Raw genomic sequence first — 69166 nt, 5'->3', positions numbered from 1 at the left:
CTCGCCCGGCAGCAAACAGTCATCGACTCCCTTTACGCGGAGCTGGCCCGGGCCGTGGGCGCGCCTGAATCTCCTGACAGGTCCTCACGCGGAAGTGCTCATTCCCCCGGGCCAATTCTTTCCACGAGTAAAAGCTGGCCTGGGGAATAGTTGTCTCAGTGGCTCCTTTGCCAAACGGCGCTTCTGCTTGTGGTCTAGGCTGTATCCCTCCCTTGCTGAACGGCGTTGCTACGCTCGTCGATCCGTCCCCTTTTGGCCCAGTTTCTCCTGCTTAATTTTCATCTAGCAAACACGTTCTTAGAAATTGGCCCTTGTGTAGGAACCTAGAGTCGCTTCATGATTTCTTTTCATTCATGTATTTTGGATGATAAAGTCAATGTAGTGCTTGAAAATTGCAACTGTGATGAACGTGTAAAACCTGATTTCGTAGTCAATATTGGCGCTGTAGGAGTAGGGTAGATGGCCTTTCACGCCCCTTGCCCTTTGTATTTGCTGCATATTTGTAATTTGCATAAAATAAATCCAGATATAGCTGACCTGATTATGGAAAACGCTCTGCTCAAGGTGAGGCACATTTCACGGAAAGGTAGTTAGGCGTATGCACCGAGTTCGCTTATGATTTTTGCAGAGGGGCTGATTTTTGGTTCCCGCATGGGGCCGACCTGAAAGGTCGTTGGGCGTGAGGACAGAGCTCACTTTTGAATCTCGCATGGGAGCCGACCGAAAAAGGTCGTTGGGCGTGAGAGCAGAGCTCACTTATAACTCGCACTGGGGCGAGAGTCTGGGACTACCGACCTAAAAGGTCGTTGGGCGTGAGCACAGGGCTCACTTTTAATTCTCGCATGGGAGCCGACCTAAAAAGGTCGTTGGGCGTGAGAGCAGAGCTCACTTATAACTCGTGACGGGGCGAGTGGGACTACCGACCTAAAGGTCGTTGGGCGTAGGCTCACTTTAATTCTCGCATGGGGCGACCTAAAAGGTCGTTGGGCGTGAGAGCAGAACTCACTTATAACTCGCACTGGGGCGAGTCTGGGACTACCGACCTAAAGGTCGTTGGGCGTGAGCACAGGCTCACTTTTAAGCACTGGGAGCCGACCTAAAAGGTCGTTGGGCGTGAGAGCAGAGCTCACTTATAACTCGTGATTGGGCCAGACCTAAAAAGGTCGTTGGGCGTGAGCACAGGGCTCACTTTTAATTCTCGCATGGGAGCCGACCTAAAAAGGTCGTTGGGCGTGAGAGCAGAGCTCACTTATAACTCGCACTGGGGCGAGAGTCTGGGACTACCGACCTAAAAGGTCGTTGGGCGTGAGCACAGGGCTCACTTTTGATTCTCGCATGGGAGCCGACCTAAAAAGGTCGTTGGGCGTGAGAGCAGAGCTCACTTATAACTCGCACTGGGGCGAGAGTCTGGGTACTCCGGTCCGAGACCGGTGGCGATGGCGCTGGTCCGAGACCAGTAATGATACTCTGGTCCGAGACCGGTGGCGATAGTGCTGGTCCGAGACCCGCTGGACCCTCCTTGCCAGTAACACATATGTGATGCTCTCTTCATCCTCCATTTGCCCCACCTGAACCGCCTTAATTGCTTCTACCAGGCCGGGCGTTGCTTGCCAGTTTTGCATTCGCTCTGCCGTGTCCCTCGTCTTCCTGCAAGCATATCACGCATAGTATAGGATGTGGGCGGGAGAGAGGGAACATGAACCTTATTCGGCCCTGGGTACGCAACGCTCTTCTAGCTTGTGGGAGCTTCGCGTGCCTTTGCATGCTGGTGTGGTTAATGAACCGGCCCGGGGGCTGTCTCCACCGAGATGCTTGCCTAGCTACTTCGAGTGAGCAGCTCTCCTGATCGCCAACCCCTGCCTTCCTAACTTTCGCTGATCAGCCCTGTTCCCTGCGCGACCTCTACTGGATTACTCGGCTTTTGCAGCTCTGTAAAATATCCCGCTTGCCCCTACCGAGGGATGCCTCTTTTTTAGAGCCACACCTTGTCATGATTACCCCGCCGCGCTCATCTTTAATAGGTTTATTCTTATGCTGACACCTGTCCGTTGCCTTTATGGTCCACGCTTCCTGACGTCAGTTTCCATACCTTTTTCGTACGCCTCCGTGCTTACTTCCCCTTAGACGGCGCGGGGCGGGTTACCCAAAAAGATACTCGGCCCGATTCTCGATGCTTCCTAGGCCTGAATGGGCTTTATAAACCCTAAAGGTCATCTGCCGATGCCTTTCCAACGCTTCGTTCTCCCCCTCTCCTCCTCCGTGCTCGTCCTTGTCAGTGCAACTTGCCATCCTCCGGCCTGAGCTCGCGACCCCTCCGCCCTTCTGATCGTTCCTGGCCTGTGATCCTTCTCGCCTCCACCCTTCTTGCTTGCTTCTTCCCCGCGACGATGGATGGTAAGGACCTTCCCTGGTATTCATGCTATCTTTCGGATTTAGACCACCATGACCTGTCGGTATTACAATCCCTTCTGCGATTGGATTCCTCCTATGAGCTTCGACTCCCATCACCTAATGAACATCCTTCGTCCCCTCCTGAAGGCTGTATTACTGTCTTTAAAGATCATATTATGGGCGGTCTTCGCTTTCCTTTGCATCCCTTTATTTCAGACTTATGCCAGTATTGTGGCATCGGCGTCTCCCAATTTGCCTCCAATGTATTTCGAGCTATCTGTGGAACCGTCATCTTATGCCGTATCTATCGGATTCCCTTGACGCCTCACCTATTCCAGCACTTCTACTCTTTCCGGCGAGCCGAGGCGAGGATATTCAACGTTCAGGCCAAGCCAGGCTTTAAGTTCTTTGACGGCCTACCTTCTTCCAATAAGGGCTGGAGGTCCCGCTTTTTCTTTCTTAAATCGCCTCCCCCCTTAGCCGGGCCTTCTCAGTGGCGCCCCCTCCCGGCTTTTCCCCCACATGTTCACGAATCTGTCTGCTTTGCAGCTGCGGACAAGTTGACCGGTGTTCTGGTTCGCTTGTCTGTGTTGATGCTGGAAGGCATCTTATACACCTTCGGTCTTAGTCCCGTCCCTGCAGAAATCGGCGCTCCCTTTGGTAAGTTGTCTATTCTTGCACGCCGCTCTTCGCTAACTGAGGTGCCTTTTCTTTTTTATTCTTGTAGCTGCCGCTATCCTCCGTTCCTTCGCCTGCCAAGAGACGCCCGCAGTTGCTGTCCTTGAAGCCCTGCATCAGGAGCTGACACCAGGCCTACCTTCTGATCCAGCTGCTGCCCTCGGTCCTCAATTTCCAGCACCCCCGACCTCTGATGTTGTGATTGTCCCGCCGCTCTCAGTGCTACCTTCCCCCAGCGCTGCAGACCCAGCATTGTCCCACACCTCCGATCAACCGACGACTGCTTCCTCGCCCACCATACAGGCTCCTCCTCTCCGTCCTACTCTGCGGCTGCGTGTGACGCGCCATAGCAAACGGACGGCCCCGGTCCCCGCCACTTCTCCTCCACCTTCACAGCGCCAACGCATGGTGGTTCTTTCTTCCCCCTCCAAGTCTTCGGGCACGAGCTCGGCTCAGGAGCCAAGTTTGGGCCAGGAACAGGCCTATGACTTAGAGGTGGTAGGCCCGCCATCAGACCGACTTACTGCGGCGCCACTCCAGAGCGTGATACCTACCCCGCCTTCACCTTCTGGTGGCCAACCCCTGGATTCGCTGACTCCTCCAGCCTCCTCTCCTCTGATGCCAACTAGCTTGGCCGTGCCCATTTCTGAATCGCACTCCCCGGACTGGGCCTTTAGGGCCCTCTGGAAGCTTCCTTCGGCGACTGACCCGGCGAACGTGCCGACTGCCACCTCATCCCCTTTTTTTGGCAGGGTCAACTTCCACGGGGCCTTAGCCAACTCCTGGCAATCGGCTCATCGACAGTTCTGGGAAAGCGAATACCCTCTGGAAGAGCTCGATCAAGTTGCTTGCTCTCTGGTCGCGGTGAGTCCCTTTTTCCCTCCTTTCCTTTTTCTGGGCGTGCGTGTGTGTTTCCATAACCTCCTTTCCCCTCCCATGGGCACTTGCAGACCTGTTCGGCGAGTCTGAGCGTAGTCCAACGAGCGGCCGAGCTAGAACGGGAGAATGCGGCACTCAAGGCCCGTCTTCGGGAACTGGAACCCCCTTTATCTTCCACAGCTCCTTCTGAGCCCTCCCTGGAAGGCCTGGACTCCTGTCTGCCCGCCGCCGGGGAATCAGCGGCCTCCGCCCGGGCCCTTTCTGACGCCGCCTTAAACAAACTGCGGGCATTGGAGGCGGCCTTAAAGGCGAGTGAGTCCTCTTTGGCTTCTGAAGTGGAACGCCGTCAGGCGGCGACCTCTGAACTGAAAGACCGAGAGGCAGAGCTGCTTGCCCAGTCCAGAGAATTGGCTCTGCTGAAGCAAGGTCGGGAGCTCCTACAGATGGGACTGGCTGAGGCCCAAACCGCGTCCAGTGCTGCTGTGGGTCGGGAAACCACCCTGCGAGCTCAGTGGGAAGCCTGCCAAGCCCAGCTTCAATCTTTGCAGGCGGAGCTTTCGCGGGCCCAGGAGGCAGTGTCTCAGGGCCAGAGTGACCTGGCAACAGCTCGCGCGGAGGCTACCCAGGACAAGGATGCCCTGGCAGAGTACCTGGCGGGAGAGCTCGGGCGGCTGAAGGCCTACCGATTGGCCTATGTTCGTTCTTCCTTTTTCCTTCAGAAGTTGGGGCACTGGATGGTCCTGCTGCTGAGTTACGGAGCTGCTGGCGGGGTGAGACAAGCTTTCGAACAAGGTTATTTGCGCGCAGCGCCCCCCGCTTCTTTCTTGGATACTGCTCGCCTGGCCCGGGAGTTGTCGCAGGACACCTTCCCCTCCTTCGAGGCGGATGACGGGCTCTTCTTCCAGGCTGCTCCTCCTCCCGCTGCCGCTCCAATTCCCGTAGAGGTGTCTCCCCAGGATCTTCCTGCCGCCATCCCCGAAGCTTCTGAAGCCCTTGCCCCTCCTCCTGATGAAGCATCAGGCCCGGCTTCTCCTCAGTCGGTTCCTGACAACCTGTCTCCTCCTTCTCCGAATGTAGTGTAACTAGAACTATGTTATGCCGCTTGCTTTTTGATGCGTTGCTACCGGCCCTTCCTTGGTGGTATTTGTGTAATCATACTGACCTCGGCTTGTTTATCTCCGATTTCCTTTGCAATTCAACAACTGTGCTGCGCCCCCTTCGCGTACTTGTAGCTTGTTTTCTGTGGCCAGTTAATTGTTGGTTTCGACCGTGCTCCGCTGATCAGACTTCCCTTGTCTACTTCCCTTCGCTACGTAGCTTCTCCCCCCATCGCTGCCCTTCTACTGCGCCGGTCTGGGCTAAAGGCCACCTCCCGTGTCCGTGCCATTCGCTGATTTGACTTATCCGCCTTCTGGGGACCCTTCCGTACACTTTTGTCCTGTTTGAAACAATTTCCTAGGGAAGCGCTTCGTACATCGAGCCCTTGCATTTCCCTTAATGCCCCCTGGCTATCTTCTCGAAGCTCATCGCCGAGCGTTCCTTGTCTACTCCAAACCCTGCATCTACCGTCCGTTGCTGACTTACGAAAATGTCCCGCACCCACCATACCTATAAGTATCATCTGACTCTTTCTTTCACCATCACAGTAGAGCACTCAAACGCCGCCGCCGCCGACTAATTTCCTCCGAGACCTTGCTGTGATCCGTCCCTTCTCCCTTGGCTTTCCTTTGCGATTGACTTCTCCATCCTCTAAGGTGTTATCTTCCTCCATGGCCTCTCCTTCCTGGGCCTCTCTGTTGGCTGAGCATTTCCCAGGCGTTTCAAACTTTGCCGAGTTAGATTGGGATGACCTACGGTACACTTATGAAATCCCTGTAAGCTTCCGCCCTATCATCCCCACTGTTACAAATTTGTACTTCGATCCTCCGCCGGGTTCGTGTACTTTCTTCACTGAGCAATTTGTGTCTGGCCTTCGTCTACCTCCACATCCTTTCCTATCTGGAGTGTGCCGCTACTTCCACATCCCCTTAGGTCAGTTAACTCCCGACTCCATAAAGATTCTATGTGGCTTCGTGATACTCTGTGAGGTTTGCGAAGTTTCCTGGTCTGCTCCCTCAGCGCGCCGATGGTCTTTTGAATTTCAAGCTCGCAGTCAAACTGTCTTTTTCTCCCGTCTTCCCCCTCCTCGCGCCAACTGGAGGAAAAAATTCTTTTTTCTCCGGTTTCCTGAAGAGACAGGCTGGCCTATGTGTTGACAACCTGGACTTCCTCCGCCCCCGGCGTTGGAAGAGTATCATATGGACCTCTCCTATGCTGCAGCGGCGACAAGAATGGAGCTTTGGCGCCTGGATCTAACGAGACTGCTGTCTGGAGATATGCTTTCTTTTTTCCGTCTGAATCCCTCCTTCTCTGGGGCGCCGCGCTCATTGGGTAAATCCGCACTTGGCTCTTCTCTCCTGTTACGCTTGTTTTATCTGCAAAGATAACCTTTCGTGTCGACGCCTACAGCGGAGGCCCTGTATCGTGACTCCGAGGTTCTACCCCTGCCCCTAGACGATCTGGAGATAATGCGGTGTGGCCGAGTAATCTTGGAGAGGAGGCTACTCCCCTACCTCGGCCCCTTTTTTCCCAGGGCAGCAGTCCGACCCGTTTCCGCCCCCACTGCGCAAGAAACTCCTCCTCCACCTGTCGCTCCGAGCGGGGATCGGGATCACGCTCAGACTAGCCATCGAGCTAGGCGGGTCTTCCGAGGAGCCCCCCGGGCCTCTCGACGGGGTCGCGCAGATCTTCGTCGCGCGGGTCGAAACTTGTCTGGTCGAGGCGTTGCGGGTGACAATGCCACAACCTCCCCTCAGGGCTTACCGCGTTCTGACGACTCCGGCTCTGACGGTCAGCCCCAACTTCAAAGACGGCGCCGAAGACCAGGTCTGACTTCTCGCAGACTCGATGCTGTTCCCTTATCACTGCGGCGTTCCCTGCCGTCATCATGGCTGGTTCTAACATCATTTCCTCTTGTTATTGCTGCGTTATTTCCGTGGCAGCCTCCCCCAACCCCTACAGGGGAAGACCCTCTGCATCTCGTTCCACCCCCATTCCTCAGGAGGAGGACAACCCCGGTGAGCGACGTAGTCCGGCACCAGGCGAGCCCACTCCCGAGTCGCCTCCTGCTCCTCCCGGCTCGGACGCAGGCCCTTCTCAACCCGCCGGCCCTTCTCCACCTGTCCGCCATTGTTATATGACCACTATCCCCTCTGAAGCAGCTCAGGCTCGACGACATGATGTCTCTACTAGCGTCTTGGCGATGAAAGGCGGCTTGGCAGCTTGTGGGCAGAGAGCATGAATCAAATGGGTAGTTTGTCGCCCTTAGCTCAAATGGATAGGTTCTCGAAGTCTTGGGCTAAAGTAAGTACCTTGTTCCTTTTCCTGAACGCGAGTTTGTTTTAATTGAGGGTCCTTATTCGTGGTCCAGACTCACACAGAGTCCCTGGTGTTGAATCAATCCTTCCACACCCTCCATCATGAGAGCAAAGACCTCCGGGACAAAGTCTCTGAACTAGAGCTACAACTGAATGATCCTGATCAAGCCAGCCACGCCCTACGTGCCGAGATTCGAGCTCTAACCAACCAGACTGAGCGGCAAAAAGGGTCTCTGATGCAGGTCAGAGATGAACTCCGAGCTGCGTGTGAAGAAAAAGCTGCACAAGAGGCGGGATATCAGCAACAGCTCGCCCACCAGGTTGGGGAGATTCAGTCCAGAGATACCCTGCTTCGGGAGAAGGACAATAAGCTGGAGGCTCAGGCAGCTAAGTTGACAGCCCAGGAAGCAGAGCTGCAGGCCCTAATGGAGGAACTGTCCCAGTCTCGGGCGACTCTAGCGGGAGTGTCTACCGCTTTGTCAACCTATCAGGAGGGAGAAGAAGCTCGTTGCCTGCGAAGTCGAACGTCGTATCTGACTTCCCCCGAATTTCTATCCCAGGCTGGGGCACGCTTTGCCATGACCGTGCCATACACGGTGGCGGGAGTTATCAGGCAACTGAACGCGCAGGGCTTCTTGAGCTCCATCCCCGCAGGAGATTTCTTGAATCATAACCTAATTATTCAAGGCCTTCCGGATGAGATTTTTGCTCATTTCAAATGATCTGTACTAGCCACTTAAACTGGGAACTCGTTACATGTACATATGTCTTTTCGAGTTTTCACTTGACTATCTTACTGCTTCTACGCCCCTCGTTTGATCCAGCCTACGTCCACAAAGCCAGCCCCTTCAAACTTGATAGGGCCGCAGGTAATTAGCACTCCAAGGTCGATCCAACTTCCTTCCTTGAGCATCTTGTAAATAATAGGAACTCGTTACATGTACATATGTCTTTTCGAGTTTTCACTTGACTATCTTACTGCTTCTACGCCCCTCGTTTGATCCAGCCTACGTCCACAAAGCCAGCCCCTTCAAACTTGATAGGGCCGCAGGTAATTAGCACTCCAAGGTCGATCCAACTTCCTTCCTTGAGCATCTTGTAAATAATAGGCTCCTGATGTCAATTTCTTGATAACCTTGTATGGTCCATCCCATTGAGGAGCCAACTTCGTTACTTCCCCTAAGGGCTTTATCTGCTTCCAGACCAGATCACCTTCTCCGAAGAATCGAGGGATCACCTTCCTATTATAGTTCTGTCTCATCCTCTGTCTGTAGGCTTCCAACCTGGCAGCTGCTTGCTCACGAATTTCGCTGATGAAATCCAGTTCAGCCAGCCGCCGCTCGGTGTTTTCTCCATCGTACATCATCCTTCTTACAGAAGGTATCCCGACCTCCAGAGGACCACCGCTTCATTACCGTAGACCAGATGGAAGGGTGTCAGACTTGTGCTCTCTCGGGGCGTCGTACGGTAGGCCCACAAAATGCCTGGGAGCTCATCTACCCAGCTGCCTCCCATATGATCCAGCTTGACTTTAAGCCCGCGTACTATCTCCCGATTGACCACCTCGGTCTGACCATTACTTTGAGGATGAGCCACTGAGGTGAAGGCCTGAGTTATGCCGAACCCCTTGCACCAATTCTGTATCCTGTGTCCCTGGAATTGTCGGCCATTATCCGATACCAACTTGTGAGGTAAGCCAAATCTGCAAAAGATATTTTTCCATAGAAACTGGATCACCGCATCTTCAGTGATTCTGGCTAAAGCTTCTGCTTCTACCCACTTAGAGAAGTAGTCTACTGCTACCAACAAGAAGCGTCTCTACCCGGTAGCCATCGGGAAAGGCCCCACGATATCCATACCCCATTGGTCGAAAGGGCAGGATACTGTAGAAGTTCTCAGCAGCTCTGTAGGTCTGTGCGTCAGGTTCTGGTACTTCTGGCATGATAGACAAGTATTCACCAACCTCTGTGCGTCCTTCTGCAAGGTAGGCCAGAAATAACCAGCCAGCAGTACCTTCCGAGCCAGCGTTCTTCCCCCAGCATGATTACCACAGCACCCCGAATGTATCTCTCGCAAGGCCTGGTCCGCTTCCTCCATATTCAGGCACTTGAGTAGAGGCCTGGAGAAAGACTTTTTGTACAGCTGATCCCCAATCATTGCATAAGAGTGGGCTTGCCTCTTGATCATACGCGCTTCTTCAGGGCTGGTGGGTAGGGCTCCTTGCTGAAGAAAGCTCATTATGGGCGCTCTCCAATCAATTACTTCTCCCGCGTTATTCTGTAAATCTATCTGGGCTACAAGGAAGGTCTGCGCTATAGATCGGTCGATCGTCCATGTACTCAGGGAACTAGCCATTTTAGCCAACTCATCCGCTCTTTCATTTTCAGTTCTAGGAATCTTCGTGACTGTGATCTCCTTGAATTCTCCCTTCATCTTTTCATAAGCCTCCTTATAAACTTGCATCCTCTCGCTATTCACCCCAAATTGCCCGGTTGTCTACTGAGTTACCAGCTGGGAATCGGAATGTATGATGACTCGACTCGCCCCCACATGCCGAGCTGCTTGCAGGCCTGTTAGTAGAGCTTCATATTCTGCCTCATTGTTGGTAGCTCTGAAACTTAACCGCACGACCAACTGCATGATATCTCCCTGTGGGGATATGAGTAGTGCTCCTACACCACTCCCACGATGGTTAGCCGACCCGTCCACGTAGATTTTCCAGACATCTTCTGAGTCCGCTGGGTATACTTCTGTCAGGAAATCCGCCAGAGCCTGTGCTTTGATTGCGGCTCGAGACTGATATTGTATGTCATACTCCCCTAGCTCAGTTGCCCACTTGATAAGCCGGCCCGCCACTTCTACCTTGGTGAGAGCTCGGCCCATTGTACTGTTCGTCAAGACGGTAATGGGGTGCGCCAAGAAATACGGTCGGAGACGCCGAGCCATGAGAACAAGTCCATAGACCAACTTCTCCAGGGCCGTATACCGAGATTCAGCCCCCTTCAATAGATGACTAAAAAAATACACTGGCCGTTGTACATTGTCCTGCTCTTTAACCAGCACAGCCCCCACGGCCTCGGGGCTAGCTGACAAGTAGACCCAAAGAGGTTCTCCCACAATAGGCTTAAACAGCGATGGCAAAGACTCCAGGTACTGCTTCAGCTCTTCAAAGGCCTGTGTGCATTCTTCCGTCCACTGAAACTTGGCCGCTTTCCTGAGCACTTTGAAAAAGGGCGCCGCTCTATCTGCGGATTTGGAGATAAATTGGGACAGGGCTATTATCCTGCCGACCAGCTTCTGCATCTCCTTCAGATTTTGAGGGACCTGCATGTTCCGAAGGGCTTGCACTTTCTCAGGGTTGGCCTCTATCCCTCGTTCGGTCACCAGATAACCCAGGAACTTCCCTCCTTTGGCCCCGAACAGACATTTCAAGGGATTCAGCTTCACCCCATATTGCCTCAGAGTCCCACAGGTTTCTTCTATATCCTTTATCAGACTGGACGCCAGAGGGGACTTGATCAGGATGTCATCAACATAAACCTCTAGATTCCGCCCGATCTGAGCCCGAAAGACTTTGTCCATCATCCTTTGGTAGGCAGCCCCAGCGTTCCGGAGTCCGAATGGCATGACGGTATAGCAGAAAGTACCGTCAGCCGTTATGAAGCTGACCTTCTCCTGGTCTTCCTGGGCTAAGGGTATTTGATGATATCCCTGATAAGCGTCCATCATGCATATCCTTTCACAACCAGCTGTTGAGTCCACTACCTAATCGATACGCGGGAGCGGATAACAGTCTTTTGGAGTGGCCTTGTTGAGGTCGCGAAAGTCTATGCACACCCTCCACTTGTTGTTTGACTTCTTTACCAACACGACGTTAGAGAGCCAGGACGGGAACTGCACCTCTCGGACGTGCCCAGCCTTCAGGAGCTGCTCTACTTCAGCTCGGATAATTTTATTCTGCTCAGCAGGGAAGTTTCTCTTCTTCTGCTTGACTGGCTTAGCCTCGGGCATGATATGCAATTTGTGCTCGGCTACTTCTGGTCTGACCCCGGGCAACTCCTCTGGCGACCAAGCAAAGACGTCTCGGTTGCGACGCAGACACTGTATTAGTTCCGCCTTAAGCTCTGGAGGTAAGTCACTGGCGATGCGAGTGATGCTCTCCGATCTGTCGGGGTGTAGCTGAACCTCCTCCCAAGAAATCGGTTCTTCAGTGATAGGTAGCGGTTCCTCTTGGATAGCGTGTACTCCCCCATCTTGCGTCCTCCGGCTTTTGCGTGCCTCTACTCGGACCATGTCTATGTAGTAGCTACGAGACGCTTTCTGCTCCCCCTTGACCCCCCCAACCTGCTCGCCGACCGGGAACTTGATCTTCTGGTGAAACGTGGAAACGGCAGCTCGGAACTCATGCAGGGCTGGCCTTCCCAGGATAACCTTGTAGGAGGAAGGCGAATCCACCACAATGAAAGTGCTCCTCCGCGTGCGCACCAATGGCTCAGTGCCCATGGAAATGGCCAGCTTGATCTGACCCATGGGCTTGACTTCATTACATGTGAACCCGTACAAGGAAGTGGTTACAGGCTGGAGCTCAGCGGCGTCGATCTGCATCTCCTCAAACACAGCCCTGAATAAAATGTTGACCGAGCTCCCGGTATCCACAAAGACCCGAGCCACTCGGCTATTAGCAATAACGGCCCTGATTATGAGGGCGTCATCGTGGGGCAGCTCTAAACCCTCCAAGTCTTGGGGCCCGAAGCTGAGGATAGGACCAGATGTCTGCTCGTAGCTGCATCCCACGGCCCCCACATATAGTCGTCGGCTATGTGCTTTACGAGCCCGGCCTGAGTCCCCGTCAGTGGGCCCTCCTGAGATCATACCGATCTCTCGCACAGCCACGTTGCCCCGATTATCAAGTTCTCCGGCTTCTCTTCGGTCTTCGCCGGGGCCAGCTTGGCTAGATGGGCCAGCTAGGTCGGGTCGGGCCTGCCGAGCACGTCCAGCTGCAGCCCATTCTTCCTCCATTCTCTGTATTTGAGGCGCCAGCGCCGGGGTCCAGGCCTGGGCGCTTGTATGGCGGCGACTCGCGGAGCTGGTCTGGCTCCCTGCGCGAGCTGGGGGGCAGGCCTTGGCTGAATGCGCTGGAAGGGCTGGGGTGGCTGGGGTGCTCTTCTTTCAGGTCGGTTGCCTGATGCCATCGTCTTCTCGGCTTTCCGCCTAGCGGCCTGCGCTTCCTCCACTTTGATGTAGCACGAGGCTTTCTCTACCATGTCGTCAAAACTCCGGGCGGGGTTTTTGATGAGATCTCTGAAGAATTCCCCTTCTCACAATCCGTGGGAGAAGGGGCTCATCAGTATCTCAGAGGTGGCAGAGGGGACGTCGTTGGCTACCTGACTGAATCGATTGATGTAGCTTCGCAGGGGCTCAGTTGACTCCTGCTTGAGAGCAAAAAGACAATGGTCGGTTTTCTGGTACTTACGACTGCTGGCGAAACGGCGTAGGAAGGCCGTTTTGAAGTCCCTGAAGCGACTGATGGATTCTGGGGGCAATCCATCGAACCACTTTTGCGTCGATCCAGACAGAGTGTGCAGGAAGACTCGGCATTTGACGGCATCGCTATATTGATACAATATAGCCGCGTTCTTGAACTTTCTCAGATGCTCTTCTGGGTCCTTGCTCCCATCATATTCTCCAATGTTTGGGGCTCGGTAACTCCTCGGCAAGCTTTCTTTTAAGATCTGGTCAGAGAAAGGTACCTTATCGTCAGGATCTTCGGGCAGGTCTTCAGCCAGGATCATGGCCTTCCCCTTTCCTGAATCCCGAGGCGGGTGTAGAGAGCTTTCCGCCACTGAGGCTGGCGGCTCCTCCTTCTTTAGACTGCGCCCGCGAGGTCCAGCCCGATGATAATCGCGACGGGGCTCTCGGAATGAAGCACGTGGAAGTTCTTCCGGCTGCTTCCTCTTTGAGCTCCTATCGGAAGCGGGAGCTAGTTTTTTGGATGCCTCAGGGGCTAGGCGGGGTCGTGAAACTGTGCCTTGTCTTTCGGAGGCGGCTTGCTTCCTAACCTCCTTGAAAAGCTCGTATTCCCCCGCAGTCATAGTCACGTTGATCCTCCGGCTAGAGCTTCGACCGGAGTCCTCCATCTTCACGCTCCGGAACAGGCTCTTGTGTTCCCACAGACGGCGCCAAATTTGATCCCGTCCGGAGGCTGAGTCGGACAGAGGCCGGTCGCGGTGGACTGGGCGTTGACGGGAAGTCGCGGGCGATGCGGGCTCCCCACGGGTGGCTGACGCCGCTACAGGACCTTGCGCACACTCAGACCATCTCCCCCCCCACGTTAGGGACCGAAACCCAGGGAAAAAGTCCCCGGATCAGGCCCTCCGACGCTCAAGTCAGGTCCTTTTCCCAGTAGAGAAAAAAGAAGGGAAAAACAGTTGTGGAAAGAAGTGACGAGAGTGTGTGCAGCACTGCGACGAGGGCTTTCTCCCTTTATGCGTCCTCCTAACCCGCCTCCCTGCCGGAAAGCGTTAGACGCCCGCTTTGTCCGCTAGTCCGCATACACTGTCACACTGTTATTTGTGAGAGCATCTTTCCGCTTAGGAACCTCCGCCGCACTTGGGTTTTGTCCAGAGTGAGAGACACCGGTGACTACTGGCTATGAGGGCATCTTTTCGTTTCAGGAACCTCCGCCTTCGCCCGCATCGTTGGTATGTAATGATTATCCCTGAAGGACCGTTGAGATTCTTCGCTCCCGTATTGCTTAGCTCCTCCGATTTATTGTGTCCCCGCACCAGCCTGCGCCTGTGGTTCGCATTTCCAGGCCTCCAACTCGCAGACCTGCAGCCCTAACTGTCTAGACATAGCTACGCTGATCTTCAACCTGCATCCCGCGCTTTGTACTTCCTGACCCTCAATCGCAGGTCTGTAGCTCGGGCTGCTTCTGCTTAGCTATGCCAACCCTGACCCATTGGCCTATACTTCCAGTTCTTGGCCTCTGCTTAGTTCTGCCGATATCGACTTGCATCCTGCACTTTGTACTTCCTGGCCCTCTACTGCAGGTCTGTAGCTCGGGCTGCTTCTGCTCAGCTCTGCCAACCCTGACCCATTGGCCTATACTTCCAGTTCTTGGCCTCTGCTTAGCTCTGCCAATACCGACTTGCATCCTGCACTTTGTACTTCCTGGCCCTCTACTGCAGGTCTGTAGCTCGGGCTGGCCCTGCTCAGCTCTGCTGATCCTGACATGCCTCCGCCTGGTTCTGCCGATGCTGAGCCCTGACTGCCCTGTTAGCCTGCCTTTTTGACCGCCAATTAGCCATGACTATTGACCACCACCTCCTCGTGACTTTTGACCGCCACACGACCTTGACTTTTCTCTTGGGCCCCTCCGTTACCAACCGTATCACCAGGATTTTTAAAACGATAATAATTTTCTATTTAACATTAAAAAAAATATTTTATTATTTTTTTATAATCTAGATATTTAATTTTTCGAACGGATTAATTCTAAAAATAATCTATCCAATCCATGAAAATTTCTCACCTTTATCTGAATATATAAAAGTCTATTCAAATGGTCAATATTTTTAGAATTATTATCTCATTAAAAAAAATTCTACAGTAGTACACACAGAATAAAATTCAATCCTTAAATATCTAATTAATCATTTAAAAAATTTAACCGCTGTACCATTATTGCAGGACAATATATTTTACTATATTGAATAGGATTCAAGGTGCATAATAACAAATAATAACAAGGGCTCATATACGAGATTTAGATCGTAATAATTTTAATCAAAAATATTATATATTTTTTTTTGTTTTTTTTCCTAATAAATTGGCATTCGAAATATATTTTTCTTCCTCCCACTTATTGGCATCTCAAACTTCAGGGTAAAGTTAAAATTCTTAAAGTAATAAGGGGCATTGCAAAAACGATCAAAGTTATAGTGGTAAAACGAATTTTTCGCATAGTATTAATCGGAATTCTCTAGTCGAGCTCGCGTTGAATCGGTGTGTGAAATCCCTCCCCACCCGCCGTCCGTCGTCACCGTCTCCTTCGTTTCCCCTTCCTCCTCTTTCGCCGTTTCTCTCGCCCCTTCCAACTGATTCAGGCGGATTTCTGCCGCTCGACCCTCCCGCTCCGGGAGCGGAAGGCCTTCCCGATCCCAAACTGCGCGTAAAGGTAGATCTATAGCACACGCTATCGCATCTCTATCTCTGCTTTGCCTTTTTATCGATCTATTTTTTTTTCTTCTAGGGTTCCAGCGATCGGTTCGGAGGTCCGATATCTGATCGAATCCGGCGATGGAAGGGAACAAGGATGAGGCTCTCAAGTGCCTCCGGATCGGGAGGGATGCCTTGGAGGCGGGGGACCGCGTCCGTGCCCTCAAATTCCTCTCCAAGGCTCGACGCCTTGACCCCACGCTGCCAATCGAGGGCCTTCTGTCCGACGCCGAAGCGCCGGTTGATGGCGAGTCTGAAGGTCCCGATGATTCTGCTGCGTCGTCGAACGCCGCCCCCCAGCGTGATCGACCACCCTCCGGTGGTGCTTCTTCTCGTGCTGGTGCCTCGGCGGCTTCTTCTAAGGCTAAGAATTGCTCTGATGGGTCTGGTTCAGGTTCAGCCCGAGAGTACACGGAGGAGCAAGTTACGATTATCCGGCAGATCAAAAAGCAAAAGGATTACTATCAGATACTGGGGCTTGAGAGGGGTTGTACCGTGGAAGACATTAAGAAATCCTATAGGAAACTCTCTTTGAAGGTCCATCCTGACAAGAATCAGGCGCCTGGCGCCGAAGAAGCCTTTAAGGCAGTCTCTAAGGCCTTTCAGTGTCTTAGTAGCGAAGAGAGTAGGAAAAGGTATGATGTGTCTGGTTCCGATGAACCTGCATTAACACGGTCTGCTGCACACCGTAGGAGTAATGGGTTTAATGGGTTCTATGATGAGGACTTCGATGCTGATGAGATCTTTAGGAATTTCTTCTACGGAGGAGGGCCTGCAGTCGCCACTTCTTTTGGCACATTTCAATTTAGAACTGGTGGTATGGGTAGGGCGAGTGCTAATGAGATGCACGGTTCTTTCAATCCTAACCTTCGGATGTTGATACAAATTTTGCCTATCCTTGTTCTGCTCCTGCTGAACTTCCTTCCATCAAATGAGCCCGTCTATACACTCAACCGAAATTACCCTTATCAGCATAAGCTTGAGACATCTAGGGGCGTGAAGTACTTTGTCAAATCTGTGAATTTTGAAGAAGAATATCCTTATCAGAGTCAAAAACGTACTTCTTTGGAAGAACAGGTAGAGAGAGACTATGTTGGGATTCTTACACAGAACTGCCGCGTTGAATTACAGAGACGACAATGGGGTCTGTCTTACCAGTCGCCACACTGTGACATGCTTCAGAAGTTTCAGGCAACAGCCTGATGCCATTAATTCAAGGTAGTCCCGCAATCATCTTTGCAGATTTTGCAACAGTAGTTTCAGCTACCTTTGAAAGTTTAAGATATTTCATTTGTTAGATTATTTGCTCTACTTTCTTTCTTAATATATCTTTTATATTTGTTAATAGGTCTAGCTTTAGGTATCTACATATGCAGATCTTAGTTGGGGAGTTGGGAAATAATACATACAACAAAGTTGAATGTTAAGGCTAATACTGAAAAATATCACCAAACATATGTCATGGTATGAAAATTATTAGAAGTATTAGGTTAATGAGATTATTGATCTTGGGGGTTTAGATGGAAATGTCTTGGTGTGTTCCATAATCCACCAATTTTGTCCTACTTCAATCTCCCGCTCATATTTGGAAGAATAAATATTAGGGTAGTCCTTTCCTTCTCTCTCTGCTGCGGAAGGATCTCCCTTTTGTGGAAGTAAATTAACCATACTTGTCTTTAATGATTATATAACCTATTGAATTTCGCACACTTTTCACCTTTCATATAACATATTTCTTCACTACATTACTTTTCTAGGGAGAATCTTGTTGCAAGATTAAGCTTATATGTGACAATAGTCATGATAATTATTTGAGATGTTTTTATAAGAATAAAATTGTTTTTTTTTAAGATTTTGACATCGCCATGATATTTTAATGTCATTCCAATTTCCTATTTAGTAGATTCACCTTTTACCAATTTAAATCAATGTGTCAGGATATATTTCATTTATTGTGTTGGTTGTCACTAAGACGAGGGCATTTGGGTTTGTTATCAGGAGGCACTAAAAATATCTTCATTTGCAATCAATTAGATCTATAGTCCAAATAGATGATAGAATTAGAAAATTGGTTTTGTTGTTATCAACATATTTAGGGTTATAAATTAACCGAGATGAGCTTGACTATGCTGCCTATTTATCTTAGTGAACTTGCATATTAAAAATCTTGTTAAGCTCGTGCCAAACTTGACATTTTTAAGCAAACTCAATAAGAAATTACTATATTCGTAATTTAGTTTAAACATTGAAATAATAAATGAAACAAATTATTTTCTCATTCTTGATACATTAAAATAATATAAAAATATACATTTTTAAGATATTAATCATATGTTTATATATTTGAATATAAAATATAAAGATTAAGGTTATAATCGACTTTATACAAGTTAATAAACAAGTTCATTCATACACTGTCTCGAGCTTTGTTCATGAACGAACCACTAGTGTTCGAATTTTATTGTTTTATTTAAATATTGAATGAGCATAAATGAGCTCTTATTGAGCCAATTTCCTAGCTTCTTCGTGAACATCCTTTTCATTATTTTCAAAGACATTATATTACTTGACATAAAGATTACTTGTACAATTAGAAGGTACATGCATATATGACTTATTATTGTTTTCAAGGTTTTATAGTTCACTAATCTTGTTGACATCCTCTCATAGAAAAGTGGGATTTTTGTACACCTTTTCCACCATAAATTAATTATACTATCAATGGAGTTGCAATTGTCTTTTTCCTATTGTGTAAACTTGAATATGCTAGAATTCATTAGTGTATTTTGAAAATGTTAATCAATGGCAAATTCAACAATAATGCCATTTAACACATAAGCATGGGTCTTACATCTCAGTAAAATAAATGGTTACTTGTAATGATAATCTTGACTGACATTAAACCTTATATATTATTTCAATTCAAGAGATAAGTTTGCTAATGCCCATTTCTATATTATTTGGAAAAGGGCTCACTTGATCACTTTGACCAACTTTTGTTATCTTTTATGTGCTAGTTGAATTATTTGTATTTCTATTCCTGTGTTTTCTTATCCAGTTTAAACCAAATTATTGGGTTTGAATAAAGTTTGTTTTACCCACACAGCCATGAACTACAATTCACATCAAAATTTTAGCAATTCATCTTTTCTTTTGTTCCATCACCTCATTTTGTGATGTAAGAAATATCTAAATGTTCATTATTTAAATGCATGCCACTTCCCATACACCTTTTTAAGTACCTGATGAATATATATGTTGTTCCAGATAGGACTGTCTTTCTAATACACACCGCGCACAATTTTTTTCAGATAACTATTGCTTTTATTCCATCTTGTTTTGCTTTTATCATTTGTGATAACTTCTCCCCTGCAGGTTGACCAGGGATTTTTAAAGGTTACTTAAGGCGACAACATTTTGTTAAGACACCGACTACATGACCTATTCCTTGTCTTCTGATTTTGAAGCCTGCAATCTAAATCTGGTTGGAATATTCGACGCTTCAGATATCATTTTGATTAGATGCATCTTTAAAACCTACCGACTATTTCTTTTCACAGAGTTTATTGTATAGAAATCTTCAATAGCCAGTATGATGGAATCAATGAATCTGTTTGCTCAACATAATAATGTATTCAGATTTCTCCCAACCTGAATGTTACTTTGCTATAAACCTGTGGTTGGTTTGTAAACCATGTCAGGGTATGGGCATTGTGTGTCATGTTTTTTAGTTTTTATGTTCTCTTATATGTATCTTTTTTTTTCCTTTCTGTTTGTTTCTCTCTCTCCAAATAAACAGGAAATGGAGCCAACAGGCGGGAACAGCATGGCTCATGAAAGATTTATGTTATCGGTTCTATATCAAACAAACAGATCTTGCTGCTTTCTTTTATGATAGGCGTGCTTGGAGATCCTAAAAATAAAGCCAAAATGGTTATTGACCTTGCCATGAAAGATTTTTTAAATTAAATTTGTGAGTAAATAATATATGTGCAAATTGAGATCTCTTTTCTATATAAAATCATAAATTGCGAAGGAGAGTCTGGGTAAAATTGTTGTCATGTGGTCTGTTCAACAGTAGTTTTGTTTTGTGGGACTATCCTTTTTAGTGATATTTTATGTTTCCTATTAGTGTTCATCTTGCTTTTGTTTTTGTAGTGTGTTCATGCTTGCCATCTCGGTGCATAGAAGAGATGCTCATGGCTCGCGTTAGAAGATGGTATGGAATGGTGAATTCAAACACCCATCCTATTCAGATTGATACCACTGATGATCTTTTACTAGCGTTTATACTAACTAGTGATAGAGTAGCTTAAACTTGAACAACATACCCTAGAGGGAGCGAGAGACAGCATCAGGAACAAAACTAACTTAATAGTTATCTGTTGGGTGGCACTAAGTTATACGCTGTTTGAAAAGGAACTAAACTAACTCATGAAGGGGATCTACACAGATTAATTCGCACTTTGATACGGCCAGAAGCTCCATACAGATCCTCCTAATGTAAGTTTTTATCTGGTTCACATGGCCAAACAGCAAGTAATCTCGTCTAACCATTTCATCTACTCGAGACTGGTCTTTCTGGACTGCAAGTGGCTAGAACCTGTGATATTTCATACGACATTAGAGAATTATGACAGAGGCATCAACGTACATAGGCAACATTGCAATGCACCATGACAAAACTATCCAGTTCCAGGTCAGGCTCTTTCCAGAATTGTTTTTATTCCTCAATAGTATATCGATACAACCAAGGCTCCCTAAAAATTTGAAACTGTTAGAAGGTAGAGATATACATGATTGAAGACTAAAAAGGAAGAAAAAAAATGTAAGGGGAGAATTAATCCCCAATTTCTAACTCGAGAAACCAGTAAATTTTGGAATTGCATTGTCGCATTGTTGGAACCTGTATATTATTCATGTATGTTGCATTGTTGGAAGTATGGGTTACTGTAATCAAGGAACCTGGTCCAATATCTTTTGTATTTTGGAATCGCAATGTCCAGCCATGGCTTCATATTCCCGTCATAGTGTACCACGGCTGCCCTCTCAATCTCTGCCATTTCTACGCCGGATTCATGACCGAGTCCAGGAACATGCCACTGCCAATCCAGGGCCACAGTGTGGTTGTAGAAGAGTAGCTGACCAAGAGGAAGAGTCCCTGCACTCCATAGCTTCCTACTTTTGCCCTGGAGTTGGATGAACGGATGAGCAAATTTCTCAATAGATGTTCTTGAAAGAACTTGCCATGATGGTGGTAAGAAAATCACAAATGAAGTAAAGAAGAATAAAGAATTAGGGAACTGACAATCTGTGTGACTTACAAGTTGCACCCACTTTTGGTAAATTCCTGTTAAACCTTGTCTTCGCCACTCCTGCAGATCAAACATGTTCATCCCAAATCCCCAAACACACGCCTTGGCATCAAAAAATTTAGCTATAATAGGATCTGAAAAGTTGACGAGCATTTCCAATTTATGTGATGGCATGCCTTCCTTGCAAGTGTTCACTGCACCATTTACTTTCCCTTTCATATCAACAGCCCACAACTCTCTAAGATCTCTTTGGACAACTACATCATGGTCCAAAAGCAAAATCTTATTCAAGGAGGGGAACATATCTGGCAAGTAAAAACGAAGGTGGTTCAGCAGCGAAGTGTATCTTGGATCAGCGTAAGATGGGTGCATAAACATGACACTGAAACCAGCCGGTAGGAATTGAAAATCATCCAAGCTTTGTATGTCAACAGCGGCTCCTCCACTTGGATTTGATAGAAACCACATGACCATTGCTGGAAAATTAATTGAATCGGTTACCACATGAAAAACAACTTTCTCTGGTTCCTGCAAAAGAAGTGAACAATAAATGTTTCTAGCAAGTGTCATAAGGCATTGGTAGCATAATAATCTAGTAATCTAGTTGGAGTACAGCAACTCAATACATAATTGATTAATTGCCTACTTTGTGTGAAATATTGTCAGAAAGCACATGAAAGGACATAATGGAAATGAATTTGAGTCAACCTCAAGTTAATAACTTCCCTGCTTTTCCTCTACCTGAGCAATTTGAGGTATGTTAGGTCAGGCAAACCAGTTTTAACCCACAAAAACTCATAAACTTAATCAATTATTGATAGAAGTGTCTTATAACCTTGCAGTATTGTTTTGAAAGACTAACCAAGTGATTAATTGTATTAAAATCTATTTTTAGATTGAGCTTTAATGCTAACTTAAACTCTGTTAGAGCTTTGATAAGCTTCTAGCCTGAGGTTGAACTTGTTTCTTAGTTACTAACAAGCATAGGCTGAGTTGAGAAGAAGCTTGGTGAAATTTGAATGAGGTAAACATGAGCTTGAATTTAAGAGTTGAATCAAGTTTGAGAAATCAAAACCTAGATGGAAATCAGCTCATTCACATTGCCTCGAAAATCTTTCTTTACTTTTATAAATTGTAAACATTTAATTTTCACATAAGATACAATAAAATTGATCAGTGAAATCCAAAAAGACAATTGTCTGTATGTACAAATTTTCTAGAAACGCTGATCACCATGATGATTTACATTGAAAATAACCTAACGTTTCATAAAAGTGAAAGCACTTTTAAATGGAGTGTACCACTTTCATGAGCAAAAACTCTTAAATCAACAAATGTAGAAGTTTTTGTTTAAACTTATGCATGTTGACATAATGGCGAAAGATATACAGAGGATAGAATACTTACTACGGCTGTGGTTATTGTGGAGTTCACAGCTACAGCACAAGCCACTACATTGTCAGAGAAAATAGCATAATGATAGAGATCAGAGTTATGCACTTTATCAATGTTAGGCAACTCTTGATCTTTGGGCTTTAGTGCAAAAAAATCAGTAGTGAGGCGCATGGATAGGCAGTGAAGACCCTTAGGGAATGTTCTGGCAGTCACATGAAGAAGATATGAAGCCTGATTCTGCTGAGCCCTAACCTGTTCTTCAGCATCGTATAACTGGGCACGTAACTTTGATGCTAGAGCAAAGCAATCTGGATAAGCCTTACCAGCTTTGGACAACACAATATCCATGGCTTTCATTTTCTGCAAATGACTGGAAAAAGTGTTCTCAGTCAAAAAGGATATATACTCTGCACCAAAACATCTCTTCCCTAAATAAGTTATCTGGAAAGAAAATATTTCGGTTTGTAAGAATGCTGAGTGAATTTCTTTTCTCGTCATGTAGAATAGCATACCTCCTGGATAGGTCTGAATCAGAGTTAGCTTGATCTAGAATTCTTTGTATGTCTTTTATCCTAAGCTTTAGCTGCCGTAACAAGCGAGATTTACTATTTGGTGTAGAAAACTGCAAATATGTCTTGGCCATAATTATCTGATCCTTCATGTCCTTCAACTTATCTGTTGTTGATGGATGAGAGCGGAAACGAGTCATAGCTCCTTGGTACTTATCCTATTTTAATATTGCAACAGCCATCTATGTTTATGTCTATAAAATCATTTCTTCATAAGCAAACAAACAATCTCAGATTTAGCATTGCATGTAGATCATGGAGCAATACTCATTCAATGTTTCTCATGACCTGGTTGAAGTTTACCATGCATCTTATCTAATGGGTTTGATGTATGTGCAGATGTAGTATTACGTCCATGTGTCCTGTGATTACAGTTAACTCAGTGGCATTATGATGTTGTCGGTTGTTTAGTAGGGAGTGATATCTTGTTTAATTGTAAAGAGCTGTAAGCAGGATTATTTAAGGCAGATAATGGAAAAGGAAATGTAAGGAAGTTCAATCAAAATTAAATCTCTTTATTCCTTTTTCTCAAAGCTCCTTTATATCTCTTGGTGCAGATATCTTCTTCCTAACAAATTGCCTCCGAAATTTTGAGTGTCATTTGGCATGGGCATTACAACACAAAAGTCGTGAACGTTAGAGTTGCATGACTAAGGAGGTTTTTATCTGCATAAACGCGTGATAACTCTTCTGTGAAATAGAAAGTAAAAAAACAATCAAGTTGTTGGTTGGTTCTCATATCTCAAACAGGGAAGACAATGTAGAAACTCTCCTGGTGCTAAAGAAGAAGTACCTCTCTACCATCAGAAGGTGATCTATGATTGGTCCGAATCCGTCCATCACCAGCATCGCCTGAACCGAGACCATTTATTCCCAAAAAAAAATGAAAAGGGAAGAAAATCAAACACATGTTCTACCAATCTACCAATATATGCAGGATACACTCAAAGTACTTACCATGGATGGATTGATTTTTACTGGGAGCACTCCCCATAACTTCTGGAACCTCATCCTTGTATACAACGCCTTCAGGCAGCTTCTCTCCTCCAACTTCCTGAAACCAAAAGAAGGTAAAAATCACTTAAAAATTGACCCACATCGACTTCGTCATGAATCAATTAACAAAGGATCCAAATGCCGAAACATCCAAAGAGAAAAACCTGCGCTAGCGCATTGAGTCTCATGCCATCAGACGCTTTCCCCTGAAATTTCTTACAAAAGTCAGAAGAACGCTATCGCAAAACGACATAGATCCCGAAGAGAAATCGAAAGAAACAATGCCAGTGGATCATACAGAATACAGATTCTTCACCCTCCGCGTGCCCTCCTTGTCAAATTCCCTCCTCGCTACAAGGTGCAACACAAACCCCACAAAATGTCAACTACGGCCATTGCAGAAAAGGCGAATCTATCGATCCAATTTCGCAAACTGAAGTCTGAACGACTGACTACCGATAAAGAAGTAGACATCGGCGGCGGGGACTCGATGGAAGAGGAAGAGCGGCGCGAGGAAGGAGGAGGCGAGGAGGGCGAGCACGACGAGCTTGAGCCTCCGGCGGCGCGGCGGAGGCATGGCGGCGGATCAAGGGCGGCCGGCGGCGGGGATGGAGCAGGAGATCGGCATTGCCCTCGCCGTGGTTTGGGATCTCTAGTCGTTGAAAGCGGCAGGTGGCGACGAATGGCGTCGTGTGCTTCATGTCACAAGGACGAATAATTCGAGCACTTAAATTTCCATCTTCTGCCCGCATCGGGTTTTTTATGCGGCACGTGACCTCCAGCCTAATTAGTTTAGCATCACTTTGACCCGATTGATGGTTTCGTTTGGCTCGTCGAACCATATTTTAATATTAAAAATAAATCGTATATGCGGGGAAATTAATATAAAAAATGATTTTGGAATAATTTATAAATTAATTTTTTAAAAATGGATTGAAATTCACGTCTATGAGCACTTCGATGCATAGAAATGGGCTAAAGTACACGTCTGATACTTGCGTTTCACGCATAGAAATTTAAAAATTCATAAAGAAAAATAATAATAATAATTTTTCCTACAAGTTGAATATATATTTATTTTTTCATCAACCACCTTTATATATGTGATTTGTTTTATGGAAAACTATAACCAATTTTAATTTTTTATCTGAATTTATTTATAAATATCATGTTTATTTAAAATTGAGCTTTCTTTCACGGGACTATTTTTTTTTTTAATAGACGGTTTAAAAGGAAGGATTAGTGGTAGGACTCGAATCAGTACCTCAAATAAACTTATTTTAACTAACTAAACTATAATTATTAATATTTTTATATGTTAATTAATTATTTAATAATTAATCAATAGTTTTCTTTTATTATATTATTACTTTTAATAATTGAAAAAATAGGAGTTAATTTATAATCGTCAGTTTTAATAACTAATTGTATATGATTAATTTTATTATTCACGATGGGAAAAGATTTTACAAATTTATAATTTTAAATTTTTTAATATAATAATTTTGAATCATGATAAATCATGAATTGAATCATAAACTGACAATTCTAAATAATAAATCATCTTGACGATTAAGATTAAGAACTATCAAAAACAATCAAACCGTCATCATTTCCGAATCACGATAAAGTCTATACTTTCAATAGTGTCACTTGTTCATTCCTTGTTATTCCACAGAGGAGAGCAATACTAGGAGTAGATCATAGGTGATGCTCAACATTTGAGTATTGTCGATAGACAAACATCAAAGAATCATGCGGATGAGGGTTCAATGTAGGTCTAAAGGAAGCTTAAAGGCATGAAGGTGGCTTTCACATACAAGGGCCAATGCTAATCAATATTCGGGATGCGAGGAGAAGGTGCGGCTCTGGCTCATAGATTTTGTGGCATTTTTTCGATAATAATACCAAAATATCAAGTTAAAGGAGGAAGCCGAGGAGTTGTCTACGTGTAATTTTGTTAAAAATAAGAAGAAGAAGAAGAGGAGGAGGAGGAGAGTTTAACGTGTAGATTTGAAGAATTAGGTTAATGGGAACAAAAGAGATGCATGTGCATGGAAGTGAGGGCTGTCTTCTTCAGTTGCTTGTCAATGCGTCAAAGCCAACCGTGAAGTTGACAATTTAGCTTTTAAGTAGAAAGGTACGATCTATTAATCTATTAATGGAGGAGGAGGTTAAACAATTACTACCATTGCTTAATCTTCTACAGATGGTGTCAAAACTAGAGCTATCGATCCACATTTTCATGTCGTGCCGAGCTAGACATAGTCTATACAATCACAAGCTATTTGATACTAAAAAAATGAAAATAAAATTTTGTTGTGTTCATGGCCTCATGGGTCACCTACTCTCTTTATTGTTTAACATTCATGATTATGTTCACATTTGTGAATTTAATTTAAGGAATTATTTAACCTTGTGCATGCTTAGGCACATGCTAAAATTTGCTAATGAGACGTTTAATTCACTATAAATTGAAATTTGAAATATATTTTGAAATTGAAGAAAATGACATTTTTGACTACGTATTTAAGTCAATAGATACGGTCGTTAAAACCTGCCATTTGTTTGATAGATTTACTTCCCTAACGGAATCATATCCCTTCCTCCAGCCCAAACCATTGAATTCCTCAGCGATGTGATACTCTGCATCTATCCCTATAAATTCCATTTCAATCTCCCCGTCTCTTCCTGCATTCAAAGCAGAGGCCATCATCTTCTTGATTCTTGAACTCAAAAGGAGGATAAGAAATGGAGGCAACTGCGGTGGCGGATGGCCGGAGAATTGAGGTGGTGTGCACCAAGCCGCGGTGGTGCAGCCCGGCATGGAGCTTCACTTCTCTTTCCAAGGTTAAAGAATTGTTTTGTGACTTAGCTCGTACACTTTTCATGATCAAGATGGTAACTGGTGCCCCTGAATTAACAGGATGGGAAATCTAACGAAGTCGCATCATCTCCGTCGCCGCCGTTCTTCTCTGGATCTCCGCCGCCGCGGGTCTCAAACCCATTGGCACACGATTCCTGTTTCCATGGCCATATGCTGCTTCCACATCCTCCAACACCACCAGTGATTTTTGCTGCTGCTCCTGGCTCAGCCTCTGCTGTAACAAGAATTGAGGGTTTTGATTGCCTTGATCATGGTCACAGAGATCATCGTGTGTCGGCCATAGCCTGAGAATTCGAAGAAGAGGTTGAGGAGGAAACTTATGGAAGCTGTGCACCCTTGATTTAGGTGAAGATGTATGTAAGCCTTGTTTCTCTTTATCTTCATGGTGTACGCAGCTAAGTCTTTTTAGATGATTGAAACTGCCAATTTTCAAGCACTCCAGATGAAGAATACTGAACATCTTCACACCAAATTCTAAAAATATAAGTTCTTGGAAACATGTAAGGTGGCGCAAACTAAGCAATTTCCTTCAATCCTCAGACAGGTTCCGACAATGAAAACATAGCTCTGACCCGAACAACTAATCGAGTTCCAAAAATCATTAAAACAACAAGCAACAAGACTTGATGGCTGAATCATCATCATCTATTGAGAAAAGTCTCTTAGTAATTGCAAAAAGGAGAAGGAAAAAAGTGAATCATATTAACTGGATGACCACCAAAGCAGTTGAAAATCCTACATGACCACAGAAAAAAAAAAGAACAAATGCAACATCTAACCCTTGGTATGTTTTTCAGGGGTTTGGACAGACCTTGGATCATCTACGGCCTGGTTTTCAGGTGAGGTAGTAGTTGGCTGTTGTTGCTGCCCTCCATTTTCACTCGGGTCGGGATGAAAGTTAATTGGGAATTTTGTCACGCGGGGCTTGTCAGCCAAGATGTTCCGTTGGACTCTGTCAAGTAAAATCCGTGGAGGTTGTTCCTCCCGAAGTTGATCGTCGTCATAGTCATTGTTCACATAGTAGCCTACTCTGATGAATTCCTGCCCCACATAAGAGCAAGTCAACAGTAGCACAGTGACACCAATTATGTCTTCTTCGCGAATCTTGGTTGGATCTGGGGGATCTGCCTGAAAGTTAGAAATAGGAGCATGTCACTCTCTGAAATCATGTCAAGGGCCATTTGAGAATCATGTATTCAGTTGAAATTGCCTGGAAAATGAAGCGATAATTCCCAACATTGACAGGACCAACAAGGACACTTTCAAGGAGTTGGTCATAAGTCTCGTCTTCTGCTGATCCGACATATGTAAGTTTCCACTCCAAATCTAAAGGGAAAATTGATAGAACATATCAGCACTAATAATAAGAATTTAAAAACAAATTCTCGGTTAGGACCCATAGAATAAACACAATAACTTCTGAAATGCCTCCCACTTGTAGCATATCTAATGTCAAGTTCAAAGTTCAAAGTAACAATAAATTTGCTATTCGAGTCATTAAGGAAACTGATTGACAACAAAAACAGAGAATGCCTTGTGAACATGAGTAAACAAATTCTTCAATGCCATGGTGTTCAACCCCAAATCCATTATTGACATTAAAGTTGACAAATTGCAGATGGAAACAAAACTTGACTGTTGTTACTTGTTGAATGGCTTAATTCAATTACAACAACACTGAAACCCAGATATGGTTCATTAACAACAATTATCTTTGCATTCATCCATTCAGCAGCTAAACTCAATGTAGAATTTAATCAGCATGTGGATAGTATTTTGTTAATAGGAAAAAGTATCTAGGTTGTAGTTCTTTTATAACCATGTTTATTATTTACCATTGAGACATCTGTCAAAGAAATAAGAGTATCTTGCACAAAGGAAATGAAAGGTTGTTTTAGAGGATGGGTGATCAATCCACTGCCTAGCATCTAGGCATAGGTGAGCAGGGACCTAAGCAAATGATATTAGAATAACCTAGAAATAATTAATAAGCAAAAAAATACATAACTATAATAAAATATTGCATATTTTACATTGCAGCCAGAAAAATAAAAAAATAACATAAAATTCAATAATTCATAATCATAAACAGAAATTATATAAAAAGAAACATAGCTGGTATATAATAATTGCCATTCTTAAATATCAAAATATAGATAAGATAATTAATTTCAAATGATCCAAAATCATTAAAAAAATAATCCTTAGACCCACTTGGATCACCTGGGCTGTCACAATGAAGTGTTTTGGTTATTCTTATCATAATTTTCTATAAGATATTTATATTCCATTACCTATATAGCTTTTTTTGTCTTTTTATTTAATTTTCTATATAAGTTTATTTATGGTATATTTTAAAATTTAAAGTGAGTAGCATTACTTATTAAGTTTCAAGAGGACCATATGTTTCTAGCGCACAAACAAAATCCTTAATGATTGTCAGTTGTCAACTGTCTTCTACTGCAAATGTTCATCTATCTCACACGCAAACATAAAGCAGAAGATGCATACTTGTTTCTTCACATTTTGGTGTTTCATTTCAAGGCTGAATAGATTAAACCCACAGTAATATTGAGCACAAGATGACAAGGCATAAAAAATGAATGACTTTTCTTACCATGAAAAATCTGTCTCTATCCATCTACCTATCTATCTGTTTATCCACCTCTATCTTTGTCTCCATTTATCTATCTACACATATAAGTATGGGTACGAGACTAAGTGTATATACGTATACACTATAGGCACTTAAGATAAAAATGATTAATCAATTTATTAACTTCAAAATTCACTAATTCACTTCAAATTGATAAAACTATGGTCTATTACAACTAGTCTGTTAGCAGTTTAACTTGTAGAACACGAAATGAGAACAGCAATATTTTAATCATTTTCATTTCAACAAGGGTTTCTTGAAGTAGCTATATCTGAATATCTATATCATTCAAGAGTTATCAGGATTAAACAATTTGCTTTCCTAAGAAAAGCTCCAGCCCCAATCACCCATAATGGAAATGGATGTTGTTGGCAGTGGTTTTCAATTGATTTGGGTACAAGGAAAAACAGATGTCAGTCTAGTCAACTGTGCAAATTAACTAACATTGATTATATGTTAAAATGATATATTCAACACGTGAAGTGAAGTAATAAAACTAAGAACTTGCAAGTCACTAAAACTAATCCATTTATTTAGGACACTAGACTCCCATCCTTATCTTCATCAACAAAGATTTAGGAAAATGGTAAATGAATGAATTGTATATGGAAGCACTGACAAGATGTCTCCAATGAAGGAAACCACTCATATTTATATTTTTCTTGTATTTGATCAAACTTTTGTAGCCGTAATTAGTAAGATGCTGCATATAACTCATGATACAACCTCAAGCACTGACGCCAATTAGTCCATTGCTTTTGCAAGTCAATTCACACTCAAAACTTGAGTGTAAAGAAGCATATTTCATGAGGATCCTCAGCAGCCTGAATGATGGAGGTTTTATTTCTCAAAAGTATATCCATCCTCAGAAGGAAGGCCGAGTAAATCTACTCACTCCTTACAATGCACCATCCACGCGAAAACTGATTGGGCGCATTGTGTAGATTATTCTGTTTGGTGGTTAGTGCTTGAAAGTTTTCTCCTCATAGACTTATGCAAAGGCAAACATAAGCCTTCATAGTTCATTGTTATATTTATAGTTTTATATGAAAATTGCTGTATAAAGTACAATATTTATGATAATCATATGAGGTTTACTTTATGAATAGAAAGAAATCTGAATTTTGTCTAGGAAAGAAGAAATTAACCAGGCATATAGGATCTCAACTTCATATGAATGAGTAGCAATCTAAAGATTATGACTACAAAAAAGGGATTTTACATGGCATACAACTACCATTCTGAAGGCAGCATTGTCACTATACTATAGTCAGCACAGATTCATGTAGTGCATGATGTCATGATTCAAAACTCTCCTCTAAAAAATAGTAGATTAAAAAATTCTTCAGTTGTCCCATCTACATTTTCATTTGCCTATGTTAGGCTTTATTTTAGTTCCTTCTGGACATCCAACATGGATTCCCAATTGTTTCAACACCAGTAGACATGCCAAATTATCACAGAGCACACTACCTCCTCACTACGCCTTTTTATGTCACTCCACGAATGAATCATAAACGCTTCTTCCCCCTTTCAGTCTATTCCGCTTCGATAATTTGCACACAAGATCTACCATTTGAGCAGGAACACCATTAATGTATCCCAATAAAAAGCTCTTCTCAAAACCCTAAACCCCTTTCTCTTTGATTCCAGAACAAGTACCAAAAACAACACCAGACAAAAGGAGACATGGGCATTTCAAATCCATGACGCAACATGGCAGTGAAACAAAAAAAATAATAGAAAATGTAACTTTATTTCATCAAGAAGTCACATCATCAGCCAAGGGAAGAAAAACAAATAAAGAAGAAGAAGAAGAGCATACCATCTTCCAGAGGAACCAAACACTCGTACGAGATCTCGAACTGGAACGGGCTGAGGAACCCCGTGGGATTGTCCAGCACCGTAACATTCGTTATGTTCACCGCACTCATGGTCGCAAAACGGGAGGAATCCGGCCAGCACCGACACGACCAAGATAAAGGATCTGAGGAACAAAACCCTAGAAACGAGAAAGGGCCATCAATCCGCTTGGGCAGTGATGGCGCTAGAAAACCCTAGTCTTGAACCAATGGCTAAGCGGAGACGGGCAAGAAAGCGGGAAGCAACAAAGAGGAAAGAAACCGAAAAGACTTTTTCGAGTTTGTGGTTCGCTCGCTGGGGACCGATTTGGTCCGAGATTGACCTCTTTCCCCGGAGGCAGCAGTACTGGAACCTCACGCGACCGAATGAAAAATAACCAAATGTAAATATATTTATAAAAAAAAAATGGGAGATTACGCTAAAAAGCCCCCCTTTTCCGTTCCGGCCCCATCAAGTCCCCTTTTTTTCATTTAATTGCCCTCGTCTTTTACGGAAAAGCTTAAAAAGGAAGCAAATCTTTTAGGTGGCGTTTGATTTATGGGTTTGGGAATGAAGGAATGGATTCATTCCTAAATCTTATATTTGGTTGATGGGAATGGAATTAAGATTTTGGAATAAAACCCAAAAATTTGGGTATGGATGAAACTCACCCCCTTTCTTAGGTTTGGATGGAATAGGAATGTGAATTAAGTTTTAGATAAAAATACTCTTAGTATATTTGTTCAATTTTTTTTTTTAAATTTCACTCTCTCTCCTTGTTCTCTCTCATCATATTTTCTCTCTCCATATTTTATTATCACACTTTCTCTCTCAACATACTTTCTCTCTCCTCATTTTCTCTCATCGCACCTTCTTTACCATTTTCTCTCTATATTCTCTTCCATCATACATTCTCTCTCCTCATTTTCTCTCTCTTCATTCCCTTCTATCACACTTTCTCCTTATTTTTTCATCATACTTTCTCTCTCATCGTACTTTCTCTCTCCTCAATCTCTCTTAGCATACTCTCTCTCCTCATTTTCTCTCATCATACATTCTCTCTCTTCATTTTCTCTCATAACACTCTCTCTTTTTATTTTCTCTAATCACGCTTTCTCTCTCATCACACTTTCTCTCTCTTCATTTTCCCCATCACTCTTTCTCTCTCCTCACTTTTTCATTTTCTCTCATAATACTTTCTCTCTCTTTATTTTTTCCATCACTCTTTCTCTCTCAGCATACTTTCTCTCTCCTTAGACTCTCATCATATTTTCTCTCTCTTCATTTTCTCTCATCACTCTTTCTCTCTCATCACACTTTCTCTCTCCTCACTCTTTCATTTTCTCTCATAATATTTTCTTTATCTTCATTTTTTCCTATCACTCTTTCTCTCTCAGCACACTTTCTCTTTCATCATACTTTTTTTCTTCTCAATCTCTCCTATCATGCACTCTCTCCTCATTTTTTCTCATCATACTTTCTCACTCTTCATTTTTTCCCAACACACTTTCTCTCTGATCACACTTTCTTTCTCATCATTTTCTCTCATCAAATGTTTCTCTCACATTCAACTTTCTCTCCCATTTATTTTTTTCTCTTATTTTCCTGTAAGGGTAAAAAAGGAAATTTAAGTTCATTCCGATTGAAAATATTTAACTAACCAAACATCATTTTTAAGAATGATACCCAAGCTCATACTCATTCTCATTCCATAATACTATGATACTCATTCCCATTCCGATTTCTAGGAGAGAATCAAACGCCCCCTTAGTTAATTTATTCGGCCCCATAAAAGTTTCACACCGGTCGTCAGGGTAAATCGGAAAATGCTAGTTGCGTATCTCATTTGGAGAAAAAATTTGAAGGCTTGAATCGTGAGTATCTGAGTGACAATTTGAATGCCCTACCGCTGTACCATAGCCCTAGGGATTAGGTGTAGTAATTTTTGGAATCATTTTAAAGTAAGTTTAATTAATTTAATATGATTTTAATAAACTTTAAATATTTTTATATAAGTTAATAAGAGTATTTTGATATAATAGTGTTTTAGAATTTAGGATTCAATGCTTTAGAGTTTAAAATTTTTAGTTATAATTATATGATATTTATGAAAAAAAAATCATATATTTTTTTTATCAAACTAAATTTTAAACATGTTGTAATAGTTATCAAATAACTTTTATACATTATAATAATTACGAGCAGTGATGGATCTAGAAATTTAAGTATAGAGGGGTAAATTTTACACGGAATAAAAGACAGTATCCTCTATCTCTATCGATGGAAGCCTATAATATTGGGATTCCACCATCAACAGGGTAGGCGACCGCTAATGTCCTCCGCTGGATCCGCCCCTGACTATGAGTAATTGTTATAATAACATTGAAATAAAGAGATACTTTCAAGATAAACACATTTGAAACACCCCTTTTATTATTTTTTTTAAGATTTACTTATTACCTAATAGAATAACACTTGGTTATTATTATTGTATATGTTCATTTGACGATTTATATAATTTGAGACACCTTTTCCAATTTTATACATTTATAATTATCAAAATATTTATATATTTTGTGTAAATCATTATTTTTATGATTTTTTTTATAAGAAGGGAAAAAAAAGAAAGAGAACTCTGCTATGGTAGCAACTTTATTGATTAGGCTAATCACAATCACAACTCATGGCAGCCTAGCAAGGGTCTAAACAGCTTGGCATAACCACGGAGGCACGGACTCGTTGTAACATTATGATAAAAGATTATTACTTTCATTTTAAACGTTTCTCCCAATCTATTCTCATGATAACAAAAGATGAATATGTTCATCTCAGCGCCCCCGTCAATCTGTTTCAAGGTCAACACGGAGGAGGTAAATCACGGACGACTACTAGCCTTTGGAATAATGATTAACACATAAGAGAGGCATATACCTCGGCTTTGTCAAGATTCAAACATCAGATCTCATGATTCTTTCAATCTATTCTCATGTGGCAAAAGGCGATTCGCTCGCCCCCGCGCCCCCGCCAACCCGTCCCTAGGCCAACACGAAGGAGGTAAATCACGGATGACTACTAACCATTGGTGCAAATGGCTAAGACATGGAGGAGGTTATGCTCGATCACGCCGAGTTTCGACCCCAAAACCTCATGTGACAACTCCCTATAGCTTAATCATCACCGTCCCGAGGGGACTCTCTCAATCTATTCTCGAATTATACAAAGAGGGAGAAATAACTTGTGAGTAGCCTAACGGTGGATGTGATATCACAACGGCCTAGCCGCAGCCACAAGCTTGTAGATGGCTGGGCCGTCGTCAGCAGCTGACACAGTAGGAAGTTGGCTGGCCGTTTTTGAGAAGGAAAATGGTGATTTTCATCTGGTTAAATCCGGCACTTTAAAACTAACATAAAGAAACATTTACAATTCATCTTTTATATTTTTTTTAAAACAGGAAATAATCTTTATTTTCGTACAATACAAATTCGTCCTTTGTCATACATCTGCGGCACTAATGTTTCATCTCACACTTGAGGCTCGAAGCAAACACTTTTCACCATGCCAGGTGTTCTTGTTTTTCAACGCCATTTCCAGTTTGTAAAAGAGACTTTACAAATGCGCAGTGATTTCTTTTCCACGGCGATTCTGCAAATAAAAGGACACTTCCAATTAGTGAAAACTGCTGTGAAATCTCGTTATAAATCAAACCATCACGATCAACCAATCTGACTAAAAGTGATTCAGTCAACTGTATAATTGACTCAATGTTATTTCAATTGACTGATTATAACACATTTTAAAACTGAGAAGCATCATACAAATATTGAAAAAAAAAAAGCAAAATTATCAACAGAAAACACCTTTTTTTATCTCACTGATTCAATTCTAAAATACATCATCCATCACGCAGCAGCAGCTGGCAGTCTATGTGAGCTTGAAATCTGTATCCGAGAGAGAGCTCTTAAACAGCAATAGCAGGCTGTTCTTCTCTACTCCTCATCGGATGAGATTAAAGCCGCCAAATGGTGCAGTGGACTTGGCAGCAGGTTTTGGTGCTTCAGGAGATCCAAACACATTCCAAAATCTTAGTGTTTCATCTCCAGCTGCGGACGCAACAGTACAGCCATCTGGACTCTGTCAATTTAGTTATGAACAATTAGAAATAGCATATTACCAAAGAGGCAGCATTCAAATTCCAACATTACCTGAGCCATGAATAAGACTCGCGAAGTATGACCAGGGAGCTCAGTAATCTTCACCATGGAAGGATACTTCCACAAGGTAAGTTGATTCTGGGTAAATCCATGAGAGCTGAGGAGCTCGCGCTCGTTCTTGTTCCAGAGGAGAGCGCAAACTTGAGAACCTGTGTCCACTGAGTTCAAACAAGCACCCGTGTGAGTGTTCCAAAACTTGATGCACCTATCCATTCCACCGCCACCGGATGCAAGCAAATTGCTTTGAAATGGGCACCAAGCAAGAGCTTTCACTGCAGCCATGTGATCACTGAATCTGTGGAGCCACTGGGTTTGGCCTGGTGATGGATGAGAAGATGCCATGGATATGTCCCATATGTGCAGAAGATTGTCATTGCCACCGCTAGCTAATTGCTGACCTGATCCCGACCACTTCAATCCGCACACCTCTTGTTGGTGGCCGCGATAGGTGTGCACAGCGTGATTTCTTATTCTTACATCGTTGTTGACTATCTTGCCGTCCATTCCTCCTGAAGTCAGGATGTTATTATTCCATGCCAGAGATCCTACCCTTGCTCCTCCTGTAGTTCCATCCATCCCTGCCGTTGTTGTTCCATGCACCCCTTTCAGAGTCCTCAGCTAAAGCAATGGAACGGTTCTTGTCAGACATTGAACAAACTGCAAATTTGTATTTAGAACACTACAAAAAGAAATGATACCTAGACGACTATAAAAATGCTTTTTTTTATTATTAAAGAACTAATCTTTACATTCATGAAACAAAGAGAACAAAAAGACAGAAACGAATCTTCGGTGGAGGTCTCCAAGAAACACTCACCAAACGATTTGAGGTTGAGTCCCATAGCTGAATGTCTGAAGAGTTCAATCCAACAGCAAGATGCTGCCCGTCAGGAGCCCAGCTAACGCTGGTGACAGGGCCAGAGTCTTCGTCCAGAGTCACAAGCTCAGAAGTAGCTCCATTCGAAGCATCCCACAAGTACACAGTATTCCCAAGGGCGATAGAGAGCACGTTACCGCTTCCCCAATCAAGCAGATTCAGGTAGTAGTCATCCACGATGTCTGGTGCATCAAGAGTTCTCTCTGCTGCCTAAGAGAAATGAAACCAATTGTGAATAAGAGGGAAGGACGACTGGAAAAAAAATAGCACAAGGAATAAGCTAAAACATACTTGAGGAATATGTCTACGTTGCTTCCCAGACTTAACACTATGAGTAGAAGCGACATCCGCTTCTTGAAAGAAAGGCTGAGACGGTGCTGGTGGTTTGCTGTTAAAAGCCAGAATTCTTGTTCTGTTATTGAGAAGATTCTCAGCAAGAAGTTTCCTGTATGCCACTTTGGATGGGGAAGCTTGGAGATCATTTCCCTTCTCCTTCTTCGTCTCTGTTAGCAGGTAGTATGCCATATCCATGTCCATAGCTGATCTGTTGGGTATGAATCTGTCACCCTATGAATGACCAAGCAAAATTACTCAAATAGAACTGAAGGACGATATCAATCATCCGACGGTCATAAGAACAGGAAAAAGATGCTTCTTTCCCTAATCTAAAAACCCTAAATTTGAGGCTTAAACAACGCAATCTTTACCAGAGGAGCATGCAATTTAAAGCGAAATAGCAAAAAAGAAACCCCAAATCCGTACACCAGTAAGTAATCAAGGACTTACGTTGTTACGAGAAGATGGATTCCGAGAGGATGTACGCATGGAAGGCAGAAAAGGTCTGGACGGAACGTTTTGTAGAGGCGGACGAGACGGCGATCGAACTTTCCCTGCAGACACCGAAGAAGACGAAAAACTTCCTGCATCCATAGTATCAGTAAAACCGAGAAAACCAAAGACAAAAAAAAACAAAATTATACTGAGGAAGAAGAAACCCTAAGAATCCTGCAACCAGAAACAGCAATTAGACAACGAACAAAAAACCAAGAAAAAAAAAAGAAATGAAATCGATCGGAGGCGCTTCTTGTTTCAGTGAGCGAAGAATCTGATGACCACTCCCCCTTCGCCTTCTTCTTCCGTTGCAGATCCAACAGAGAGCCGGAGAGAGAGAGATAGCAATCGCGGAGTCGTCGCAGGGCGATCGCTGTGCGCAGAGAGCCTGAAGAGCGTTTGAGTTATTGCGTCAGTGGGGCAGACCCGTTACGAATATAAAAGGAAGAGGGCGGACCGTAACGGTGATACTGACATATTCAACGAGTCAACGCTGTCCAACGGCTAGTTTCCTTTCGATCGGATCCAAAACGGCCTTTCGTTACGAACAGGCAGCTACAGCCCACAGCCTCGAATCCAACGGTTAATATTTGAAATTAATAAACTTTTAATTTCACCTCTCAAATTTATATTAAGTTAACTATTAATTTCACAATCTTATCTTAGTTAGATAGGTCTTAATTTTCTGTTAATTAAATTCCTAATTATCTAAATGGTTACCAATTTAATGATTTAATTAATTGGCCCACGTAATTAACACTTAATTATTTATATTTATTTTTTTAAAAAAATATCTTCTAAGCTATCCACCGTGTGTACTTTCTAATTTATCCTGATGATCAATGGAAAATTTTCGTAGGATCAAGGGCTATGGTGTAGTGGAAGAGCTTCCAGTTGTCATACAGACACTCATGATTCGATTCCCAACTACAAATTAAAGGATGTTGGACTTCTGGGTCATTCACTACGAGCACTTTTCAATTTACTTGACGTTGAGTTATCACCAAAGTATTTGCGATTCGATCCCAGTTATAACATATTTATATAGATTTTTTCTCCAATTAAGACACGCAACTATGTGATGTTAGGCTTTTGGATCATCCGTCATGAGTACTTTCTGATTTATAATGATGACCGATGAAAAACTTCTATTGGGCCGACCAATCACTCTAGATTCATAAAACAAAAACACATAGGGCATTCCAATTATACCCCTTCTTCTATCACTCTCAATTTACAATAATAAATTTAAATATGAGGGCATAGATCAAAATGATTTATAGGTCAAGAGAACTCAAAATTTTAAAAGTTTGTTATTTTTTTAAAATACTTCCTTGGAATTTATTGGTATAAATTTTATCAAACTTTGTATGTTTTAAAAAAATACTATTCTAAATTTACATCGTCAAATTCAAATTTAAAAATATAAATACATTAAAGAGATGTTCAAAAGTAAAGTTTGAAGTAATTCAAAAGTTTTAGATTCATCAGCTAATTCTATCCAACTTAGAGTAATCAATTTTTGAATGAAAAAGAATAAGGAGTATAATGGGAATATACTATATGATTTTAGTATCATGAAAGCTAGGTGCGTGAAATCAAAAATTCAAGTCCTCTCAGATAGATTAAGTGACTAAAGCATGAAATATTGTCATAATTGAGTTAAATATGATTTTCAATTTGATAGCATGTTCATGCAAAGTGGTCACAAACATTGAGCGCGTTTTGGTGCAAATGATGTATCTAAACATCATTATATATAAGGAAACTGATGAGACCAATCCGTCTAATAATCCCTAACCTAAATTTAAAATTTTCAATTTTTTTATATATATTTTTTTATGAGTTCATCGGTTGGTCGGTTTAACTCATAATCCTCCTCCTTAGGTTGGATAAGATGACGGGATTAGCCAGTCGTGTTAAATGGTCGGCCCTCGGCTCATCCGTCCCGCAGTCCGCGGCCATCAGCGTCGGGTGGTGGAGGCGCAACCACAACGCGGACCGCGTGCCCTGCAACGGCCTCGACTTCGACCCGGACGTGCAGAACATCCCGCTCTTCGCCGTCTCCGCCGAGATCTTCCGCGGCCTCACCTCCTCCTGCTACGAGCGCAAGATGGCTTTCGATGCGGTGGCGCGGGCGCTCGTCAGCTACCAGCATCGTCCCTTCTACCCGGTCATGTGCGTCGCGCCCATCTACCTCTTCTCCCAATCTCTGCTGCTGCTCTGTTCCAATAAGCGCGTGCCGGGACGATACCTAGAGGTGCGTTCTTCTCTGCTTCGTATCTTCCGATCAATTCGACACTTGGTAATTAGGTTCTGATTCGAATCGGGCATGCATTTTGGGGGTGGCCGTGTTCTGGATCTGGTTCCCTGTGCTGGTGTCGTGCCTGCCGAGCTGGTGGGAGCGCGGCCTGTTTGTGCTGGCGAGTTTCTCGGTGACGGGGATTCTGCTTCAACCACTTCTCCTCCAGCGTCTACATCGGGCCACCGCGGGCCAACGATTGGCTCCAGACGCAGACAATGGGACGCTAGGCATCTCCTGCGACCGTGGATGGACTGGTTCCACGGCGGTCTGCAGTTCCAGGTGGAGCACCACCTGTTCCCGCGGCTTCCTCGCGGGCAACTCCGGCGGATAGCGCCGTTCGTTTGCGAGCTCTGCCTCAAGCACGGCCTGCCCTACAGGCCGCAGCTTCTCCTTTTGGGAGGCCAACGTGCGCACCATCGCCACTCTGCGGGCCGCGGCGCCGCAGGCCCGCGACAAGGCCCAACCAGTGCCGAAGAACTTGGTATGCCAGGCTGTCAATACTCATGGATGAGATTCAATCGAAGTTCGTGGCTGGAAGTTATTGAGTCGATGAACGCGTTTTTACCCCTTGATATCCTTGCGGGCCGTCAATTCCCATTTTTAACAACTATTCTCCTCTCCTCCCATCGTCCAATCCTCTCCCCATCCTGCCTCCGTTGGTAGGATCGCCAGAGAGCGGATGGAAGGAGAGCAGAAGCAGACGCGGTCCTTCTCGTCGGAGGAGCTCCAAGCTCACAACAAGCCCACCGACCTGTGGATCTCCATCCATGGGAAGATCTACGACGCCACCGCTTGGGCCCCCGTCCACCCCGGCGGCGATCTCCCCCTCCTCACCCTCGCTGGTCAGGATATCACCGACGCCTTCATCGCCTACCACCCCGGCTCCACCTTGGCCCTCCTCGCCAACAACCCCTACCTCCGCTTCGTCGGCCACCTCTCTGATTACCGCGTCTCCGACGTCTCCAAGGACTACCGTCGCCTCGTCGCCGAGTTCTCCCGCCTCGGCCTCTTCGACAAGAAGGGCCACGGCACCGCCATCTCGCTCTCCGCGATTGCGGTCGTGTTCGCTGCGGTGATCTACTGCATCCTCCGATCCCAGAGCGTGTGGGCCCACCTCGGCTGCGCGGCCGTGATGGGCTTCCTGTGGATGCAATCGGGGTTTCTAGGGCATGATTCGGGGCACTACGAGGTGACGGGGAGCAAGCGCACGAACAGGGCGATCCAAGTGTTGTCCGGAAACTGCCTAACGGGGCTCAGCATCGGGTGGTGGAACCGCAACCACAACGTCCACCACGTGGCCTGCAACAGCCTCGACATCGACCCGGACTTGCAGCACATACCGGTCTTCGCCGTCTCCGTCGAGATCTTCCGCAGCCTCACCTCCTTCTACTACGAGCGGGAAATGACTTTCGATGCGGTGGCGCGGGCGCTCGTCAGCTACCAGCATTGGACCTTCTACCCGGTCATGTGCGTCGCCCGCATCAACCTCTTCGCCCAAACTCTGCTGCTGCTCTTTTCCAATAAGCGCGTGCCGGGGCGATTCCTAGAGGTACATGCTTCTCTACTTCGTATCTTCCGATCAATTTGACACTTGGTAATTAGGCTCTGATTCGAATCGGATATGCAGATTCTGGGTGTGGCGGTGTTCTGGATCTGGTTCCCTTTGCTGGTGTCGTGCCTTCCGAGCTGGTGGGAGCGCGGTCTGTTTGTGCTGGTGAGCTTCGCGGTGGCGGGGATTCAGCACGTACAGTTCTGCCTCAACCACTGGTCCACCGACACCTATCTCGGGCCACCGCAGGCCAACGACTGGTTCCAGACGCAGACAATGGGAACGCTGGACATCTCCTGCCCCCCATGGATGGACTGGTTCCACGGCGGCCTGCAGTTCCAGGTGGAGCACCACCTGTTCCCGAGGCTTCCTCGCGGGCAACTCCGGCGGATGGTGCCAATCGTTCGCGAGCTCTGCCTCAAGCACGGCCTGCCCTACAACAGCTTCTCCTTCTGGGAGGCCAACGTGCGCACCATCGCCACGCTGAAGGCTGCGGCAATGCTGGCCCGCGACAAGGCCCAACCGTTGCCCAAGAACATGGTATGGGAGGCTCTCAACACCCATGGGTAAGATCCAATTCATGTTTGTGGATGGAAGTTGAACATGTTTCTGAATTCTTTGCATTTATTTCCTGCTATTTTCAGCGTCTGAGGCTGTCAATTTCAATTTTGCAATATTTAAATTCAATAAATTAAAACCAAATAAATTAGTTTCCTTGTTTAACCATCAGTATTTATTTTAAAATCATTAGTAGGACATATACATAATACAGAGCTTATCTATTATCATCAAATATACTTGTTCACTATACACTCAGTTAATATCATATGCTTACATCTCCATTCATTGCACTAAATGGATTATCCTCTCTTGAACTACCTCACTGTAGCATCAATTAGGTATTTGCTTGTAAGGAGGCTTGTCCATAGCAGGAGAAGGATCATACGTTCCATAGTCATTGGTTCTAACCATCAGGAATCTAGCATCAGCTCCGGCCAAAACAGGAGCTTTATAGTACATCAATTTTCGGTTTCCTGCAAGTCAAACATTCAGTAAAGTTTTTATATGTTTACTAGTTCATGAACTTTCGATCACTAACCTGGAAGTGATTCTGAAGGCGATGTAGCTAAGGCAAGAAGGAAGAGAATGAGAATTCTCTTAACAACTTCCAACTCCATCTTGAGTTATGATTTTCTGAGTTACCAGACAGTGGCAGGGAGAGTATATATAAAGGGAAGATAGTGAGCATTGTATTTTTTGCATAGAAAATATTGATTGGCCACAGTGGTGAATCTGGATAGCTGATATGATCTATAAAGTACATAAAGGAGTGGAAAAAGCAGAGGATAAGCACTATCTATCTTCATGGCATCTGATGTGTAGTGAACTAGGTTAGTGGGTGCCTGTATGGTTCGAGTTCATTGGTGGCATTACTCATGCTGATGAAGAATTCTCACCTTTGTTTCTTGTCCAATCCACTCACAGCACACTGAAATGGTAGTGCCATTTGAAGTGACCCTAGAACCCTAAAACTCTGAAACCCTGAATATTTTCTTCTTGTTCTCTTGGTGATTAGTTTAGAGCGTTTGGGTGGCCAATGGATGAGAAAGTTTTTTTTTTGTCACAAAATTACTTTTCTAGTGTTGCTTCAATTTGGTGAAGTATTTTCAATTTTTGGATATAATATTATTGCATATAAAGAAAAATATTTTCCTCCTTTTAAAGTGAGTTTAGGTCTGAATATATTATCATCGTGTTGTGTTTTATGGTGCAAACGAGTTGTGGGTCCAAACCAATCGAGTTGGTCAATCCAAGCAGGCTGAACGACTCACCCATTCCAACTAAACCACCATACTAGACCTACTGACTAGACCATGGGTTCACTTGAGCTCAGCTTGCTTGGTCTGCCTGAACAACTCAATCTACTATTGAACTTCCTTAACAATGCAGTTGAAATTGAGTGTTTTTGCACCACTTGGAGTTCTTGTCGATGTACTTTCTACTTATTTTTCTCGCATTTTCTTGTATTTTTATGGAAGAGATCTCACTTGTGGCATGCTAATAATATCTAAGCAGCTTACGAAATCTAAAGCAAGGTCAAACCCAAACAAACAATCCATGGAAGAAGAAAGTAAAGCTTTATATATATATACTCAGGCCTTTTGTCATACAATACTTTACAAAAGAAAGAATCCCAAAAGCATTTCAGCTGTGACTACTAAAATGTTGCTGCATTTTGATTTCTCCTCTTCTCCTTTACCAATTTGTTGCTGCATATCCTTGCCCCCTACCTCATCAAGTATATGTAGTTCCACTCTATCTCGATATCTGGTACTCGGAGTAGCCAAGCTGCTCCATCTCCCAGTTCATCTTAGAAGCAACTCTCTCGTGCCGAGGGAAGTACTCCTAATTAACACAAAACATATTGTTCATATGTTGTTTAGATTTAGTTAGCAATAACTTAGTGGGATAAAGACTTTGATTGATTGTTGTTATTGTATATAAACAAACTTCCTTGTACTTAAAGTCTTTGAATACTCATGTTTGTCTACTTTTGCTGGTTTGCAATGATTGAGAAGCAAAACTGAAAGAATTTGCAGTTTCTTTCTTTGAGGAAAAAAAAAACTCCAGATGAATTAGAGACTGTAAGATCATTCACTTGTATAATCACCTCCAGCTTTTTCATCAATTCTTTAGCTGTTGGAGCAGAAACTATAATATGGCGAGCATTTGGGCTGATGAAACCTTCTTCCACTGCTTTGTCAATGAAACACAGCAAGGAGTTGTAGTATCCATCAACATTCAGCAATCCTACCTGCAAAAGATTGCCTTACAGTTTAAATATAATATTGTTGAATACAGGAAAGAGAGTCTTACTGGTTTGTCATGGATTCCTAGCTGAGCCCATGCTATCACTTCCAGCAACTCTTCAAGCGTACCATACCCCCCTTGCATTTGAATTTCAATCAGAAAACCCAAGGAGTGGAATGGAATGCAACATTCTCTAGAGATTGGACACTGACCAGGCAATGCGATAAAGGCATCAGAATGTCTAGCCATTTCTGCTTTCCTTTGGTGCATGCCTGCCACTGCCTTCACTTCCCCTACTGTCTCGCCGGTAATCTGCAGCAAGAATTCAAGAAAGATACGAGAGAAGTTTAACTTGAAGCAATGGTAAGTATGTAAAAAGAAACCCTTACCTCTCGAGGCATGAGAGTCTTGGGTATGACCCTGCAAGGAGAGTTAGTTGTTCATGAACAAGGAACAGATCATTCAGAGAGTCGAGTTAAGCATGCAGCAGTTAAAAAGCTATATATAGCTCACCCCATTACGTGCCTTCCACCTTCATAAACAGCTTGGGAGACCAAGCCCATTAGGCCTACACTTCCACCTCCGTACACCAAATCAATGTTCCTGGATACCTGAAATTACAGCAGTTCTCACTCTCCCTGAAGCTTCGGTGATTGATGGATTAGAAAACATTACAAGTTCATTGCCGAGCTCCACGGCCGAGTCCTGGTAGCTTCTCTTCTTCCCCTGGCTGCTTCCGCAGAAGACGCAGATCCTTGTAAATTTGGAAGGACTCGCACTCGCAGCAGCTTGCTCTCCCTCCATGGCGACCTGCAGGCACGAGCTGTAGCTCTTTTGGCTTCCTTATACTGCTCGTCGGCTGGCCACTGGCACCAACAAAATGAGAGCTTTATCTTTGACTGTCCGTGCCATCCTACAACGCGCGCGCACACATGCATGCACACGCAGGGGCACAAGAGAACAAACGGGGGGTCCCGCCTGTCCCCCGGCAGCCTCATGCACTGATTCGCATTGCCCCCTCCTCCCCTCCGCTGCGTGAGGATCGAGCAGGACTCCATTACTACGCTGGGCCAAGGACAGAGAGACTTGCTAATCATGCTTCGGTAAGAAAGCTGGCAGAGCGAATTTGTTGGACTTGACGAGCATTATTTTGTGGTTTCCTCCTCATCGTTCTTTTTTATTTTACTGGAGGAATGGGATCGATAGTTTTGTGCTTTGATATATATATATAGATTTTACCATCCGATTAACTCTGCATAGATTATTTGATTTTACATTCTTTCTACAAATAAATTCAGGAGCCATGCCAGATATGACTCTTGTCGTATATGCGTCCTCTTACCATTATTTCTAGGGATATAATTTTATTCGAATTTGATAGATAATTTAACATCCTACTCAAATGGAGAAGGATAGGAAGAAATTTTTTATATTTGATTATAATAAATGGATATTTAGATATGAGTAATTTTTTAGATATGGATATGAAAGTGGATATATATATATATATATAAAAGTTTTATTTTTTATTGGAAAAGAAAAAATTTTATTCCGTTTTTCTCCTTGGAAAAAAAGTCTTAGTTTGCTTCTTTATCCTATCATCAACACGTATCTTATCTTCTTTTCCATGAGAAATTCATCCAATCGAAGGAGCGCAAGACGAAGAAGAACAGACAAGTATATTGAAATATTTTTTTTTTAAATGAGAATGATAGAGAGTAATAGGAAGATGTGTAGAATATGAAAGTTAAATATCCGATGGATATAGAGATTATAAGAGCATTCATATCAAATATTCTAAATATACATTTTATTTTAAATTTTACATTTTACCTAAAAAAATCCCTTATATCAGATACCCTACTAATTCCCTAAATTTAGATTTTATGAACAGTAATTCCCTAAATTTAGGGAATGAACAATAGTCATGCATTGAAAAAAGATTCTCTAAATAACTGATGTGGATGCTCATAGAATAGATATAATAAATGAAGATGAGTAAGAAGAATATAAAATTCTACCTAAATTTTAATCGCTGTCATCCCTAATTATCTCCTCTGGCCACTACACCACACCAAACCCTAAACACTTATCTCTTCTTGCCACTACACCACATCAAACCCTAAACACTTATCTTCTCCTCCATCGTGGAGCTTATGATTATTGGTTTCTCCATTTGTACTTTGTCCGATGAGCAAGCTTCCAACATTAAATTTTTACCTCGTTCTTGTTTTGAAAATGGAAATGAACGGCGTTGAATCGACCGCCTTGTCCACCATTCCACGGCCACATCATGTCACCGCATCATCTGACATTATTGCGACAGCAATGGCGAGAAATGAAGCATCCAGTTCTTGGTACGAACTAAAAAAAGATGGTCAAAAATAAAAGCGCTTCCTTTTTGTATATTACCACGACGTTTATTTATTTATTATTAAAACAATATTTGATTCTGTTTTAATTCATTTTTATTTTAAAAATATCTTTATTTTAAATGCTACAACCATCCCTTCCTCTTGTAATTATTATAATATAATATTAATCATTTCAAATAAAATATAGTAATTAGGATTCGTAATTGTTAAATATAATGTTTGATATCCAATAAAAAATATTCATATAATAATAATAATAATAATAAATGATAAGGAATCAGAATTAAGTATTTATGTTATAATAGAAATTTAACAAAAATGCTGAGAAGAAATAAAAATGAAATATTATTTTTAATGATGAATATATTGATAATTTTAATAAAAGGAACTTTAGGGTAATTTTTGTCAAAAAAAAAAAAAAAAGTAAAAATCAAAAATCAAAAGGCACTTAAAAAAAAGGTCAAAAAGTACACCCCATTAGATATTTTATCTCGAGAATACTCTGATTTCCTGCATTATTATAATAGCTACAGCTAGTTCTATATAATGCATCATGCGTAGAAGTGACTGGGTACTTGTTACATGTAAGACTTAATATAAAATTATTAGGGTGCGTTTGGTTCGGGATTATTCTTGATAATCTTGGTTATCCATCCAAGGTTATCAACAAAAACCTTGTTTGGTTTAGGTATTCGATGATTTCCAAGTAATGTTCCATTCCCGACACGTCAGCAAAAGGGTCATGCAGCCCGGAATCAGATAACCTCAGAAAACTAAGGTTTTTCTTGATTCCGGGATTAACGAATTTTTTTTACCAAAAATACCCTCCGATAAGAAAAAACATGAAAAAAAGAGAAAAAATATTAAAAAATGTAAAAAAATAAAAAAATGTTTTAAAAAATTTAAAATTTAAAATTTTATTTTTTTAAAAAAATAAATAATTTTAAAAAACAAAAAATAAATTTATTTTTTTTTAAAATTAAAAAAAAAATTAAAAAAATAAAATTTTAAAATTTTAAAAAAAATTAAAATAAATAAATAAATAAATAAATAAATAAAAAATTAATATTAAAAAATGTAAAAAAATAAAAAATATAAATATAAATAATATAAAAATATAAAAACATTAAAAAAATAAAAAAAAACACATACAAAATATACATGAAAAAGAAAAGTAAAAAAACATTAAAAAATAAATAAATAAATAATAATAATAATAATAATAATAATAATATTATGTATAGTTGGTTTTGTAATTGAGGGTAATACGGTAAAATATTAAACTAGGGTATTCATTAAAACCTTCAAACAAACAAGTTTTTATTGCATTACCTAGGTTGAACCAAACAACATTTGGTTATGTTTTATTCCACATAACCTTAGTTATGTGATTACCTGATAATCACATAACCAAGGTCATACATGATGACTTGAACCAAACACACCCTTATAATATTATAGTAACTACTTAGTATGATAGTAACTCTTCACACTATTCAACTTAATCTTACCCTAGGGCATGTAGTAACTATTTAGTAATTTCTATTGATCCTGTCCGAACCAAGAGTCAGCGGACGCTGGGCACGTGGCGCTCTCTGCTGGATCTTCGAGTGCTCCAGCGAACCTGCAACAAACCGGGCCGGGAGGGGTTCCCGGCGACGGTCCTCCGACGCTCAAGTCAGGTAGGCTATGGAGAAAGTGGCTGCCAAATCTGTATCATGCGTACCTTTGGCGAAGTAATAGCCTCTTTATATAGGACGGAGAAAGAATTGATGCACGCCCATCGAGATGCGTACGTGTCAGCAACCCATACCACGGTATGCACTTGTCAGAGAGCTTACCTGATCCCATACTGCTACAGTGAGAGAATGTTCTTTGATGGGACGGAAGGACCCCCGTTGTCAGGCTAGTCGTATGGCATAGCCATACGACTTGACGGCTGTCAGAAAATGTTCCCATCTTTTACCCACCACCTGTCTGGGGAGCCCGGCCCACCGGGCGGGCGGTGAAAGTCCGGACGCGGTGAAAGTCGTCCGGACGGCCCTGATTCTTTGCGCCGTCCGGGGGGGGGTGCTTCCTTCCGCTCGGTCATTGTGCACTGCTTCATTTGAGCGTCGGAACCCTGGTCCCTACCAGGGTGTCTTTTTACTATCAGATTTCCCTTTTTTCCGAGTCCGGTCGGCTCGCCCCTTTCGGGTGAGCCACTGGACCCTTTGACCTCCCCTCAGCGTTGACTCCTTGTGGGGTTCCGGCTTTTTACCGCCGGATCATCTATAATTACTATTTTCAAATTATTTTAATCAGTTAAAATAATTTTGATTAAATTAATAAATAATATTTTGAGATAGTAATCTTCATAGTTTATGATTTAAGATCTTAATAAAATAGTTTCTTTTTTTTTTTCATGTGAGTAGCTTCTATATTTTTTTAAGTGTTAAATCTTAAATCTTAAAATTAGTTGAATTTTCATATTATAGCAACTATCAAATAGCTTTATGTTGCAACAATAACTTCTACACTTAGTTAAATCCCAAATTTTAAAATTTGGAATTTTAAATCTTAAACTTTAAACACTATTATGTCAAAATATTATTTATCAATTTGATCAAAAATATTTAAATTACATCAAAATTATTTTAAAACAGTTATAACAGCTAGTTATAAAGTATCTTCTACACATTATAGTAACTATATAGGAACTTCTACTCATTATAGCAGTTAATTATAGCTGCTACAATAATTCTGAAAGCAAAGAATAATATTACAGCGGCTACTCGATAATTGCTACAAACAGGGGCAGCAACACGGACCCAATGTGGGCATATGGCCACACTGGGCCCCGACAAAAAATAATAATATTAATATGACAAAATAAATATTACCTGACCCTAATTAAACTTCGTCTCCACTCACATTAGCCCTCCGACCTCCGTAGTTCGTACTCTGTACTCTGTAGCAAATTACACGCCTACTTCCTCCACCCTCTGCAACATGCATGGAAGCTCAATCAAAGTTAATCCTAATTCCTAAACTTGTTTCCCTTGTTCGGGAAAAAAGATGACGTTGGCCCCTTTATTCTTTTAAAATTTCCTTTTGAGTTGGACTTAATGGCTAAAATTTGATTATAAATGTTTGATTTATGACCTCATTCTTATTTGTGAATTGAAGTCGGTCGTTGCCCGTCAGGCAACGATGTCGTGACTTGCTAAGCGATAATTTTTGTTTTCAGCATTGTGTTGGTTAAACTGTTCTTAATAATTTACTTTAAGAAAATGTCAATTTTAGAGGTTTATCTGGACAATCTAGTTTCATATAAAATAAAATAAAATGTATTATATATTTTTTTTTTTTGAAGAAAAAAGAGAGTGATGATATCTTCTATTCGAGTGATATAATCAATGCTTAATAGCTAGTAGAGATAAGAGAAGAAGAAGAAGAGTATAAGAGGAAGAAGACAAGGTGAAAATGGTTTTTTGATTCGATACACAATTATGAATAATCTAGACAACATTTATACACAGTAGTTTATATAAGAGAGAATGATTTTCAATCCCTTGATTGTAGCCTAATTGAGTAAATATTCGATAATATTTCTGTGATTAGAGTGATCCTCAATCCCTTGATTGTAGCATGTGATTGCTTTATTTTTATGAGATTTTGGTGTGATTATTTCTCTCCTTAGCATTCCCCCGCAAATGAAGTGATGTAGCACACACCATGAGTTTGTCACGTAAAAAAGCAAATCGGTGAGAAGAGAGACCCTTTGTGAGAATGTCAGCCAGCTGATCTTGAGTGGAAATATATTGGATGATGAGAGTCTTACAGGCAACATGTTCATGAATAAAGTGAAAATCAATCTCAATATATTTTGTACGACAGTGAGGGAAGTTGTGCCAATGTTGTCACACCAAAGAACCGGAGGAAATAGCATAGACACTCAGAGTTCCCCCAATAATGATTGAAGCTAACAGAGTTCTGCAGTAGCATGAGCTAGTGCCTGATATTCAGACTTAATACTGGATCGGGCAACAACTTGTTGTTTCTTTGAATTCTAGGAGATGAGGTTGTCACCAAGAAATATACAGTAGCCAGTGGTGGACCGATATCATCGGGACAACCAGCCCAATCAACATCTTGTTAATACCCCAACGTTGTTTTGATGTGATAAAACAAGTTAGGTAGGTCATGTTGTGTTTAATCCTGTGTCTAAGTGTGCAGGAACTTAGGAGCACAAGATATCGAGCACAAGACGCATCTAGCGAGAAGGACGGCACGAGAGAGAGTCGATGGGCTCGGTGCATCTGAGGGACGAGGTGTTGCTGAAGAGTACGCGAGTGAACGAGAATGAGTCGTGCGGCGTTTCCGAGGGATGAGAAGCCAGGAGCGAAAGCTTGCTCAAGAAGGCTGAAAGTGTTGGAACCCCGAGGTGTTTTGATGTGATCAAACAAGTTAAGCTAGGTCCTGCGTAGTTTAACCCTTGTGTCTAAGTGTGCAGGAACTTAGGAACACAGGAAGTCGAGCGGAAGACGCGGCTAGCGAGAAGGACGGCACGGGAGAGAGCCGACGGGCTCGGTGCGTCCGAGGGACGAGGTGTCCGCGGAAGAGTACACCGGTGGACAAGAAGAACGTGCGCGGCGTTCGAGGGACGAGAAACCGGGAAGGAAGGCTGCTCGAGGAGAAGGCCGGAACATGGGTTCGGGTGAGCCCTATTCCGGATGGCCGAGATCACCCAAGCTAGTGGAGCCGGAACAGAAGACCCGGACTGAGACGAGCTGAACCGAAGCGGAGCGAACAGACGAAAAAAGTCAACCAGAGTTGACTTTTGGGGTCCGGGGCGCCCGGACCTAAGCTGACCGGATCGAGTCAAACCATCCGAACGTTGGGGGTTTGACCAGATCGAGTCAAACTCGATCTGAACGTTAAAATTTTATCCCCAGGCGCCGGAACCCTTCCAGGCGCTGACCAAACTATAAATATAGCCTTGGTCCGAGAACTAAAGTTAACTCACTCGTAATCAACTTCTGTGTGCTTTACTTTTCTTCTTGTACGTTCAACGCTCCGCCCAGAGGAGAATCAGATAGTGTGCTTACATTCCTTGGATTAGCAATCCCCTTATTGCAAACCAAGTAAAACTCTGGTGTCTGTTTTTCTTTACTTAGTCTCTTTTATTTATTTATTACAAGTGTTCATTATATAGTTGAAATCCGAGAAAGGTTCGTGTTTTAATTTGTAGGGTAATTCACCCTCCCTCTTGCCGGCCTACAAAGGACCAACAAGTGGTATCGAGGCGAGGACGCTTGGGAGGACTAACCCGATCGAAGCAACAAGATGGCGGACCAAGCATCGTCCACCAAAATTCGAGGGAACTGCAGTTGGGGCGTCGTATGGAGGTATTCCTAAAACAGATTTTGAAATTCAGTTTATTATGAAATATGGTTTTATAGCTCCAGTAGATAAAGATGGAAAAGAAAAGAAGAGAGCGATTGGACAAAGAAGGAGCAGAATGAGTCGATAGCCGTGCGGAACATCACCTGCTGAGTGTGTTACCGCCTCAAGAGGTCAATCGCATCGGAAACTATGTATCTGCTAAAGAACTTTGGGAGAAGTTCTTGGAACTCCACAACACGTCCGAAGCAAAGCTCGCTAGAAGGACATCCTCCAAGCTGATGAACATCCGTCTGGAAAAAGGTGAGAAAGTAGCCATCTACATGCGAAGGTAAAAGAAATAATTACTAGTCTTTAGAACCTCGGAGAAACGGTAACAAATCGGGACAGCATACGCTACGCACTCAACGCATTTCCCAGAACTCCCGAGTGGACGTCAATCATCGACGCCTACTACATCTCAAAGGACCTGGAGGTAAGTACATTAGAGGAATATTTTTCTACCCTTGAATTACACGAAACTAGATGTGCAGAGATATCAAAGGACACAACCCAGACTATGGCGCTAAACGCAACCAACAAGGATGAACCCAAGTCAGACTCCGAAGACGACAAAGAAGCATACATGGTAAGAAACTTTAAAAAGTTTTTTAGATCTAATAAATTTAAAATGCAGAATCAAAAGAATCAAAAAGGTAGAAGAAAGGTGCGGTGCTACCAGTGTCAGAAGGAGGGACACCTAAGAGAAGACTGCCCAGAACTCAATAAGGTCAAAATGAAGACACCCAAGAAGCACAACCTAAAAGCAACTTGGGACGACACTTCTTCATCCGAATCAGAAGCTCAAGAATATGCTGGGATAGCGCTGATGGCAAGTTACGAAGGGCAAAGCTCGTCAGAACCTAGAATCGATGAAGGGGGAGCGACCTCAGATGAGAGCAGCGAAGCAGGGGGAGATTCAGACTTCAAGTCTGATATGGTAAGTGAGGTATGCCTCTTACCCCCTGATCAACTTTACTCTGGCATTAAGGCAATGACTAAATCCATGTATAGATTAGAAAATGAAAATACCAAATTAAAAAATGAAATTCTGGAAACAAAAAGAATTTTAGCAAAATCATGTCTAATAGAGGATTTTGATAAATTGAAAATTCACAATGAAAAACTAAAAGAAGAAATAGAAAGATTGAAAAAATATAAAAGTTCAAATATTTCTACTTTTAGAAATTATAGAGGTTTAAATTGGTATTATAGATTTCATCAAAGTCAAATTAGAAATATATCAAAAATCTATGTACCTAGGAAATACTTGGTTAACCCTGTAGGTAGGAACCTCTACTGGGTTCCAAAAACCTGTTTAATTTAAAATTAGACTTAGCATTTTCAGCAAGGAAATTAAACGACTAATTTCATTATGAGGCTTTGTCTAAGGAAGTGGTTGTTGCTCCAATAACCAAGAAGGCCTAGTGCCTCGCCACGACCTGGAAGCCAAGTATCGAAATGAAAAGTTTAATTGACTAACTGAAAAAGTATTAATTTAATTTACCTAATGCTTTAAAAGAGTTATTCAATTTATATATTTAAAATTAATTTATAATAATTTTTTTTGAAATTAATTTTTTTTTGACTTAGAAAATTTCTGAAAATTATTGACTTAGAAATTTTCTGAAAATTGACTTAGAAATTCTTTTTGGAAATTGACTTAAATCTTTTTAAATTAACTTAGATATTTTTTTAACTTAGGAATTTTTCTATGAATATTGTCTTAGACATTTTCCTTTGAAAATTGCCTTAGAAATCTTTTATAAAAATTCACGTTAAAATTTTCTGAATATTGACTTAGAATTTTTTTAAACTAGACATTCTCTTTTGAAACATTGCCTTAGAAATTGCCTTAGAAATTTCTCTTTTAAGTTAATTGCCTTAGAAATTTTTTTTACCTCAGACTTGTTTAGAGAACCCCTATTTTTTATGTGATCAAAGGGGGAGAAATATGTTAAATCTAGGGGGAAGTATACACTTATTAAATTGAAATATCTTTGGACTTAATTGCAAATAAATTATTTTTACTGCATCTGTATTACCCTAGCTTAACTTGGGTTGCTCACATCAAAAAGGGAGAGATTGTTGGAACCCCGAGGTGTTTTGATGTGATCAAACAAGTTAAGCTAGGTCCTGCGTAGTTTAACCCTTGTGTCTAAGTGTGCAGGAACTTAGGAACACAGGAAGTCGAGCGGAAGACGCGGCTAGCGAGAAGGACGGCACGGGAGAGAGCCGACGGGCTCGGTGCGTCCGAGGGACGAGGTGTCCGCGGAAGAGTACACCGGTGGACGAGAAGAACGTGCGCGGCGTTCGAGGGACGAGAAACCGGGAAGGAAGGCTGCTCGAGGAGAAGGCCGGAACATGGGTTCGGGTGAGCCCTATTCCGGATGGCCGAGATCACCCAAGCTAGTGGAGCCGGAACAGAAGACCCGGACCGAGACGAGCTGAACCGAAGCGGAGCGACCAGACGGAAAAAGTCAACCAGAGTTGACTTTTGGGGTCCGGGGCGCCCGGAACCATCCGGGGCGCCCGGACCCCTCCGGGGCGCCCGGAACCATCCGGGGCGCCCGGAATGAGATTTTTGACCAGATCGAGTCAAACTCGATCTGAACGTTGGGAGATAAAGTTTTATCCCCCCAGGGCGCCCGGATAGCCTTGGTCCAGAAGCAAATCAATTAATCAGAACAACGAACTTGTAATCAACTTCTGTGTGCTTTACTTTTCTTTTTGTACGTTCAACGCTGTAAGAGGCTACTCCGCCCAGAGGAGAATCAGATAGTGCGCTTACATTCCTTGGATTAGCAATCTCCTGATTGCAAACCAAGTAAAACTCCAGTGTCTGTTTTTCTTTACTTAGTCTCTTTTATTTATTTATTACAAGTGTTCATTATATAATTGAAATCCGAGAAAGGTTCGTGTTTTAATTTGTAGGGCAATTCACCCCTCCCCTCTTGCCGGCCTACAAAGGGACCAACAGAAAGTTGGGTTCAGGTGAGCCATATTCCGAATGGCTGAGATCACCCAAGCAAGAGGAACCGGAGTGGAAGACTCGGACCGAGGCGAGCAAAATCGGAGCGGAAGGCTTGGACTGAAAAAGTCAACTTGGTTGACTTTCTTGGTTCGGACACCCGGAACCCTTTCGGGCGCTCGAAATCGAACTTTATCTGGATCGCATTTGATCACGATCTATTGTGAAAGAGATAAAATTGTTGGATCGTGATGCACGTGAGAGGGGAGGGGGGTGAATCACATGATTTTTAAAACTTGTTTTCTTTTAAAAATTAAAAGCAGAATACACAGTGGAAAGTAAGAAAGAAAGCTCTAGAAAAATACGAGCGATTTTTACTTGGTTCGGAGCCTTCGACGACTCCTACTGCAAGGCCCAGGTCCTGCGGACCTATCGATGGCCAATCCACTAAAAACCTCTTCCGGTTCCCTCGGAAGAGATAATCGAGTACAAAAGGTTAGGTCAAATGCAACATACTGCACTTGCCCTTTTATAGTAATTAAGTACAAAGACAAAAGTTACCAACACTTCTTATGGATTGAAATGAAAGCTCTTCTTGTGTTGATGTATGTCTGCCGGGTGTGACCAAAACTCCTCGAATCAATTGTCGGGCTCAACAACTTCGTAGTAGAGTCATAGTAGTAATTGGGAGCAGTCGAAAGCTTGAAAGAACGCGTAGTAGCTCGTATGTAGTTGTTGTTCTAATGCCTCTTCAAAACTACCTTATAAAAGGCTTGGAAGGAGGCTTCCATAAGCATAAAAGGCGGCTTCCATAAGCATAGAAGGCGCCTTCCATAAGCATGGAAGACACCTCCAATGAGGCAAAATCAATCCCAAAGTGATCAGCGCTTATCCAATACTTCGGTCAAATTTTATCCAGCGGAAGGCGCCTTCTAAGAACAGTACCGAGGTGCCTTCCATAGCCATGGATGGCGCCTTCGGGTACTACTCACTCGAAGGCATCTTTGTTTCTTTGCTTGCTTTCTTGCTCTGCAACAAATGTGTTAGTCCAAAATACCCTGCAAAACAAGTGTTAACACAATATAAAAAATAGAGTAATTAGTTCCTGCCCTCCCAGGATCAGGAACTAGTCAAGGTCTCAGTTTAGGGATCCCAAATGGACCTTAATTGGGTTGACGCCTACTGTTCCTCAACTGGGACATGCCCTTATAGTCACTCTCCTCTAGTGACTTACCTTTTGCCAGACATCCGGTCAGCCCGTCGACCTAGCTGGGCTTCGTGCCAACTATCTGGTCGACCCGTTGACCTAGCTAGGCTTCGTGCCAGATATCTGATTAGCCCGTCGACCTATCTAGAATTCTTGCCAGCTATCCGATCGGCCCGTCGACCTAGCTGGGCTTTGCACCAGCTATCCGGTCGGTCCGTCGACCTAACTAGATTTTTCCTGCACACTAAGTCAAAATGTTAGATCACAACAAAACTAACTTAACCTATTTTGTCATTCATCAAAACCTGAGTTAGACCGTTAGTGCTAACCACAGTAATAATAATTTTATCCCCCTCCAAGCACCTGGAACTCTTCCTGGCGCCCCGAGTAAGGTTATATAAGCAGTCTTGCTCCCAAAGCTAAACAACAACGTGAAATACAAAGAAACAACACTTGTGCATTTTAATTTTTATTTAGCTTCTTTTCTGTGCGTTCATGACTATAAGAGGCTTCTCTTCTTGAAGAAGATTCTTAGTGCGATTCAACTTCCTTGCATTAACAACCTCCCCGGTTGTAACCAAGTAAATATGTGAGCCTCGTCTTTTTAGTTTATCTTTTATTTTGTTTATGCAAGTGTTCATTTTATTTAAGTTATAAATCTGAGGAAGGTATTTTTGTTTGTTTTTGTGCAAGGGCTATTCACCCCCCTTCTAACCGGCCGCCAAAGGTCCTAACAAGTAGTATCATAGCAAGGACCCTTTAGGAGGACTAACCATCGATCAAAACACCGAATCAATGGTCGGACCAAGCATATACCCACCGAAGTTCGAGGGAAAGTTCGCGAGTTAAAAAAAGAAAATGGAGGTATTATTTAAAATCGACTTTGAATTACTTTTAATAATGAAATTTTAGTTTTGTAGCACCTAAAGGAAAGGAAGAATACCAGTGGAAGGAGCAGACCAATTTCGTGGCAAACGACAAAGCAGAGTTTCATCTACTGAACATCCTACCGCCAGAAGAAGTCAACCGGATCGACGCCTATGACTCAGTAAAGGAGCTTTGGGAGAAGTTCCTTGAGCTACACAAAGGGACGTCCGAAGCCAAGCTCGTGAGACGGGATCTGCTAAGGAATCAGTTAAGCAACATAAAATTGGAAGCAGAAGAAGCCGTTACACATCTTCACTCGAAAATGAAGGAACTAATCACTGGACTCACGAATCTCGGAGAAAAGGTAAGCAACCGAGATTACTAAGGTACACGCTTAATACATTTCCTAGATCTACTGAGTGGGTATCATTAGTAGATGCTTACTATATTTCTAAAGATTTAGATTCTGTTATCTTAGAAGAAATGTTTTTAACTTTTGAAGTCCCTGAAACGAGATGTGCAGATCCGAAGAAGGAGCCGAAGCACAACAATGTCTTTAAGGGAAGGATGGATGAACGAGATTCAAAATCCTCTCTGGACGACGATGAAACTATAATGATGGTAAGACAATTTAAAAAATTATTTAAAACTAGAAAATCTACCATTTGCAGGGTAGAAAGAAAAGAACAATTAGATGCTACACCGTAATGAAGAAGGATACGTTAAAGGCAACTGCCCTAAATTGAAGAACAAGGACAAGGGTAAGAACAAGAAGCCCGTCAAAACAAACAAGCATAAAAATCTGAAGGCGACGTGGGACGAAATGTCGTTCGAATTAGAGATTGAGGCTTTCTCCGGACTTGGGTTAATGGCAAGTCATCAAGACGACGAAAACGAAGTAAGCTCGTCTGAAATGAGCATCGAGAGCATCGATGAAGGGGGAGCGATATCGGAAGAATGTAGCAGTTCAGGGGGAGCTACGGATAACAAGATCGACAAGGTAAGTCAGGTACGATCTCTTTCTCCTGATAAGTTATTTAAATTTGTTAAATATTATCTAAAGACGGTTGCCAATTAAAAAAAAGAAAATAAAGAATTAAAATTAATTCTAGTTAAATTTTGCCAAGATTTTAAAAAGTTAAAATTGGAAAATGATGAATTGAAAATACAAGTAGAAGACTTGAAAAATCGTGCATGCTTAAATATTAAAAATTTAAATATTAGGAAATATAATAATTTGAACTGGTATTTTAATTACCATAAGGGACAAATTAAGAAAGTTTCTCAGAAATATGTTCCTAAAAGATTTTTAATTAACCCAGTTGGTTGGAACCTATATTGGGTTCCAAAGTCTTGTCTAAATTGAACTTTAATTAGACTTAGGGTTTTCAGTAAGAAATTAAATGCTTGAATTTTCTTAAGAGACTTTGTCTAGAAAGTGGTTGTTGCTGCAATAATCAAGAAAATCTAGTACCTCGTCATAGCCTAGAAGTCAATTAATGAAATAAAATATTTAATTGACTAACTGATAAAACATTTAATTGTAATTAAATAATGCTTTAAATAGTTACTCAAAATATTTTCTTTTTGGTGTTTTTAACTTAGAAAAAACTTAATTTTTTTCGGAAGTATCAGCTTTACTTTACCAAAATTACTTCTACAAAATTAATTTTTACAAATTTGTTTAACTTAGGAAATTATTGATGTTACAATTTTTTTGTGTGATATCAAAAATATTTTTTACTTGGATTTTTTTTAAAATTATTGTAATTTTTTTTAAAGTGGTATCAAAATTTTTAAAAACTTGATAAGATTTTCAAAATGTTGAAAATCAGATTTTTTTTTTTTTAACTAAAATTTTTTTTCCTATTTTTTGAAAAATTTATCCTTAGATTTCTTTTGGTACCCCATTTTTTATGTGATCAAAGAGGGAGAAGGGAAGATTAAGTCTAGGGGGAGATAGTTTAACCTTTTTCAATTTTTTACACTTTTATTATAAAATTTATCTCTGTTACTTTATGTTAGTTTACATTAACTTAACTTGGGTTGCTCACATCAAAAAGAGGGAGATTTTTGGTATCGGAAAGTTGTTTTGATGTGATCAAACAAGTTAGGTTATGTCCTGTTGTGTTTAATCATATGTCTAAGTGTGCAAAAACTTAGGAGAACAGGATATCGAGCAAGAGATGTAGCTAGTGAGAATGATGGCACAGGAGAGAGCCAACGAGATTGGTGCGTCTGAGGGACGAGGTGCTGCGGAAGAGTACGCAGGCGGGCGAGAAGGAGGCGCGTGGCGTTTCCGAGGTACTGCTAGGAAAAGCTCAAGAGCCAAAAGTAGGATAAGGAAGATCATTTGCTATAATTGTCAATGAGAAGGACACATAAGAGATGATTACCCTCTCTTGAAGAAGAAAGAAGAAAAGAAGAAGTCAAAAGAAAAAGGGAAGAAAGTCAAAAACCTAAAAGCAACATGGGATGATCCATCATCATCGGAGGAAGAAGAGCACCATGTATCCCATTTTGCACTAATGGGAATTAATGACATAGCCTCCACCTCATCTGAAAGAGAAGAAGGAAGGAGCTCAAGTGAAGATGAAGAAGGGAGTTCAAGTGAAGGGGGAGGTCAAACTTCATATTCGGACTTCTCGGTAAGTGAGGCACATAATCTTCCTCTCCATATTTTAATTAAAATTATTTCAAGTACAAATGATGATTTGTTTAAGGCAAAAAAAGGGAACAAATCTTTGAAAAATGATATTTGCATGCTTAAGGAAAAATTAGAATCCATGTGTTCTAAGGATAATGATATGCATGTTTCTTCTTTAATTTCAAATGATTCATGTTTATTAGAAGAAAATAAGGCCTTAAGAGAAAATGTAGAATATCTTACCAATGCCCTTAGAAAATTTGAAATTGGCTCTAAAACCCTAAATATGATTATTGGGAGCCAAATAGAGTCTTCAATTTGAGTTGGGCCCGTCGGGTTGGCCCGCCCCGCCAAACATTTTAAGTGGGTTGGGTTAGAATTTTATCAACCCAAGCCCACCGCGGGCCGACCCGCCTCGGCCCGTGACCCGCGCGGGTCTGCCCGCATCGGGCTTGGGTTGGCCCGCGGGTTGAGAAACACATGTAAACTAAGTTTTATGTCAATTTATTATCTTTCTTTGTTATAATTTTTAAAAAATAGTATTTTTCATCCAACATAAGTACTCTTTTGTATCCATTTATATTTAAAATACATGTTTATAGATACATTTGATTGATGAAATCGTTCCAAAATAAAATGTTGAAAATATAAATTATTTTTATTTTTTTTAAAAAAAAAATTGATGGCCCCGTGGGTTGGCCCGCCAAACCCACAACCCGCCTTGGATTGGAAATTTTCTAACCCGCCAAGTTGACGGGTCGGCCCGCCTCACCCCGCCAAATGGTTGGCCCGTCACGGACCAACCCGTCCCGCAATGGATTGACCCGTCTGACAACTCTAGAGCCAAAGGGCAAGTTTTAAGGAAAATGGGTTAAGATACAATGAACCCAACTATGAAAAGACCTATCATTGCCTACTTGCTAGGGGGCAATCAAAAACCAAAACTATAGATAGAAAATGGATCCCCAAGGAATATTTGGTTAACCCAATTAGAAATAATTTCTATTGGGTACCAAAATCAATCCTCAAGGGTTAGAGGATTTAGGGTTAAGTCAACCATGGAAATCATAATTCCAATTTTTTTCTATATGGTTGACTTGAGACCTTAAGGGGGAGCACTTAGCCTTGATAGAAATTTATAAGGGCTAAGTAGAGGTTACCTTTATTTCATCTCACAATGACTTTCATTATTTTCTAAACATAGATGTGAGATGATAGGATGATACAAATAATTCACTTATGTTTATGGCATTTTGATGAGTTCTGAAATGTATCAATTCTTAGTGATCATAGGTCAACTATGGGGAAAGCAAATGTTTAATTAATGGGCATTGTGCCCATAGATCATAGTTGAATATTTTAAATATTTTGAAAACAATTCTATGTTTTACTTACTGTGGTATAGTTATTTTGAAACATATGATTGCAAAATTAAGGCTCAAATTGATACAAACTTGAGTGATTTTCAAAGTATTTGAGTTTTTATCAAAACTCCAAAAATATGATGAATTTTCATGAAAACATATTTTTTTCTTGTTAAAGAACATTATAAGAAATATGTGTTTAAAATTTCATGATTTTTTTAATTTTCTAGAATTTTTATGCATTTCTGAAGTTGGCTTCAGAATGCTGAAAATTGGTTTGGATTTGTGCCAATCGACTACGACAGTTAGCAGTCGACTGGTAGCTATTTCCAGCACTTTCAAGAGCTGGTGTTGGGTATTTTTAACTCCACATTGATACCACGGTATGTGTACTTGTTTGGTATAATTTACTTATCAAAACTAGAAAATTAAGGTTGAGAGCATATGTTAAGGGGGAGTTTGGGAGTTATACATCATGTTTACATATTGCTTTTAATTTTCATGTTGTTATTAATGCCTAACTTAAACATATTGACACACATCAAAAAGAGGGAGATTGTTGATGCAATCAACCTAGGTTTGATTGATACGATCATAATTTTGATGTGTGTGTCAAAGAGTTTAAGTTAGACTTTCATATGTGTTTGATATGTGTGTTTGAGTCTTGTAGGACTTGGTGAAACACACATGAGAAGCTTGGTGCAGCTAAGCTTGGGAAGCTCATCCTAGGGCTCGGATCCTTGAGTTGGTGAAGGATGGTGTAGAAGACATTAGAGGGACCGTCGAGCGAGGAGAAACAGAGTGGAGCCGAGAGAAGCGGACTTCAAGGCAACGTGAAGGATGATACAGAGAGGAGCGGCGGGCTCGGGTGCATCTGAGGGACGAAGGCCGAGGAAGAGGACTTCAAGGGCGACTTCGGAGAGGATGAGTGTGAGTGGGTAACTAGATGCAGTCGACTGGCAGTGAACAGATGCATTTTGTTGGTTCAGCCAGCAGCGACTAGTCGACTGGTAAATGATTGTCGGCATACCATTGGTTCTGATAAGTAGCCGTTGGCTACCTCCAACGGTAGCACTAGTTGACTGATGGTTTTGCCAGTCGACTGGTGTCGAGATGTGTTGATATGATGATCAACTCTCTCCTCTTATTTATAGGAAGCTTTGGGGCTTGAAGGAGGTCATTCATGCTTATTGAATAACTCCTAAGTCATTGCCCAAAGCTTCCAAGCTATACTCTTCTTCCTATTCTTAATCTCCATCTTGTAAAAGAAGAATAGTGATTTGTGAGAGGTTGTACTCCAACGAGAAGGAGTAAACTCTAGCCGGAGATTGTCAGGGATTGATCCACCGAAGGATCAAGGGTTCGTCCATCTCAAGGACACGCCGTGGAGTAGGAGCAAGCAATCTCTGAACCACGTAATTAAAGGAATTGTGTTAGCGTTTGTATTCTTGCTTTGCTTTCATTGTTTTAGTTTTAGTATATTCCGCTTGCACACTAACCTTGTAGAGAAGAAATCGATTTGAGGGTGGCCTAGCTATCCAACCCCCTTCTAGTCGGCCACTGATCACTTACATTTATGATTCTGAAGGAAATTGTACCGTAACCTGTAAATCAGGAGGAATAGGTACTAGACAAAGGGTGGAGATAACCTAAGAAGGCAGTGATGATGATATAGTGAAAGGAAAACTCATCTCGTTGAATTGAACATGACAGGAGATGAATATCTGTCTTGTTGATATATGAAGGCACTTGTAACCCTTATGAGAAGAGTTATACCCAAGAAATACACATTTGACTGAGCGGAAGTCAAACTTATATTGGTTGTAGTCGTGTCAATGGAAAGCATGCACATCCAAACACTTTCATAAAGTTGTAGTTTGGTGTTCGACCAAATAATACCTCAAATGGAGATCGTCAAGCCAATACTGGTGTAGGTAGACGATTGATAAGTTAAATAGCAGTCAAGAAGGCTTCATCCCAGTAGCAGAGCAGCATAGATGCATGAGACATGACAGGCAATGTTGAATACCATGAAGTGCAATCAAATTACTGAGAGATTGAAACTCACCTCCCTAATCAGTTTGTAGAATTTTGATTCGACAATTGAATTGAGTCTCAACCAAAGCTTTGGACTAAGTAAAAATGTGAATCACATCTGACTTGCGTTTGATAGGATATAGCCAAGTGTAGCGACTGAAATCATCAACAAAGTGTAGAAAATAGCGACAATTAGATTTAGAGAGCATCGGAGCAGGTCCTCAAACATTAGAGTGAATCAAATCTAAAGGTGCAGTAGATTTAATCATCGGTAGTTCAAAAGGTACTTTACAGGCCTTGCCTAAATGACATGCATCACAAGAAGAAACAATCTTATTGTCTAATACAGGCAACTGAAATGTGAAATAACAAAAGGGGTCGTGACTGTGGATGGATGGCCTAAGTGTAAATGCCAGATAGTAGTGGAGCATCGTGTACCGACAAAGACACGGTGTTGGGTAGCTTTAAGAAATCCCCGAAGGAGTTCCATCTTCGTATACTAGTCCGTTACAACACAATATGTTGGATGAAATTTAAGGAAAATATTATTATCAGCAGTGAATCGAGTGACACTCAATAAATTTTTGGTAATTGCAAGCACATGTAATATATATGCCAGGCGCAATGGTCTGTCCAGGCTAGGAATAGTAGAGTTACCAATGCTAGCAATATGAAGTGTCTTACCATCACCAACAACAATAGTTTCAGTACTTTAATATGGAGCGTGAACTTGGAGATTTCTCAGGTCTGTTGTGATATGATAAGTAGCACTAGAGTCATGATACTAGGACAGATCTGAAATAGTATATGGTGCAGCCATTAGAGTGGTGGGTGTAGTGGTGTGTTGAAAATTTTAATCAAACCAACGGAAGCAATTTATTGTAGAATGACGCTTGCCATTGCATATTTGACAATATGGAATAGAACGACAATTTTCGGCAATATAACCAAAACGAGAGCGGTTAGTGCATCGAAGACGACGATTACCATTATTTCGAGAGCCTCAGTGACCACGACTGTGGGATTGGATAGAGTTGTCAGTAGAAGTCCAATCAGGGTGCAACCCATTTGGAGAAGTACCGTAGGTGGGCTGCCCAATTAGTTCAGGTCCTCCATTCATTGAAGGGTGAAATGACCCATGGGAGAGAGATGGAGGATTTCTAGCGCTTGCTTGCCATTGTCATTGGGAAGATCGACCGTCACCTCCCCGACGCATGTTGCTGTGGTTGCTGTCGATTGAGAGATTGGCCATCGACGAAGTGTAGGTGAATGACCCTAACCAATACTTGTGGGAGAGGAGCATTCCCACCATGTCATCAAACGACACTGTGTCGGGTCGCGTGGTAAGTGCGATGACCAGAGAATCGTACACTGGTCCTAGGCCGCCAAGCACATGGAAGATGAGGTCGTCGTCGGAGATATGTTGTCCAGCAACAGCTAAGGTATCAACCATTTTGTTTATATTTTGTAGGTATTCTGCTACTGTGAGTGCCCCTTTCTGTACTGTCTGAAGCTCGGAGTGCAGATGCATAATTCTCGCCTTCTATTGAAAGGCAAATTGCTTCTCTAGTATTATCCAGAGGCATCGCGACGTCGTGCACGAGGAGCCAATAACTTGGCCCAGTATGATTTCGGAATGCATCATCATCAGCCATGAGAAGAGTCGCTAATCTTGTGTCTCCCAGTCGATGAAGTCTGGATTGATGGAGTAGGTAATCTCTCCTTTGTCGTCTTTCTCCTCAATAAGTTCAGATGGTGTTGTTTCTGTACCATTAACAAATTGGTACAAATGATACCCTCTAACATAGGAAGTATATGTGATTTCCACAGCATGTTGTTGTTCTAGTCGAGCTTTGTTGATACTGTTAGGCTAGAGAGGAGGGTTTGTTGTGTCGCCATAGGGATTGAAATTTGAGAGTTTTCCCTAACTTGTTCTGATACCAAGATAAGAGAAGAAGTTGTTCTGGTTGAGCTTTGTTGATATTATTAGGACAGAGAGGAGGATTTGTTGTGTCGTCATAGGGATTGAAATTTGAGAGTTTTCCCTAACTTGTTCTGATACCAAGATAAGAGAAGAGGAAGAAGAGTATAAGACGAAGAAGACAAGGTGAAAATGGTTTCTTGATTCGATACACAAGTACAAATAATCTAGACAATATTTATACACAGTAGTTTACATAAAAGAGAATGATTCTCAATCCCTTGATTGTAGTCTAATTAATATGAGTAAATATTTGATAATATTTTCGTGATTAGAGTGATCCTCAATCCTTTGATTATAGTATGTGATTGTTTTATCCTTATGAGATTTTTGTATGATTATTTCTCTCATCATCAAGTAGCTCGTGTAACTAATAAAACTCTATTTGAGACTTTAAACCATAGATTTTTTTTTTTTTTGATTCAGTACAAAACCTACACTGAACCAATATCAGATCTCCAACCCCTAACTACAACAATCTTGAATAAGAGGTATTTCGTAGATAAAATATTTAATGGAGCGTTTATTTATTTATTTATTTATTTATTTTTGAAAATAAATGATAATTTATATAATTTGGGATGCTCGTTTTAATGTTTTTTGCTAAAAAAATAAATAAATAAGAACCATACTTAAAAAACCAAGAAGAAGAATGGAGTTAATATTATTGTTATTACTTTTAACAAAAGACGTTGGAATTGCAGGAGGGTGGTGGTGGTGAACAGCTCAAGGCACATACTAAAGCACCTCCTGGGCACACTTTTCTACCTGCGGAGGAAACAAATTGCAAAATTATTCAACGCCCACTCTCCAATCCCCCCAGACCACCAACTCCATCTCACCAGACCAAGCATGCTCTCTCCCATCCCTTCCACTCATTGCTCTGCCTGCTTCTTCTCGCCTAGCTCATCATTCTTCCCCTTTCTGACAAATTAAAAAACCTCCTACACCATACAACAATGCTCACTCTGCACCTTCTTTAATTTACTAGCCCACTCCCATGCTAAGTTTGAGGGGCTAATGTATAGATTAATGACATGTTCTGAGATCCCCAAAACATGCAGATGGCTAATTGCCACACCTGCAATTTTTTTTTGTTTCTTTCTTCTGGTCAGGGAGGAGAATGAGTGCATGGCTGGCTCTTCATGAAGATAGGAGATCAGATATGTCTTTAAACTGCAAGAGCAACAATGGCAAAGCTGGTCTTACAACAATACCAAATATTACAAGAAATACCAAAACAGAAATCACAATCCAAGTTCTGCATTACATGTATAACAACTTTATTTACAATCCAAACACCTTTACCTCCACGTCTTTTACACCATTTGGGCCTATTCCGTCTTAAATTTAGCGTCGTCATCTTTAAAACATGGATACACGAGGCACGCGAGCTTTACAAACCAACACATTATCTCAAGAACAATACAAAGCATACAGGAGGTGCCAAACTAATTCTTATTTATTAGGAACCGTGAAAATCACATGATCGGCGTAGGTTATCATGACTTTTTCTTTCGTACAGCCCCCTCGCGTTGACTGCGGAAGTGGCTCAGGATCTGTTGAGCCTGAAAAGCACACATGGGCGAATCAGCTCGTGTTTCAAATAGACCCATTCAAGTGGTTGAACGAAGTACAACCATACGAAAGAGTTGCTGAAATTTCTAAGGCATGATTCTTTGTGGTTAAATTGCTAGTTAGATTGTGTCCTCATAAGTGGTCCAGATAAAGAGTATAAAGAAACGAAGAGCTCAGATTTATACCTTTTCCTTAGCTCTGGGAGTCCCGAATTGAGAAAGCGCGATAAGAGGTGGCACTGCTCCTTCCTGCAATACTAGACTGCAAAGTTTCTGACTATTTAAACAAAGTTGGAGTAAAGTGGAAGCTGCATTTTCCTTTCCCCTCTGAGAGCCTGTCTCGACAATCTCAACGAGCAGCGGTATGCCACCACCTTGGGAAATAGCTAAGCACCCTTCAGGAATTGTTGACAAATTTGCCAATAAAGCCACAGATTTATCTACCATTCCGGAGCTTGGGTCCATCATCTTGACAAGGTGTTTCACTGCACCAGCTTGTACTACCCTGGCCTTGTTCTCATGGAAGATTGAAAGGTTAAACAAAGCAGTGGTAGCATCTTTCTTTCCCCTAAGGCTGCCAGAATCTAAGAGATAAACTAATGCCTTGACTGCACCTGAACGTCCAATTTTCGCTCTATATTCTTCCAAGACAGAGAGGCTAAACAATGTTGCCGCTGCATTCTCCTTGGCCTCCGCAGTGCCACACTCTAGAACATGTATAAGTGGCTCAATTGCTCCTGCTTCTTCTATATAAACTTTGTTTTTATCGTTAATTGACAAGTTCAATAGAGCAGTGACAGCATTTTCCTGAACCTTGACTTTCGAGTACAACAAGGAGATTAAAGGAGGGATGGCCCCACACTCGCCGATTAGAAGACGATTTTCCATATTGTTCTTTGTAAGAAGTCTAATCTCTGATGCTGCCGCAATTTGCAAATCAGAATCTTCACTCTTTAGACCACCAATAAGAGCTTGAACACGTGAAGAGGTGGTGAGGCCATCCAACTTTGAGTTTTGAAGCAACAGTTGACATTTGGCATCACTCTCACGATCATTTTTATAGAAAAGCTGCTTTGAGCAAAGCCATGGGGAAGAATTTGAATCCTTATTCAAGGATACATGTGATGGATATTTAACATCTTCTAATAAACTAGTTTTCTCCTCGAACTTACTCATGATTTCAACGCTAGAAATGACACTTGAAACAGATTCAGTGTGGCTATGATAACTATTTTTTTCAACAAAAGTATCGCCTTGTATACCAGCTTTATCTGGCAAAACATGGTGACTGTTAGGATAAGAATCTTTTTGCTCATGACCAGATGACGCCTTATTTTTCTGTTGGGTGGTCTGACCGTGACACTGAAGAGAAGATCTGGAGGCTGAATGTCTATCTAGTGAATGAATAATACCGACCCCATTTTGGAAATCTTCTGCATTTGACAAACAGGAACATGTTACATGGTCAGACTGAGGAGAATTACCCAGCTTTATGTTGTTTTCCTCGCGCCAGTTTGCAATCAGTGCCTTGACTGTGTAATTGGGAATGAGATTTGTGTGAGCAAGAGTTTGATGTGTCTTGGGACAAACTTTGAGGCCATTGTCCAGCCATTTCTGAATAAAAGATCTTTCATATGTTTGCCCTGAGGCCAAAATTACAGGATCGACCATGAGTTGTAGAGATAGAGGGCAGCGGAAATGTGCTGGTACAGGAAGCCCATTGACAAACCCAAACTGTTCAAGTTTCTCCACACAGTAGCGAATATGAGTAATTAGCACAGAAATCCAATTTATATGATCCGCAATTTCAGTTTTTGATTTAAGTTCCGCCTTTGCCCTTTCTTTTTCAAGAGCTATACTTTCAACCAGAAGTTCCTGATTCGATGCTAAATTAAGAATGTCCATGATCTTTATGACATCATCAAGGCTAGGTATAGTGTTTTCCTTCAGATCTTTGAGAGCATGATCAATGAGTTCTGATACTGGCTCTTGATATGTGTATTGAAGCTCCTGCACACAACACCATGAGACATGGGCATTATCCTTAGGTTGCCAGTGTAACCATAAAGAAAAGATAGTCACACACGCCAAATACCTGGATGCTAGCTGAGCTGGAAGATGACTGCAGCAAGGCACTCAAGAAATGGCATATATCTAATGCTGACTTTTGGATCTTCAACAACAGAGACTCACTTTGCAAAACCTGCATGTCGGCACTATGTCAAACCACAAGGAGAATGGCTGATGGATAATGTAAGACAACAATCCAGATGTGTTATCATTGGAATAATAAAAATATAAGTAATTAGCAATGACAGGACGAAACTATTAAAATAAAGGGAAGAAAGTAGGAACTGAATTAGAACTCACTCTGTATATCTTACTCATTTTCTGAGGTCCCTTCTCAATTAGTTCTCTAGCTTCATTTACAGCGACATCAAACTCTTCAAATTCTTTCGTAAGGCACACATCCAAATCCAACTCTGAATCAAGTGCTTCATCTAGAAGAGGCTTCAAGAGCTTCAATATGACAACTATTTTTCTGAAGTCTTTTAGAGAAGCATTGTTTGTTGTCTGGCAAGCTACCAGATGAATAAATCTAGAAATGCTGTTTATAAGTCCCCCAATAATCTCACCATCCATACTCCTTCAATTCTGGAAACACGACTTAATTAGAGCAAGATAAACCAATAGGATAAAATGAATGGCAAAGTAGCACATATTCAAACTCAAATGCATGAGAATTCAAAATAAACCAACAGGATAAAAGATTTATCATCCAAGTCTCCAAAAAAAGATGCATGTGTTTGACATTAGCATTTCACATTTAAGGTTTTAACCATTCTTCATTTATCATATTGAATATATAAACACATAGAAACAGAAAA

The 69166-nt window shown here is 42.1% G+C and overlaps 7 protein-coding genes, 1 long non-coding RNA gene and 1 pseudogene across 12 annotated transcripts in view; 3 read left to right on the top strand and 6 right to left on the bottom strand.

Moving 5' to 3' along the window:
* The first annotated feature begins 15359 nt into the window (after positions 1-15359).
* On the top strand, positions 15360-19354 carry LOC122040695 (chaperone protein dnaJ 49-like). The gene is made up of 3 exons (XM_042600121.1): positions 15360-15543; positions 15619-16802; positions 18960-19354. Exon 2 carries the CDS (start codon positions 15666-15668, stop codon positions 16785-16787), a length of 1122 nt encoding a protein of 373 aa, XP_042456055.1. The 5' UTR covers positions 15360-15543; positions 15619-15665; the 3' UTR covers positions 16788-16802; positions 18960-19354.
* Positions 19355-20259: 905 nt separating this feature from the next.
* Positions 20260-24557, bottom strand: LOC122040694 (probable galacturonosyltransferase 5). The gene is made up of 9 exons (XM_042600119.1): positions 24316-24557; positions 24158-24210; positions 24024-24065; positions 23821-23917; positions 23657-23715; positions 22807-23021; positions 22307-22664; positions 20909-21427; positions 20260-20773 (listed from the first exon to the last, which is right to left on the bottom strand). Exons 1-9 carry the CDS (start codon positions 24434-24436, stop codon positions 20498-20500), a joined length of 1740 nt encoding a protein of 579 aa, XP_042456053.1. The 5' UTR covers positions 24437-24557; the 3' UTR covers positions 20260-20497.
* Positions 24558-26539: 1982 nt separating this feature from the next.
* On the bottom strand, positions 26540-31622 carry LOC122040693 (histone chaperone ASF1B-like). Of its 2 annotated transcripts, none has more exons than XM_042600117.1 (4): positions 31228-31622; positions 27957-28072; positions 27558-27874; positions 26540-27030 (listed from the first exon to the last, which is right to left on the bottom strand). In XM_042600117.1, the coding sequence occupies exons 1-4, from the start codon at positions 31334-31336 to the stop codon at positions 26796-26798; spliced, it is 777 nt and encodes a 258-aa protein (XP_042456051.1). In that variant the 5' UTR covers positions 31337-31622; the 3' UTR covers positions 26540-26795. The 2 variants fall into 2 exon arrangements, with proteins under 2 accessions (XP_042456051.1, XP_042456052.1); XM_042600118.1 differs by lacking the exon at positions 26540-27030 and adding an exon at positions 27147-27206.
* A 3488-nt stretch (positions 31623-35110) lies between these two features.
* On the bottom strand, positions 35111-37571 carry LOC122040687 (cell division cycle 20.2, cofactor of APC complex-like). The gene is made up of 5 exons (XM_042600111.1): positions 37119-37571; positions 36624-36899; positions 36273-36542; positions 35447-36073; positions 35111-35375 (listed from the first exon to the last, which is right to left on the bottom strand). The coding sequence occupies exons 1-5, from the start codon at positions 37260-37262 to the stop codon at positions 35238-35240; spliced, it is 1455 nt and encodes a 484-aa protein (XP_042456045.1). The 5' UTR covers positions 37263-37571; the 3' UTR covers positions 35111-35237.
* Positions 37572-38939: 1368 nt separating this feature from the next.
* On the top strand, positions 38940-39982 carry LOC122040690 (annotated as a pseudogene).
* A 21-nt stretch (positions 39983-40003) lies between these two features.
* LOC122040688 (delta(8)-fatty-acid desaturase 2-like) lies at positions 40004-41740 on the top strand. Its single transcript, XM_042600112.1, has 2 exons — positions 40004-41017; positions 41096-41740. Exons 1-2 carry the CDS (start codon positions 40148-40150, stop codon positions 41585-41587), a joined length of 1362 nt encoding a protein of 453 aa, XP_042456046.1. The 5' UTR covers positions 40004-40147; the 3' UTR covers positions 41588-41740.
* A 37-nt stretch (positions 41741-41777) lies between these two features.
* On the bottom strand, positions 41778-42297 carry LOC122040691. The gene is made up of 2 exons (XR_006128693.1): positions 42117-42297; positions 41778-42051 (listed from the first exon to the last, which is right to left on the bottom strand). It is a non-coding gene; the product is annotated as an uncharacterized LOC122040691 (long non-coding RNA).
* A 737-nt stretch (positions 42298-43034) lies between these two features.
* LOC122040689 (cytokinin riboside 5'-monophosphate phosphoribohydrolase LOG3-like) lies at positions 43035-45081 on the bottom strand. 4 transcript variants are annotated; one of them, XM_042600116.1, is made up of 7 exons: positions 44504-45081; positions 44342-44439; positions 44218-44248; positions 44041-44140; positions 43895-43965; positions 43689-43832; positions 43035-43423 (listed from the first exon to the last, which is right to left on the bottom strand). In XM_042600116.1, exons 1-7 carry the CDS (start codon positions 44630-44632, stop codon positions 43334-43336), a joined length of 663 nt encoding a protein of 220 aa, XP_042456050.1. In that variant the 5' UTR covers positions 44633-45081; the 3' UTR covers positions 43035-43333. The 4 variants fall into 4 exon arrangements, with proteins under 4 accessions (XP_042456050.1, XP_042456048.1, XP_042456049.1 ...); XM_042600114.1 differs by having other exon boundaries at positions 43895-44140; XM_042600115.1 differs by having other exon boundaries at positions 43035-43832.
* Positions 45082-65944: 20863 nt separating this feature from the next.
* LOC122040686 (U-box domain-containing protein 3-like) overlaps positions 65945-69166 on the bottom strand; it is a 5143-nt gene continuing 1921 nt past the window's right edge. Inside the window, exons 2-5 of the mRNA XM_042600109.1 lie at positions 68649-68933; positions 68374-68481; positions 66465-68288; positions 65945-66269 (exon numbers count right to left, since the gene is read on the bottom strand). Of these exons, the coding sequence (XP_042456043.1) occupies positions 66204-66269; positions 66465-68288; positions 68374-68481; positions 68649-68921 (2271 nt within the window). The 5' untranslated portion in view covers positions 68922-68933 and the 3' untranslated portion in view covers positions 65945-66203. The remainder of the gene's footprint in view (positions 66270-66464; positions 68289-68373; positions 68482-68648; positions 68934-69166) is intronic.

The sequence above is a fragment of the Zingiber officinale genome, chromosome 2A (genome assembly GCF_018446385.1).
Source record: "Zingiber officinale cultivar Zhangliang chromosome 2A, Zo_v1.1, whole genome shotgun sequence".
In the NCBI taxonomy this organism is placed as follows: domain Eukaryota; kingdom Viridiplantae; phylum Streptophyta; class Magnoliopsida; order Zingiberales; family Zingiberaceae; genus Zingiber; species Zingiber officinale.
This window is presented reverse-complemented; position numbering and strand designations above follow the sequence as displayed.

Coding starts and splice junctions, on each gene's coding strand:
- LOC122040693 (XM_042600117.1), bottom strand. CDS start 31,336: ATGAGTGCGGTGAACATAACGAATGTTACGGTGCTGGACAATCCCACG. Junction 28,073..31,227: donor TTTGGTTCCTCTGGAAGATG/GTATGCTCTTCT, acceptor TTTTCCCTTTAG/ATTTGGAGTGGAAACTTACA. Junction 27,031..27,557: donor CAGGCCGTAGATGATCCAAG/GTCTGTCCAAAC, acceptor TCGAATTCTCAG/GCTATGGCCGACACACGATG.
- LOC122040687 (XM_042600111.1), bottom strand. CDS start 37,262: ATGGATGCAGGAAGTTTTTCGTCTTCTTCGGTGTCTGCAGGGAAAGTT. Junction 36,900..37,118: donor ATCCATCTTCTCGTAACAAC/GTAAGTCCTTGA, acceptor GGTCATTCATAG/GGTGACAGATTCATACCCAA. Junction 36,074..36,272: donor ACTCAACCTCAAATCGTTTG/GTGAGTGTTTCT, acceptor CCATTGCTTTAG/CTGAGGACTCTGAAAGGGGT.
- LOC122040688 (XM_042600112.1), top strand. CDS start 40,148: ATGGAAGGAGAGCAGAAGCAGACGCGGTCCTTCTCGTCGGAGGAGCTC. Junction 41,018..41,095: donor TGCCGGGGCGATTCCTAGAG/GTACATGCTTCT, acceptor TCGGATATGCAG/ATTCTGGGTGTGGCGGTGTT.
- LOC122040689 (XM_042600113.1), bottom strand. CDS start 44,632: ATGGAGGGAGAGCAAGCTGCTGCGAGTGCGAGTCCTTCCAAATTTACA. Junction 44,440..44,503: donor TGGAGCTCGGCAATGAACTT/GTAATGTTTTCT, acceptor CTGTAATTTCAG/GTATCCAGGAACATTGATTT. Junction 44,249..44,341: donor GGTGGAAGGCACGTAATGGG/GTGAGCTATATA, acceptor CTCTCCTTGCAG/GGTCATACCCAAGACTCTCA.
- LOC122040694 (XM_042600119.1), bottom strand. CDS start 24,436: ATGCCTCCGCCGCGCCGCCGGAGGCTCAAGCTCGTCGTGCTCGCCCTC. Junction 21,428..22,306: donor CCACAATAACCACAGCCGTA/GTAAGTATTCTA, acceptor CTTCTTTTGCAG/GAACCAGAGAAAGTTGTTTT. Junction 20,774..20,908: donor ACCAAAAGTGGGTGCAACTT/GTAAGTCACACA, acceptor ATCCAACTCCAG/GGCAAAAGTAGGAAGCTATG.
- LOC122040695 (XM_042600121.1), top strand. CDS start 15,666: ATGGAAGGGAACAAGGATGAGGCTCTCAAGTGCCTCCGGATCGGGAGG.